Here is a 72,089-nt window from a genome sequence, read left to right on the forward strand (position 1 = left end):
TATCGAAACTATAGAACTAGTTACCCAAGGAGAAGAGATCGACTATTTACAGAATGGGCTCCAAATGAATATGATGGGCAGGTTGATGGGTTACGCTTCCGCCACTACGATAGGTGTCATAACTTTATTGATTAGAAAGATCCCAACAAAAATAAGATCCTCAGATAAGGAAAGATTAGAAATAGCTTTTACTACGGCATACTAACAGGCCCAAATCACTATGATCTAAATTTGGGAGTGTTGCGTCTTGCGCGATTAATCCAGCAAGTAAGTCCGCCTGCTAGTGTAACCAAACTCTGCCACGGCGCATTCTTCAAAACGTGGTGCAGGAAGGAACACCCGCTGTATGCTACGCACGGCTATGTCAAGTCTACTCTCGGCCTGCCTGGCGGAAACGATGTCGCCTTCGTTCGCAAATGTTTTGGGCGTAGTGCTCCTCTAGAGTACAGAAAGCACCCGGAATGCGCAGCATTCCTTTTAAGGGGTGTTTAACGGCCGCTTGCCCTTCTTTTGTTTGGGAGCGAGGACCCTCAGGCGATGGAGTGGCTGAAAGCTTTCTGATGTCGGCGCTGGCTAGCAGATGTGAGACCGACCCTGTAATTGCCCAAGGCAAGTAGGCAAAAAAAAAAAGAAAGAACGATATACAGGTATATATCTTGAGAAACTAGACATGTTTTCGCTGTCGCATTTGGTAAATCTGGTGCATCAATATACTGTTTGCAAGTTTTAAAAGGTTATTTCTTTGTTTCTTTTCTTTTTTTAAGCGTTCATGGCTGCTTGTTCTGACTGCAGACGGCGGGGTATTCAATGCTTAAGTTTTGTATTATTTTGTAGAGCATGCGTATGATCGAGCAGTTTCTTTTATGAGCCCACAGAAGGAAGTTGCTGTACTTAGGAAGAAGCTTTAAGCTTCGGGTCATATTTCTTGATTAATTTCCTGTGAAACGCAAAAAGAAAGAAGAGAAACGTAAATGCGAATGATGAACTGCCTAACTGAATTGAACGATATTTGTCGCGTTTAAAGAAGACGAACGTTAGCAAATTTTACGGGGTAATTTTCAATTTATAATATCCATTATCTTTTTCGTTCTTTAGTGACGCTGGCGAAAATTACATCTCGAGAAGTTGAAGCGCCAAGCCCATATTGTCTATTGCTCCGCCCTACAACAAAGGTCCAGTTCTGTCAGCTTATGCTTGATTCTGTAAGTTGTAAGCATGTAAGCAAAGAATGCCAACGCGAGCAAAACTAGTACGCTATGTGCCCGTCAGCGATATTTTGCCAATTTAACATTCGTTAAATACGAATAAAGAAAACAGCAATTTCAAGGAAAGTCAAAGCTAACATGCTTCATGTGCCTTATATATATAAGCTCGAATGAGCAAATGTTACCGAAATAAGAAATCAATTTGCATTGCGAGGTTACGAAGTTACGAAGTAGTTGACTCGATGATTCCTTTTCTTATTCTTAATTTCTCTACTCAGGCATATTACCTCACAAAAACAGGAAGAAAAATGGAAGCCCTACAGAATTGTTCTCTCACAAGTTGCTAGAATATCACTTTCCTCAGTGCAGGTTTGCCAATAACGGCACTGTGATACAGCCGTCTTGGTTGCCGTCAGCAGTTGCATTCCTGCAATATAACTAGTTTCATTAACTATGCTCTTATGTCCATTGATATGATATTTTCTGTGTTATATTATTGCGTCACTGTTCCATGCTACATATTAGAGATATAGTTCTGAATACTGTTGTCATTCCCTCTTCATATACAATGCTACCCACCTAGTCTTTCATGGGAAATAAAAAAAATAATTATTTATGACTAATGAAATATTTAACAAACTATACCGTCCACATAAGTTAGAGCTCTTCTGTATATTATAGGTATGCCAGTTTTATTGGCGAAGTCTCTGCTGGTTCCTAGAGAACATTTTTGTAAGTTGATTTGCTTAAATTCATTCGCGTAACTGCCCCTGCATAAGTACGTCTGTGACTTTGTTTTCGTCTACGCCCATCGCGTCGTTTACTCGACTAGAAGCAGGAAGCTTCCATTAGGATCCGGGCAAATATACTAACCCATTCGTGGCCAGAATATTTACAAAACCAACGAAAGCTGTCGTCTGAGATATCGTACTGATGCGCTTTATAAACAGTACATTGACGTAGCTTAAGTCATTTCCGGTGTAAGACAGCAGTCGAAGCTACTAACGTTCCAAGATGTTCGGAGAAAGCGCCAGAAATTATTGACCACGACTTAGTGCCGATTCCGCCCTCTCTCTTTTTTTTTTCTCTCAGTGCCACTGGCCGACGAAGCGAGGGTTTATTCAACGTCGCTGTCGACTCCCTGTTCCACGTCTCCCTACCGGGAGCCAGACTCTTCCGGGGCGCGTCCTCGCGACCTGTCCAGGGCGACGTCATCTACGACCGCGTCTCCCGCCGCCGACGTCCTCCTCGGCGCTCCGTCGCCGCTGTCCGCGTCTTCCTGTCCGTCCTCCTCGCCGTCCGTGTCGACGACGTCGCCCTCCGCGTTGTGTTCGCCGGCGTCTTCCGGCGTGCCGTCGCCTTTAGTGACGCTTCCGGCTTCGCCTCTTCCGAGACCTCCCGGTCGTGCGCTGAGGACTCCGAAGTGCGCCCGCTGTCGCAACCACGGCGTCGTCTCCTGCCTCAAGGGCCACAAGAGGAGCTGTCGCTGGAAGGACTGCCGCTGCCCCAACTGCCTCCTCGTGGTCGAACGCCAGAGGGTCATGGCGGCGCAGGTGGCTCTTCGCAGGCAAGTTCTAAATTTCAAATCGTTCGAACTCAGTGTGTATTAAGAGTAAGTTAAGGAGTTAAGTATTAAGAGTAAATAAACAATCCATTCGCAACCTCAATGCTCAGTGGTGAATACGAACGACTGCAATTTACCCGGGAAAGTCTGACTGCCCGAATGACGTAGCGTGCTCTCGGTATAACATCTCGTGTTCAACTGTGTGCATCATCTATGAACACCGGGAAGTAGTTTATTACCCTTTTGATCCCTCTTATGCTCGATCCACGAACATCGACACGATCCACGATCCACGAACAGCGATAACTGAACTTAAAGATCGATTTGAATAGGAGAATATTCGATTTATAATTATGAAAGAGCGGAATATTTGCTCACCCCCAGAATTGGGACTCGGACATTACAGTTCGTCTTTTGCGCAAAATATCTGTCTTCACGCACCGCATAAGGTCCACTCAATATGAGCAACATGAGCGAATAGACTCTACCAACTCAAAGCCTCACCAATGAGCGAATTGGTGAGTCCGCGAGTTGCCTGTAAATACATATGTAACGCTCCCTAGACGTCTTGTAAAACGGCTAAGCAAATTATGTCACGTACGGAATGCTAGCCACACCCCTCCATTTGTTATGCAGTGCTTTCCAAAATCGCCTTTAAAGGCACGTTCACACCGAAAACGGACCGGCCAAGCAGATGTTCAAAGCGACGAAGCGGCAAGCACACATGGCTGTTCAGACCGGCCGGGTTGTCTGGCTGCCCGCGCCGCCGGGCAGGCGGCGCGGGAATCGCTTCTGCGCATGCCATTTGACGCGAGCTTACAACACGACGAACGTCGCGTTATACACGGGTAGCGGACGAGGCACAGGTGGCCTCATCAACAACAGCGTGTTATACAATCGCACGCACCTATGTCATGTCATGTCTTGAGGTGCACGTTAAAAACGACGATGTCACTCGTACTCTAGCGAAGAAACGTTCGAACAAGATTAACTCGGGCAGCGATAGACGACATGTCGACATGTCGATAGACAGCGACAGGGACAGCGATAGACGACATGTCGTCTATCACTGTCCCTGTCCTTCACGCTGTACGTTATTTTTGATCATGAATTACCAACTAGCCCAAGCAACCACCCTAGTTAACTCGGGCGATCATGGAGTTGGTTCAACGTTGCACACTCGTAAACTAGTACGCGGAAAGTACTGGGGAAAGCGTGCCGGCCTCGGAGATAGTGCAGTCCAACGCGGCGCCTTAAAACGCGAGCCGTCACGTGGAAAGAAGAGAAAGTCGCACGTGGCGCGCGCGCCGGGCTTTTCAAAGAGCTGGATGCTTTGGAGCGAGAAAGGTAGTAAGCGCGCCATCGCTTAGTTTTGCCGGTAATACGGAAACGAGAAAGTGATCGTGCCCCATGCAGTGGTCACAGAACCGGGCAGCTGTGCTCGATGGGAGAGGGTTGATTCCACCTTCGGTCACACATTATTATATTTTTTAATAAAGCGAGGCGAGATAGGAACCTGTCTGCCTGGCTACCTGCTGCAAAGTGGCAAAAATGAGTCAAAGAATGCTTCGCATCAAAGTTATGCGCTCCTTGTGCTAAGCGGCTCACCATTGTGTCAAGTTGTGTGCTTCTTGAAGTTATCGGCAATGCCAACGCTCGCTGCGCGTGCACACCCGTGAACAAAAGTATGCGGACCAAGGATTGCGCAATACTGCCAATTTTTTCTCCAGCCTGTGAATGTAACTTTAAATTGAGGACTGCAGTCCAAACTTGGCACTTTGAACTTTCCAGTCTACTCGTCAATTTCAGTTTATGCATGCTAATTGCAAAGAAATTTAGTTTTTTCGGAGATCCTGTGGTCCGTATACTTTTCCTCACGGGTGTGCCTTTTTTCCCGACAGTCTTGCTTCACCAATTCGTCACTTTGTTTGTTCTTGCTATAGATAACTGCTGAACAGCGCGTCACAAAGAAGTTCGCTCGATACTGATCCTTCTCAGGATACATGTGCCCGTTTTACAGCTAACAACTATGCGATTGCATTTATCATTTCGTGCCATAGAACTGAAACTATAACATGGCACTTATCTGTCAGTGCCAGCCCTACGCATCGACAGTTCCCCTTTAGTCGCGCAGGCTCAATAGAACATCTGGAACCTGCATGCCAATCTCTCGCGCCGTTTCGTATCTGTCGATATCTTGCGAGACAAGTGGGAGTGGGAGTTTTTTTTCTTCGGCGCTGCAATCGCTACAACTGCAAGAAGCTAAGTGCCCCTCTATTGCAGCGCCCTTCTTAGCAGCATTTCACCAGCCGGTCGCGAAGTTCAAACTCGGTGTGTTCGCACAGAAGATCCGAGTGAGTCGCAAGTCCGACGACATGATCGTGTGCGAGAGGACGCCGACCGCTCCGGCGCTGTGCGCTTTCGCGTTCTTACTCCTCGCGCTTTTGTGGGCGACGATGCGTTGCGGAGCCGTGGTCCTGGGTCCGGACTACGTGCTCTTCGCCCGTCGCATGGAAGAACCCGTGGTGACCGACGCCATCTGCGTGCTCACCCCGTTCCGAGGAAGCAACGTCACCGGCGTGCTCAACTTTCAGCAGAAGGTGAGTTTCGCGTCACTGCGAGGGTGACTACGCGGGCATGTTGTTTGGTTACAGCATGCTGGTTTGGGACGAAGTGTAGCACAACGCGTACAGAAGGAAGGACACACACACACACACTAAATACTTTTCCTGTGCGTGGTTGCTTGTGTCTGTCACCAGGTAGCGTTACACCACATCCCAATTCATCATAGATATTCAATGTTCTAGTTCTTACTTGATCACCCGTAGGCACGAACTTTAAACACGGCTTTGACAAGACGCCAAAGGTGTCGCAGAAATTTCACCGAAAAAATATTTACTCGCACCAACACCAAAATTTCACAGATAAATGTGTGCTGTGTCGTTCTACTGTTTCATTATGCGTGTCTTACATTTCTCGCATGCATCGATAATATTTCGTCAACGCAATGTTGCGTTCCTAAGCACGAGGTTGCTGGATCAAATCTCAACCACAACGGCCGCATCTTTATGGGATCGATATGCAAAAACGTCCGTGTACCATGCATTGGGTACACATTAAAGAACCCCAGGGGGTCAAAATTAATCCGGAGGCACCCACTACGGCGTGCGCCTCATAATCATATCGTGGTTTTGTCACATAAGGCCCCAGAAACATTTCTTTTTCAATCGGCACACTGTCCACCCAGAAGTAACTTGTGTAAGTACAGATGTGAAATTCGGCAACTGCCTGTAGTTACGGTTCCGAGAGTCTCACCGTCTGCGCGCCTTGAAATACAATACTATAGCGACAAACCAACGTAAATTTCAAGTCACAACCTGCAGTTTTATGCGTAACAAACGAAGCCACGATAAGCAGGAGTACCGCCGACAATTCAGCTCCGCATTGCCGCGTCTCTGAAACTGCTGGGACCAAATAGCTCAATGGGATGAAGATGTGTTCGCGTGTTCAAACCGTTCTTGAGCAGCGCAGATGTACCAGGATTCAGCTGCGGTCGTCCGCACAGTAGTGGCCGCGTTTCTTTTTACAGAGGCTGTACAGGCGGCGGACCGAAATTTCGCAGCATCTGTCAGCTCCTGCCAGACTAATGGAACAGGGCCCTCTCACGAAACAAGCGCCTGGTGCAGCGTACTGGCCGGCAAGCGAAAGGACGCGCATGCACTATTCAGTGTCTCGGCGCGAGGAGCTTGCTTCGTCATCGGGCAGAAGGGGTGCAGTTTGGCACGTGCTGACATATCACACTGATTGGTTTAGCGGATGCGCTCCCTGATCGCGTCTCGTGTGCTACAGCCTGCTGCCAGACCGCAAGCAATGCGCGTGAGACCGCATGCTGCGTCATTTGCGTGTGTCACGCTGCACGGATGATAACAAACGCGCAGCCACTACGAGTGGTGCGCAACCTTTTCGCCAGATGGCTCAGCGTGTACTGGGAGGCATGCACACTTCACTGTCGTAAAGCTTTGGACTGTTAAATAGCGTACGTGTAACACTGTTTCAGCAAATTGTCGCTACTCACAGTATTTAAACGTAACTGGAGTAACATTCGCTCCGGTGCCTTGAACACGGCCTTGGCTTCTCCTTCGAAGATAATTCTTCGCGCCATCGCTTTTCGCGCTTACTAAGAACACAAAACTCTTCTGGCGATGCACCCAACTAACCAGCGCTAAAAGAAAGAAAATAAGCAGAGGTCAGGGGAAAGCGTTCCAAGGCTATAGAATCTAGTTTGGCGCCCTATGACATCTGACACAGCCTCAAGCTTTCACTTCGTGTGCCCTCTCTAAAGCTCAAAAATAGACGGTGCCGGAAGGCAGAGAGAGAAAGGACGATGTCAACTCCCTTTCTGACCACAGATTTAAAGTGGCTCTTTTGTGCTTTGGCCGCAAGCTACAGAGGGGACAAAAAAAGTTTTGTGAACGAGGTCAACGACATCGTAAAGTTCGGAGTTTTTGTCGCAGTAGTTTAGGCGAAGCGATGTTCAGCAAAAAAAGACGTTTATATGCGTGTGTATGTGTGCCTATATATATATATATATATGCTTGGTGCTCACAACGTTCCTACTTTTTAAAAGTTGACCCACGTCGTCAGTCCTTTCTTTTTTTCGTTCTTCACTCTTGCGGTCTTCGAAATCTCGCGTCACGCCTGTTTAATTCGACTGATGCTTTCCAAACCGCCGAAGTCCTCTCGTAACGCGGCGGAACCGAGCCTGCTTTTTCAGTAGTTGTATGCAGCAATATGCGAGCTCCATACCATGATCAGCCGAAGGATGGCGCATTTCAACGGCTGAAATACTGCGCATGAATGCTGGAAGCTTTCCTTACGTGAATATACATGTACACCGTCGTACTAACTTTAGTAGTTATTTGTATTTTCTACAGTAGGCTAACGATTTCAGTTGCTTATTTTACTTTTGTATTGCTACCTGCCGCCATTGGTCCCACTGTAGGCAACCCAAGCTCCTGAGCACTTTACACAAGTGTTCCTTGTTTAGTCTATGTTTATGTATTTTGCAGAAATAAACAGTGGTATTCCACACCATTTCCTGCAGCAGTGAAATTATATCCGTACTGTGCTTCAGACGTACGCTAATTTGCATTCTTCGGCATATATAACGCCGTTGCTCTAGCTTTATGCATATTTTTTTTCTGTAATTACAAAGCGAGAAGTGCACTCCAGCAACTTGCAGCTTGTCCCAGTCGATGTCGGGTGATTTTCGTGCCGCACTGCACAGAATAAGTGAGACGAACCGCAAATGCATGGCCCGGCGTAGCTATGGCAACCACTTTCTTTTCTTTTAGCTATGGCAACCAAACAAGCGGGTGAAATCTGATAAAACCGAGTGCGACGGGCTTACAAGGCAGGAAATTGACCTCAACGCTAACGCGCAAGTTTCGTATTCGGAGCTGACGCAACGTTCAATTGCAGTAACTCGGACAGTGACGGATGGGTTCTGCGTGAGTAATGTTGAGAGAGAGAGAGGTAGATAGATTGGCTCGTTGATTCTAATCGTCTGGCTTTCGTTCAGCAGTTTACGTTAACTTTGTGTAGTTGAACAGTGATAGTCAGGGGGTGACCTTGGGACTACATATATATATATATACACACACACACAGTAGAAGTTCTATGCACGTGCTCTTAGTAGCCGCGATGCTCTGTTTATTTTTAGGATGTTATCAGGCGTATTTCGATTACTTTTTGTTTGTAACGTGCCCCTAAATTGGTGTACAAGAGCGTATTTGCATCTCGCCCCGTCGAAATCTAGTCGCCTCGGGCCGGATCGAACCGTCGAGCTCTGCAGTGCAACAATTTTTATTTGTCTTGTCTGCAGGCGTTATTTCGTCTTCGATAATAGTTTTGCAGACTCTCTTTGCATAGCTTGTGCAAGGGCAAAAAGGAAATGGCAGCCTCCGTGTCGGTTGATCCCACGCGAACTAGTTCGCCCTGAAAAATGGAACTTACGCTCCGACGCATAACCTGAATGATTTGTGCCCTCGAAATGTTTAGTGCAAGGCATGGGGATTTGTGGGCTAAGTTAATCTAGTCACCATCAGACTGCCTTGAAATTTACATCAATGCGGATGTTTTAATCCTCAGGAACGGTTTCCTCGCAATACCCTTTCCTATCTCAGCTCTCATCGATAACTTATTCGATTGTAGGTACAATTAAAACCGTTCTACATAATAATATGGAACTTCATCCAGCGTTTCACTGTTTTGCAAGAAAGGTGCTGCCGCTTAGAATTACGCAGCTTTACGGTTCTCAAATTAACTCCTTTCTCTCCGACATAGCAGATTTTTTTTTTTTTAACACGTGACATGTTTACTTTTCTTGGCATAAGTCTACAGTGTCTTCTGAACGTCTACGAGGTATCTTGACTCGTTTTATGAAAGTCATTTGGCCATCTACTCGCAAAAAAAAGGTGCCTACACGAGACTGACGTCCCTTCTTTGCAGGAATCCGACGAATTCGTGACCATAACAGGCGACGTCACTGGACTATCCCCGGGCCTTCACGGTTTCCACATACACCTGCGAGGCGATCTGACTCATGGTAAGAATTCCGTTAAAAGAATGGAGCACGTTTGCCCCCTGCACTCATGGTTACCGTATTTCGCCTAACGTAAGCATCTTCCTTCCTGTTTTCGGGACGGACAAGACACGGGCACCTACAGATCGCTTAGGCTAAACCTCTGTCCTGCAGAGGACATAAACTTAGGCTGCGAGCGAGGAGAAACGATCGGAGTATAGTGGTAAACTTGTCACTTTGGAGCACTTGTAACGTTGGGCCTTTTTGGCTTGGCAGAACTTAATGCCACGAAAAGATAGGTTAGGTGCGCATACTGTGGAATATGCGGTGTTGAGGAAATAGGGGACCCTTCGACATAGACACGGATCATTAAGGATAACTTCGCTTACTCTGCATATGGATCGCTGCCTTTTTGAATGCCAGTGGCAATACGTAGCGAACAGCTTCCGGTTCTCCCGTAGGGTATCCCATTTAATGCCAAACAAGCTGTTTGGTTAAAATTTAAGAACATAGTGGAAGATAAAATCTTAAAACCTAAGTTGTTTATTCGTGATACTTCGGGCGGCCAAACATCGTAGATCTTAAGATCTTGTGTCATGTTTCTTCTATTATATTTTTTTTTCGTTCAACAACTTGGCCTACATTAACTGGGACCCACAGCATAGTATGACCTCGCGTTCGTGTTGCAAAAGTGGTGGCGCTTCGTGTGTAACGTGCTTACGAGAGCTTGAATACTGAACAGCTTTTCTTAGCTGCGTTACGGTAACGCGGTGTACATTTTTCAAGCTCAGTCACCGTGCTAACACGAATGACAGGGCTGGCGAACAGTGGCGTCACGTGTTCGTTATCACCATCGGCAACACTGCGTACCAGATGAGTTTGTCCAATATTCGTGTGTGTGGCTTCAAACTTCATTATGACGTCATCCATTGCGCTTTCTTTTTCTAAGTCGTCAAGCACTCATAATTTTCAAAACACAGCAAGGCCACTACAGTCTCTGCCCCCATGTGCAATCATAGCGAGTAACTGCATTCATAATTAGTGTCCGAAACCTGGCGGCCAATACGGTTTTCAGCTCATGCAATCGCTTCCGGCGCGCACGGCCAGCAACAACACAGCTTTCGAGATCTGTTTCTGTTGCTCCGAGTAAGCGGTCGCTGCGCGTATTTGAAACCACCTATCACGCAATATTTCATTGAAAATGATCAATCTGCAAAAGTTACAAAGGTGTTGCAAGCCAAAAAAGAAAAGTACGAAGTTCAGGTAAGTCAACGTCACCATCATTATCATTAGCCGATCTTTATGCCCACACAGGTATCACCAACTAATAAATGGCGCACTCTTCTAAAATTGTTCACTTGTGCGATTTATGTAGAACGAGATTAGGAGAGCATGCTTGGAGCGAACCACGACGTCTATACTGGAAGGCTCGTGCAAAAAAAAAAAACACTCCCGCAAGGGGCCGACGGCCATCTTTTGAATGGATGGTGAGTCCCGTGGTCTTTGGGAGGAGACGTTCCCTCATCAAGCACGGCTGGATTACAGCGCGACCGTTGAGCGTGCACGGCGACCATGACGACAGTTGCCGCTTTCCCCGCATGCTCTGGACATTTATTTTTTTACATTTTTTTTGCCGCCGTTCGCAGAGGCATGATGATTGATGAGGAAATCGTCGGAGTACGAAGGGAAGGTCTCGGCCGGCTCTGAAGAGAACGAAAGTTGGGCGCGGGGACAAACAGCGTTCGTGTGTTCAAGGGACAGCGTCCACGACGCTCTGTCATCGCAATCATGGCGGATAATTACAGGGACGTCCGGGGGGAGTGGGAGGGGCGGGGGGGGGGAACGCACTCGAAACACTTCCCGAGGAAACATAGCTGGAAGGGTGTGGCTGGCAAGGCGGAGGTGGCCTTGAGAACTGTTTCTATGACAGCCCGAGGACAATAAGTACGAGGACAATAGATGAGGGAATTTTGCGCTATCAAGGCCAACACACACTGGGGAAGGAAGACGAAGTTGTAAGATCGAATAGCCCAAGAAAAATAATCCTTCTAGAGGACAACAGGTTTCGGCCTATAGGCTACGATCAACCTATAACGAGCATAACAAAAATAGAACCTCGCTTTGAAAATCGCAACTAGGTTTGCTTTGACCCTCCTTTTCCATTGCGTCGTCGTCACCGTAATGTCTTCTTTTTCTCTGGCCATCTCTTCATCCTTAAGGCTTCAGCCTCACAATATACTTTTTTTAAAAAAAAAGTTTATTTATCGAACGCCACAAAAGATTCAACTCATGGCCATGTGGCAATGTGTTGTTTGGATCCAGGCGCGCCGACCACTCCGCCGTCGCAAAGCTTTCTCTTTCTTTGCATGGCAATATTGTTAGTGGACGCAGGACGAACTTTGAGGCCCATGGGCTTTTTGACGGGGTTTTGTGCACTCTGGAGACCATGAGAGCGGAGGCGCGCCTATGCGTGCTTTTTCGGCAGTCACGTCAGGCACTGCTGTAGTGGACGAAAACGAAGTAGTGCAGATCGCAAAATAAGTTACCGAGACGAATACGGTACCACTGTGGCAGCCTGCTGTCGCAGTAAACCAGTTTAGGGCCGTAGGACTGGAAGAATTTTTCCAGTCTATTTGCAAACCTGTCCAAGTTTATATGAGAAAAAGTACTATGGGCGTTTTGTTTGTGTGTGCGTTTGCATAGGAGTGCGCTGGTCACCACTGCCTTTACAAAAATTCAGACTAAACTTCAGCACCTTTTCTAAAGAGCGTTTACTCATACCTAACAACTTATCAGTAGTTCTTCGGAAGGTAAACATGTATTTCTTTTGTTGTTGTTGTTGTTGGTAAGGGCACGTCACACTGCGCACCTACAAGACGGTCTCCGATCAGTGCGCGCATGCGCACTAGCGTCTGCGGCATGCGTGTACCGTACCCGCGTAGAGAGCGAAGTCCCGGTTCGCCACGGTTTCCCGTCTATCTCGCTCCGGCACGCAACGTAAACACGAGTGGGGCCTCTCGTTTGTCCTCTCGTCGCGTGCCTCATGCTCAGGCGAGCCGCTGAATACCGGACCACGATCAATCATTCCGCTCGATGTGGCGTGTTTTGGCGGATAGTGAGGCGCCGAAGCCGCTTGTTCGATCGCGAGATGCGAAAGCCTGCGCACGCCCTGCGAATTTCGGAGCGGCGATCCTCTTTGCCGTGGGAGTCCCTTCGCAGTGTACCCCGCCTACAAAGGGAATCTTGCTCTGCTGCCCCTAGAGGGGGAGGGGGTGGGGGGTGCCTTAGGTGCTCACACACACGTACTGTCCCTTTGTGCTAGAGGGCGACTGGATCCTTCCGACTACGAATGCCCCGAAGTGTTTTTGATGTTCAGCCTGCTCTATACTGGAAGTCAGGCGAGAGCGAGTGCCGAAGTGCTGATTTGAACTCGCACAATGCTTGTCAGGGGTTTGCTTTGCAGTCCTGATCTAAGAATTCATGCAGTTTGTTTATATTCATTTATGTTTATTTATAGAGTACCACCAGCCTGCATGTCAGACCTTAGGGAGAATCGGGTATTGGATACGAATTTCTGCTGCAGCAGTGTAACATACTTTGCAACACCAACAACAAAAAAGCGCATCAAATACAAGAGTGTGAAAGAAACTCTGAAGAAGGCGCGCGTTGACTATAGGAACGAACACAAGTATTACAATGCATAGGGGTTAACAAATGATTTGGTTTGAGCGCTTATATGTACAAATAGACAGAGCTGAAAGTAAGGCACGGACCAGGCGGACGACTGCCACCGGAAGTCGCGGGTTCGGTCCCCGGCCGTTGTGGTAGCATTCCGACAGGAGCTGTGCGCGCACGCGCACACACAAACGCTCCTGCATCATGATTTGTGGGTGCTAGTCGAAGGATAACAAAAAGGTTTGAAATGATTGGTCTCTCGCTTCGGCACGCAACGTAACCACGAGTGGAAGCTCGCATTTGCCCTCGCGTCAGAGCGTGTTTATACGTGGAAAGAGCGCGGCAGATAGGTAATGCGTCGCGAGAAACTCGTTAAGACGTTTCCATTGCGTCGCATGTACACAATGCCCAGCGTAGCTTCCTCGGCGCCGCCACATTATCTTTCTTAACAGCTCTAATTATCTGTGACTCCTCGGCACAAGCATTGCAGAAACTGCAGCGCTTACCGTACTACTCGCGTGCAAGTTCTAAGGGAGGGTAAATATGGTAGAGAGGAAGTACGGAGGGTGGCCTTGCGCCAAAAAGAAAGCCAAACATCCATTCATAAAGTAGGGAGGAGACAGAGAATGGGGGGGGGGGGGGGGGGGGGGGGTTGTTGAACCAACACTGTCGCAAGGCAAGCTAACAGCCTTGTCATTCTTCACCTGCAGTTCCCACAGGGGGTTGGGCTGCAGGACAGGGAAAAGGCGAGGGAACTCTACGGCTAAAGATACGACAGTGGTCGCGGGCAAGCTGAAGCTACGATGCGGCACGGTACGTTTCTGCTATTTTCGAAAAATAAACTATGCAAACTTGTTACTGACGCAGGGCGCGCAGACGCAAAGCCGTATTAAAGCACCGTTTGGTCTAGGCGACACACAAAAATTGTCGCACGTCTAACCAATACTTCTGTTCCCACCGCGGTAGCTCCTGCTACGATGTTGCTCGATTTCACGGGTTCAGTCCCGATCGTGGTAGCCGCACTTCAACGGGAGCAATATGCAAGAACGCTCCTGCACTTAAATTAAGGTGCACTTTAGAGAATGCCAGCACGTCGGTATAAACCCGGGGTCCGCCACTACGGCGAGCCTCATAATGCGATGGTGGTTTTGGCACGTACAGTTGAGTAATAGTTGAACACTTCTGCCAAAATTTGATGGGACATGTGAAGCGATGACAACGCACAACCCTCTCAGAGGTTATGGACCATGGCGCATAACAATACCTCAGACAAACACGTATCACTGTGTGTTCTGCGCACTACGCAGATAAACAATGGTGCACGCCAGCTGATGTTTAACATCAATTGATCACTGGGATATTAAACTAAATGTTGAAGAAATTAGACGTTCGCCGTCAACATCACCACTACTTATCCTCACTCAAAGAAAACTTCGTTTATATCGATTCCCACAGTGCGTAAGGCCCGCATAATCATTGTTCAGCTTAAACTAAATTTTTTAAGCAGTCCACACTTTCGTTGCTGTAGACCTTTACAAAGCGTCAGACAGGGTCCAAAAGTTCCTATTCAATATTATAAGAACGAACTTGGAATAAATAATTTTCATAATTTGAAAGCTAGCTTTCCCGTGATAAACATCAGCATGTGTATCTAGCACTTCAATTTGTCTTCATTTTAACAATGACTTGTACCCCGATTACTTGGACTAGTACCGAAAAGCGCGCTTGAGAGTTTGGGGTAAGGTCTCTGTTGCTTCTGGAAATCTTCGCAGGCCTTTAGGACACTGCACTCAGTTGATGGTGATCTTAATGCGTGGCTACCAGGAGAATACATGCGTCTGCTCGAGATTTTTCTATATTTTTTTCTGTGCATATTTATGTCGCAGGTTGCCTGAGCACAGGCCCCCATTTTGACGTGGGACGGGGCAGCTGGCACGGAGCTCGTGTTGACGTCGTCCGACACGTTGGAGACCTCGGAAACGTCGAGGCCGATTTCCGAGGCGAGGTTTTTTTCACCATCAAGGACCGGCTGCTGTCACTCAACGGACCAAACTCCATCGTAGGCCGGTCCGCAATCGTAAGTGCGAGTTTTGGATGTGTAAGCATCGATTATGTATCAATGCTGCAGTACAACAAGGGAAAGATATAAACGTTACAGCGATGTAATAGAGGATTCGCAAGTACAGCAAGACAGGATGCAATGCTTCGAGAAAAATTGGGAACGATTGATTTCAATAGTTCACTTTAGCCATGCTGGTTTTCTTTTTAAATGCGATTTCTTTGCCAAGCCGGAGTAGAGGTCACGCAACGACGCGCCTCGTTTTTGTCTCCGGAAACTGTTGGCCGATCCCAAAGGAAGGGCAAATCTAAAAGCCGACGGACATTACGCAAACACTGGATACGGTGAGTTAAGGTGGCCAGACTGACAAGTATAGGACAGTGCTAACGAACACCAGATATAGTGCGAATTAAGACGGCCCGCGCCGGCAGGTGCTACACGTGAGCACTGACGTGAGCACTGACGTGAGCACTGACGTGAGCACTGACGTGAGCTCCAACACCAACATGTCTTCGCTGTTATGCTGTAATCAAACCGCCCTCGTCGTTCCACTGCCTTCACGACATTGGTACCATCGTTTCGCTGTCATGTCATCTTTCCATTGTATTTACTATGTTGCGCTGCCACTCCGTCGTATCGTCATCACGCCGTCTTCGTATTGTCGTAATTCCGCTGTTGATATCGAGTCACGGTCGCTCCATCGTCATCATTATGTCGCTGCGATTGCGCTGTCGTCAACCGAATGTCATCATTTTGTCGTCGTGACTCCACGTTCGTCCTTTCTCTGTCGTCATGCCATCGCCGAAACGCATTCCTCGTCATACCATAGCCATTAATTCGACATCACGTCGTCACTCTAGCATCCTTATGTCATGGCCATCACGCCGCCAGCGTCACACCATCGTTGTCATCCCGTGGTCGACGTGTAGTCGTCGCCCCACCATCGTGCCTACTCTTTGCGCGCATTTGCGTCGTGTATACTTTTCAGAAAGGCTTCGCGTAAAGTAGATAACCATCAAGAATGGTTTCTGCCTTTTTTTTATGTTGAGGTGCTGGAAGTTTACGACATTCGAATTGCAGTGCTCACAATTCCTAGCTACATTAGTGTGCGCAAATGTTGCCCAGCATCACAAGGATCTACAGACAGCCTCAATGGGTGATATTGATACAAATACAGAGACCTTACTCAATACTATCAACCAAGATATTAGCTCTTCTTAAACCTTATAAAGTGAGCATCTGCGAAAATGGGCGCTGAAAGGGGACATTTTAGTTCTTGCATTGGGGAGGAGAAAATATTGCCACTTACACTGGCCACTTACACTTACAATTGCCAGTGTAGAAATGTCATTCCCTCGGAGGAGCTAACGTAGATGGTACTGGTTGTGCTTCCTAGGGAACAGAGAGCTAACTATGAAGGAGAATTAGAATCAGTTATGAACACAAGTTAATACCTGTGATTTTAAAAAAGATGAACGGATAAACTCAACATTTTTAGAACCTGATCGAAAACCAGCTTTCCAAGAATGAATGGCCGATGTACGACTAGTTTTCCAAAAACGTTATTAAATGCACGCTCACACAAATTCGAACATTTGTGCAAAAGGAAAAAAAGAAGCTACTGAGGAACCTGCATGCCAAGAAGCATGTAATTGTGCCAGTCGCAAGGAAAATATTCCTGGTTGTAGGAGAAACGATAGAACTGCTACAGGACGAAACTTCCGTGAAGCTAAATGAAAGAAGCAAAAAGCACGTGTTGTAATATCGGCTTCAGACCCAAAATCGGAAACAAAGCATGCATTATGCCCGTTTCGTTTCCGCATTCCTTTGAAAACTTGCGGCGTTGTTTCACTTGTGATCATTTGAGATACCTTGTCTTGCATATTGAGAATGGTAACCAGGCTTTACCAATTGGTTAGTTTTGATATTCGAAAATATCAAATAGTTTATTCTCGAATACGAAGAGTCCGTGTAACATTCGTATGCGAAACATCGAATGTTCCCCCATCCCTAGTTTTCATACCAAACGTTACCGTAAAGGGTGCACCACCTCAGATTTTTGCACTTTGGAGGAAGCCTGCTTTACGTAATTAGTAATGGTTGGCGCGTGCAAAAGGTTACAAAATTTGCGGCACGCTGGACTGCCTAGAAGTAATGGAGCAATTCACACAACACAAGGGTTATAGGTAAAGCGAAAATTATAAATGTTTCAGAGAGTAGTTAGCTAACTTTCAAGCGTCAGCTGCACTGGCACTTTTTCTGTCTAATGTAATAATGACGGGGTATTTCTTGGTTTTCCGTGTTTCCGTGATCTGCCTGTTATAATTACCCCTCGAATATTCTGTTATGTTTCTAAGTTGATGTATTGAATTCCTGCTTTAAAAACCGTTTTTGTAACTTCCCCGCCCCCTCTCCCACCTCTTACTGAGTGCTCCGTCCTCTTCAGCTCTCTCGACGATTGGGTCGAAAGTCACGGACGGGCACCCATAAATATTTATAGTGATGAACATGCTCATAATGCAAAACGTTTTGATACTCGCACACTTTTAACTGGAGGTAGCTGCTGACAAAGAGATGCTCTATGCCACCTTGTGAGCACAATCGCAGACGACGGTTAAACTTTAAAAAAAAACAGTAATACATAATTGCTTCAAATAATATTTGAACTGATACTTTAGCCTAAATATCAAAATATATCATCTTTCATTTCGAGAGTCCAATAAAAACACCTATCTCCTGTAGTTATCTGGTTAACTTTGATATCGGCAGGCATCCTTCCTAAATTCACGTGATGCCGTCTAACCAGTGTGGCCGCAAAAAACAAGGATGTTTAAAGCGTTGACCGTTAAGTTCAAAATTTTGCTGGTTATAGGGAAGCCGGAGCTCGGGGCAAACATAAGAGTGGTTAGACTAGTTTGAAAAGAGTTTCAATGAAATGAAAGCCAAATCCACGATTTGAAAAAAGACCATTCCGATAGATCTTCATCGGCAAGCTGATGTGATGACATGAATTGCAACGTATTTTCTTTTTATTTGGATCATTTTGGCACAGGAAGAGTTCCCAAATTTGCATAGCCTGGTCACCGGTCTGTTCCTTTGCAATGCAATAAAGTTTAATTCGTTACTTTCCCAATAAATCAATGGTATATTGAATTATCAACTGTTAAGTTTCATGACGTCGTGGCAAGATGCTGAGCGCTCGTGTTCCAAATATGGGCTGCACGCTAAACAGTCCCACGTGATGAAAACTAATCTGTAGCCTTTAACTACGGCACATCGGGAACGTTGAAAAGAATCAATCAATGAATCAATCACGTACAACGAGCAACAAATCATTGCAAGATACTTAAAGCACACTGTATTTTGGAAAGCTTTTCACGATTTTCGAGCGCCCCAATCTTGAATTCTCGATTAGTGAAACTTATAACGAGCGAAGTACATTTCTTACCATCCTATTTGCCAGTACAGAACGCGCAGGGAAGGCAAAGCTCGTTCTATTTAAGGGAAGTTATTATTGGAAGTTACATGGCACGGGGGCCAGTCTGAGAAATGCCACGCTGATATATATGCAGTGGAGTTCTTTGACGTCGTGTGACGTCACGCTTAGTAGGAGCCTGCAAGCCGCCTCCGTGACTCACTTTATCAATACGTCATTTAACTATATTTTTTATCTCTGAATTCGTGCGTTTTTACCGATAATCACTGAGACTGCACTGAGATGCTGAAATGCGTTTTGCGCACATTCTGGGGGACGCGAATACTGTTTGAAAAAAAAACATGCGCAAAACTAATCTGCGTCGCCGGCTAGCGTGGTGGCGCAATCCTTTTCGTCGGTGCAAAGCACATTACAGGCGACGGTCCTGAGAAAATTCAGCGGCGCGGCACTTTCATAAGAGTCTAGCCAGGGATTAAGTATTTCAGGGTAAGTCTGACCGTCTGTGTCCCTGTACTTGACCTCGGCACACGCATCGTTTTTGTTTTTAGAGCGCAGTACTTCAGTGCCCGTTCCTGCCGCGAGGGTCAGCATCCTATCTCATAAACGAGTGAACGAGCACAAAAAAAGAATGAGAGCAAACGCATAGCGCAACGATATGCTCGATAAACCACACCCATACTACAGGCTAAACACCTGTAGTATGGGTGTGGTTTTTAAAATTCCCCTTACCTGTGGCCAGTTCTACGTAGGGCAAACGGGACGGTGTATCAATCAGAGGCTAATGGAACATAAAAGGTCGTTAACCGGTGGACCGCCTTCTAATCTTTCGCTACATTGCCGAGATTGTAACTGCGCGCCAGAGTTAGATGAATGCGCGATATTGTACAGGCATAAGAATGAAGATACGCGTCTTATGGTGGGGGCATGGCATATCTATAATGGTGGAAGTGCGTGCGTGAGACAGCCTTCGATTACTTTACATAAGGAAGAGATAAAGTGCCTTAACAGTTATCTCTCACGTAGACCGGCACGCGTACCCGATGGACACGTGGTGTTACCATTCCTGAGCATGCGCAGATGAGTTTTGTGTCTTCTTTCGTGTCTTTTGTGTCTTCTTTTGTGTCTTCTTTCTTTCGCTTCAGTGCTCCCTTCAGTTGATAGTCGGCGTTCGTGTTGTCTACTTCTCTACTCATGTGTCCTGTCTGCACGCCTCACTTTTTTTTGCATAATGGATCCTAACCAACTAGCTCGGCTTTCTGTCGTTTTAAGCGGCATGAAAGACGGGGACAGCGAAGAGAGCGCGAGGAGGAGGGTATGGGGAAAGCGTGAGGAGGAAAACGTAGTGCCGCGCACGACGGGCTTTGCGGCGACGATGGCTACGAGATGGCGCCACAGTAGCGCGCATCGTCTGCATGGAAACAAAGCGCAGCATGAGCAAAGGTCTGTCTGTCTGCGGCGGCTGCTGCTGTGAATCGCGCCCGCGCGTCACGATTAGCGAGGCAGTCGCGCCGCACTTCGACCCGTTTGCAACGTGCCAAATTGCCCGCGGTATTCAGTATATCGCGAAATGAAAACACGTACACAGTTGCGCTCGAATTTCGAATTAGGGAGTATCGCAATCGCCGGTGATTTTTTTTTTCATGTATACTGTTAGAAAAATTTACTCTTTGGGGCGTATCTTGTCCCACAACAATAATCGTCATCCGTGCTGCCCGCATTTCCTTTCTTTAACGCTGCGAGCCCGGTACTTTCCAGTCACAAACGGCATGCGCCTTATCAGTATGACGCAGCGTTCTCGACTGGAAAGTAGCGAGCGCCGAGTTTTCAGGCAAGGAAACGCAAGCAAGGCAGATGACGATTATTGTTGTGGGACAAATATACACCCCAAAGGGTGCAACCGTTTTCAGAGTGTACAATTGACGCACTACGTTTTTCTATCAATCTGGGATGTTTCGTTTGTAAGTTCTGCACTTCCACTGTTTACGGTACAAACACTTGCTTCGTTTGACAATCCTGCGAGACAAGGTATTCTTAGGTTACTTAAAGCGTTGAACCAGGACTCTTAGTCCTCATCTCCAACGGGCACTTGATCCGGTTGTTTCAAGAGTGCGCTTATCCTCCTTTGGAAGTATATTCTGCAACTAGTTATTCTCGGCTTTAGGTCTCCGGTACACCTCGCTATATGTGGACATTAGACGTCAACATTCCGCTATCTCGCTGGTCACTTTCAAGTATTGAATACGAATATTATTATAACACTTGCGTCGCGCAGCTTGGTTAGTCATAACAGAGTTACAATAGAGTATTACGATGGAGGAGGAATTAGAAAAACGCTTGCGAACTCAGTCAGGTTCAGGTGTGTTTTCAAGACCTTCAGGCGCGACCAAGCGTAATCCGCGTCCCCTGCACTACTGCATCCTCGATAGCTGCATTATTATTACTCCGCCTTGGCACACGCTTGCAGTGGTCGCTGAATTCGGCAAGCGCGTAGTGAATGCAACTATTGAGGAGGAGGTCAGCACGCCGTGTGCAAATCCTCGAGGCCGTCGACGGGAAAACCTTTGTTCCTCGGGGATTAACAATAATCCGTGAGCGGCCGCTAGAACCTTTCCAGAACAGGCGCTCGAATTCGGTTTGGCTGACTCGCATTTCGCGTGGCGAATGAAAGATGCCAGTAGAGCCTGCGTGACGCGGTTAGCGTTGTCGCACTCCAAGGTTTTTCGTCCACCACACGCCATGGCCTGACAACATAGCGCGACTCTCCGGCTCACCCACAGTCGCGTTAAGTGCGCTCTCTTTCTCAACCTCCTCGCTCCCGTGGAAAGTATTCTTTTTTAAGTTTGAAAATACTTCATCGGAAACTTTCGTGGGTTAGTTTGGAGTGTGAGTGTGGATTATTTCGTGTCGTCGATCCGTTCTGTTGTAAAGAATGTTACATGACAGTAAGTGGGCACCGGGACAAATAGGAAATAACGCAATACGTTCATGTCTTTAAAATCGGTTAAATTTTTCTACCAACAACCAGCCTCGAAACATTTTGGGTGAGTTCAGCCTCGCTTCATTAGAGCTGCCGGTTCAATAAGAGCTTTATGCAACACAGGCGCGGCTCAGGAATTTCTGGCTTTCGTCGAAAACTTGGTTAGGACCAACCTTAAATGAAATGCTCAAAATTGATCCTTTGTTACATCATCGGGCTCGATGTGTTTCATAACGCGATCTACTAGCCAGAGCATTAAAAAAATAAAAAATTACGCAGGGCCAAAGCACATGTTGGAATCAATATGAAGCCAAGCTCTAGTGAAGTGATGCATGAAATTGTTTACTTTCATGGTCCGCACAACATATTGTTATGCATTGTTTATATTTCTGTGCCACTAAGGACACAAGTTTGTTCTAGTGCAGGTTTTTTTGTATTTATTCCCTATGCCTTTAATCAACCATGCCGAGTCGTCGTGGTGGCTGTTTCGCAGTGGCGTTCTGTAGATAAGCACGAGGGTGCGGGTTTGATTCACAACCGCCACACTTCGATGTAGACGAAAGTAAAAAAAAAAGGAACTATCGTGCACTTGGACTTAGGTGTACGTTAAAGAACCTCAGCTGGTCGAAATTATTAGACCCTGCCCCCCCCCCCCTCCCATACAGCGTTGTTTACTTTCGGTACGTCAAACCCAGAAAAATCTGAGGCTTTGCCGAAACTACGACTGATGACGGCGACAACGAAGCGCAAACAACCATCGCCGCCGTTTCGGGTCTGGATGTTTTCGGCAAAACAACGCTGGGATGGCATTCGCGTCTGAGACGTGAGCCGAGGCGGAAAACAAATGACATTCGAGTGACCGCGCAGGTCACCCTGCTCTAATCCTTTGCCCTAACAAGTTGGGCAACCATCTCTCTCCCGCGAACCGCGCTTGTTTTCATCTCGCTCTAGGGACGGCTGAGCTCTGAAGACCCTTAATCCAACATTCTCTTCGCAGGGTAATTGAAACCGGCGTGCCCCTTGTTGGGTGGCCCGGCAGCGGCGAGTAGCGGTTGACCACCGATGCGAGGAGAAGGGACAATGCGGGGAGGAGGTGGGATATGGACGCCGGGGCACTTTTCTGGCCATCCACTCTGAGCGTGGCCTGGGCCAACGGGCGGAGATCAATTTGGCGCAGCGAAGGGGTCGGGGATAAACAGACCGAGGTATATAGAAATGAGGGGATGCAATCGCTGCTGAAGATTGCAGAACGTCTACTGGTTCGGGCAGTTGGTCCTTTCCTTTCTTTTCACTTTCTTTTCGTTGCAAGGTTTTCGGACTAATGAGAAAGAATGAGATTGCGCAGCGCTGCCCCAACTGCTTTTGTGCAACACGGTCCTAAGAGGGAAGGTAGCGAGTGCATGGCACATGGGCGAGGAGGAAATGTTCTGGGGTTGACGCGCGGCGACTGAGGAAATCTGATTTGTCGATTGAATAGTTGATCAGCTGTTTATTAGCCGGCTCCTTGAGTGATTGTCTTCATTCATTCATTCATTCATTCATTCATTCATTCATTCATTCATTCATTCATTCATTCATTCATTCATTCATTCATTCATTCATTCATTCATTCATAGTAATGCCAGAGGAGTTACAGGGAAGTCGTGTCACTTGAACCCACGCACGTCAGTCCTGTTGGCTGTCTATTAATTCATTCATTCATGCATTGATTACAGATACGAGAGAAGGAATTAGAGAGATTATGTTAGGAAATCAGAGGCGCTTTTCTAAATGTGGAAACCACTTCATGCCATCGACCGTAGTTCAATTTGGCACGACGAAACGATCAAGCTGTACACAAAACGAAAAATTTTAAAAATGAGGCATTCACTGGCCAAACTCTCCAATATGTCTATTATTTCAGGCAGATCGCTCTTATTTTTGTCGTTGTAGGGGTATGTAACTAGTTAGACGACGGTTACAAGGCGAAACTTTTCCTGGTGCTTTTCCGTGCAAAGACTGACGGAAAGAGGTAGTAGTCCAAGAAAAAAAGCTTTTAGAAATTCGGGCGTAGCTACTGACGACCGATACACGATGTCCAAAAGCGCCTGTACTTCGAGGGGAAAATAAAGGTAAACTAAAGGCTTTCCTTCAAGTGATTACAGTGGCTGTTGGTTGTTGGGCAATGTACGCCTCTCTGATACCATTTTAAACAGTGATACAACAGTGAAACAGTGATACTCGGGCAGAAAGATTTGACGCTCTTTGCAAAGAGTCATTGTAATATTGTGCAAGGGCGCTTCAGTAGCGTTGGAAGGTATCCACGAATAGCTCTGACAGTTTTTTCGCTGCCATTGCAGTCTCAACAGAACCTAAACCGGGCAGTTTCCTTTTCTTAACATGAGTGATAGCTCAATTACTTTTGTGGTTCACCATTGACCTGGATGTAAGATCCCTTGAATTCAGCAATTTATTGTTGTGAAAGCCCTCCATAAATTTGTATCTTACGAAACCGAGTGCCCCTCAAAACAAATTCATTTCTTTTTTGAGCAAACTTTGGATTTCTTTTCTTTTTCATTATTGCGTAGGCATATACCTTTTCTCCCTTTATTATTTTTTGTAGTATGATGCTGCCTTCAAATTCGGCATTTTCTGTTCGGTGCCACGTTGAAATTTGTTTATATCATCGACACTACTTTTGTGCCGTAAGGGTATACCTTAAACTTACGCGCGAGATCCTCCGCATTACGACACGTCCGTGGCAAGAGTAATCAAAAACAGATAAGAGCACATTCCGATAGAGGTCCTTGTATGAGCGTCAGCAAAAGAATTTGTCGACGAAGAACAATACTCAGGCGTTCCTCTTTCTTTCTTTCTTTCTTTCTTTCTTTCTTTCTTTCTTTCTTTCTTTCTTTCTTTCTTTCTTTCTTTCTTTCTTTCTTTCTTTCTTTCTTTCTTGTCACGTTATAAGGCAGAATGATCTCGTTCCCTCTGCAATGCAGAACGGCTTCAGCTTATTTAAACGACCAAGTAATAACGCCAACAAAAATCGGCAATGTAACGTTCTAATACATTACGAAACCCGCGTCAGCTGTGATATGCCTCGAAACAACTTTCCGGGAGTTTTCTTTCTTTTGCAATTCAGTCCAGCAGTTGTATTTGCTTCCGCGACGCATGACGCGTTCAGCCTAGTAATCTACGTGTTTTTATTTTTATATTTTGCAGATTCACGCGTTGGAAGACGACCTCGGACGGGGCGACTCGCCGGACAGCCGCCTGACCGGCCGCTCTGGGAGCATCGTCGCCTGCGGCGTCATCGGCGTCACCCATCCGCAAAGCCAATAGAGAGCTTTAGTTTAAAGGACGCAAGCGGCTTGCGTACGCAAGAACTAGGGGCCACGCTACTGTGCATGCGCTGACCCCTATGTCCGGGTCTGCGCATGCGCAATACCGTCACCCGTAGTTTTTGCGCACGCAAGTCGCTTGCGTCCCCTAAACTAAAACTCGCTAATAAGGCCACGCGCGCGATGGTGTTCGTTCCCTGTACAGCAGAGAACGGATCCCCGTTGCTTTTGTGGAGTCTGCTCGAGCGAATCGCATAGGCTCGAGTCTCATCGACCCTGGCGCTTCGTTCGAGCTGCAACTGGATTGTAATTCAATATATAACGACAGCAAATAGATGTTTATATATCGTATAATTATGTAAATAAAGTACCACGTTTTGGGCTCCTTTCATTGAGTCTTGCCTTCTTTCAACGCTGGCGCGAGTGCGCGGGAAGAAGGCGGGCGAGTTGGTACGGCGGCCGAAACGACAAACTCGATTTGTGCGCGTCTGAACAGCTGCGCCTTGGTGGGCGCGAAGAGAAAAAAGATATAACCTCTCGAGCCGTTGGCCATGTATATTCCAGTTATTAATCCGATATTAGGACTTCTTTTTTTAAAACTGATGATAGCGCTAAAAGGGACGAACACACGGTGAAAAGACGACAGGACGAAGAGGGAACGCTTAGGAGTTCCGCGGCTTAATCTGACCGGTCACTTGTAAAAAAATGTGTGTAAAGTTTTCTCGTGCAAACCGCGCGGAGTTTCGGAAATTTCGCGATGCTACAGCATCAAAATCCTTATCGAAAGAACTCTTAAAAAATGGTCCGCTGTGACAGAAGCATCTTGGAGCTTTGACGTGAAACGCCTACAACCTTCCAGATTAGCGTCGAATGATATTCTGGGGTTTCACGTGCTAGAACCGCGTTAGCATTGAGGCACGCCGTAGTGGGGGAACTTTGGAATAGTTATGACCAGCTGGTGTTCTAGAACCTTTTCCCAAATGCGCGATACAAGAGGGTTTTTGGATTCCAGCAGCATCAGAGTATGGCCGCCGTGGCCGAGATCGAACTCGAGAGCTCGGCAACGCCACGCCACAACCGCTGAGCTAACGCAGGACGGTTGTCCAGATTACTGCATTGCCTGGCGAATGAACTGCTGTGGCTGGCAACCAACGACAGTGCGCCACCATCTGCCTAAGCGCGCGGTATTCACACCTTGTAGGCTCGACAAGGTAAATATACCTGGTAGCGAAGCTTCCATAGGAGCCCATACATTCAAAACATGGCGGTCCATCGGCGGTCCATGGGGCTTAGCGCCATCTGTATGTGGTGGGAACACTTCCGGCGGAAGAAAAAATAACGCTACGCCACGTCCGTTAAAAGCAGAAGTGACGTCATTTTGTTTTAGAAGGCGCGAAATTTGTTTTGTTGTTCTTCCTTTGGAGCTATGTATTCAAATGCCCCGCCATTCGACTTGATGGGCGCTTCGAGCTTTCAGCGTGGAAAGCGATGCAGGAAAAGGCCAGCCGTACGGTTGTCGAAATCGCATCCCTGCACAGAACATACTTTCTTTGGAGGCCGACGAAAACTTTAGGTGTAGAGTGCTGATCCTATTGTTGGATGCCAAGCCCGTCGGCCAGCGCAGTCGCCCGAAAACAGCTACACAATTATCTGGTGGTCGTAACTCACTACTTTTGACTGAACAGATTAAGAAGCAATGAAGCTACCCGCGTCACCAAATTCAGACAAACTTCGACAAGCAAGAAAGCACAAACTGTGTGGGGGGCGTATTTCGACAGGTGATACGAGTGCGCCTTTCTGCCCATTTCAAGACGGGCATTGCATTGCGAGTGATAGTGGCGTCAACGCCCCCTGTAGCGATGGGCGCTGAAAAGAAATGAATTTATTAATAATAATAAAATTAAACTTATATTTTCTTAACTCATCACGAATATATAAAATTGACTAGGAATTTTATTTTCGTTGAATGAATCTAACTGTGTCTCGTTTGAATTAAAAAAACACGTTTTTCTTTCCCAATGTTTGTTCCCTCCAAACCTAGTCGCGCTTCAATCGCTGCTCCCATAACCCCCCATGCTGATGTCGGTGACAATCTGTACTGAACCGCTTTTCGCCCGAAGCTTCACGACCTATTTGAATCGACCTTGGGCTCGATTCGAATACCGGAGTTCCGTCAATCCACCCCGGCAAACATACCGAACTTTTCAAGTTCCCTGGTTCTAATCACCATAGCTGCCCTTTTCTTGCCGAATAGCAGAAGCACTGTAGACAGATTTATACCCTGAATATTCCTAAGGGTGCAAAGATGTTAACTCGCACCCTTTACGGATGTAAGGGTTGGAATTGGACGAGAAGTATCCTTAAGAGTGCGTATCAGAGTACAGTATACGTAAAAAAAAAAACGAATTCCTTGTCGTATGGTGGGATCCAACCTCGGGGTTTCGACACAGCAGCCTCACACTCGAATCGTTTGGCCGTAATCACACGCGCAGTGCTGTCGTTCCAACACCAACTAGCACTAACTTTGCATGACGTAAAAATTGTGACCTGCGCGATGCATAAACATTGCGTTATTTTACATGCACCTAGTATGGCAATACAGTTGTACAAATGCAGTTATGCAATGGTGTAAACATAAACGCGCTGTTTACGTACTCATCGCGTTTATGTTTGACATTTGACCGCTTCACGAAAGCGTCCCATCACATAATTCCCACATATGCGTTGGGTCTACATGATTAAAAAACAAATACTTTGTCGTCTAACACACAAGCCACGTCGTTTGGTTATCAGCCAACTATGCATTTACGTTTGTGCGTGCACGTACACATGCGCGAAAGTGTGTTCGTGTGACTTTCATCACACACATTGCGAATAACAATATCCCGTCTTCGCGTTCACTTACTTTCCCGAACCTCAGCCACACACAACGCCGCGCCAAGGCGGTATGGCGGTTGTCGTGTGGCGCGCAGCCTCCGTCGTGTACGTGTTGCGAGACTACGCTTGGACGCACAAAACTTTTGCGCGCATTGCTGTTTCCCGCGGCGAACGACGTTTAAGCTGATCGCGCGCGGACCCGCACATCGGCCTCGCTTTCCGCCAACTTCCTTTTTTTTTTTTTTGCACCGCGGCTTCACATCTGTGGTCAGCCAACAGCACCTAGACAGCACAAGACCTGTTCACTCCGATACGCAACGTCATGCTACCTGGCCCGACTGCTATAGAATCTAACCAGGATGCTCCCGAGTAGGCCGTGGTTATTTTTGACGCCACCGCTTTCGTCACGCCAACCTTGGCAATGGAAATTTCTGGCCATGTAGCGTGACGTCGTGGATCGGTGTGAACACGCCTTGCGCTATTTAGGTGGTGTTGGGTCGGCACAACCTGAGCCATACCGGCAGCGTTCTGAGTGCTAACGTTTTAGAGCTGCACTTGGAGTTTTAGATGCTTCCATCCGCTACCCTCTCCGGCCCTTTCCCTTCAAGAGACATCCATTCCGCGCTTCAGGAAAGCACGCCCATAACAGGAAAAAAATCACCATTCGCGTACTTTCTGCGTGGTTATGGCCTCAGAGGAGTCAGTTATATAAGGCTATAAACCAAACGGAGCGTTCCAGCTATCGCGGACAGCACCAAACGCTAATGCGTGCTTACATCTTTTTTTATTATTATCATCAGCTGCCCTTCTCTCACCGTTTTATTTCTCGCGCTGTATCCCTAACCACAATTACGTAAACCAGCTCTCCCAACTTGTCATTTTGTTTTTTTCCGCGCAGTTTGGCCCTCCAAGCTGCAAAAATAAACTTTGAGCCGCAGCGAGCTCTCCGGCTTCTAACAAGTCCGCCATATTTCCACTCCGAAAAGAATATGCAAGCCTGGTATATATGACCAGCAGCTTTGCACACACGGCTACATGATTCGAATAAAAAACGGGAACTGTAAGCTACCGAGCATGGAAAGTTCTGCTTTGGTAATGAAGACAAATTTACCAGTGACACCGCCCCCCACCCCCCGTGCCTCCCTCCTACCTCCCCGATTTGAGCTTCACGCTTCCTCTCAGATCGTTAGCGCGAAGCGCAAGGCTTAAACGTAGTTTCGTCTGTTTCTATAAATGAAAAAAAGCAAAAAGAAAATGAATAACAAAACTAACGCGTAACCGTAAAGTCGTGTACCGACACGATCCGTATTACTCGCAGTGGGGAAGCAAGTAAACAAATATCAAGTCCTATTTCCATTACGAGTGTGCGCGCACGACTGCTGACGTGGAATGATTGCTCGGTCAATCTCGCTAACGATGTGCCCCCTGCACGTCCTCCAGAGCGCCCCTGTTTGAAATGCAAAGCGAGCGAAACGTTTCGAATGAAACACCTACGCATGCAAAAACTTAAAAAAGACTAAGAATAAAAAATATGCACACGCCTTTATCAGTTGGCCCAACGAGCAATGCTGCGGGCACGTTCCTGAAAGTATATCCTGTCGTCTGCCCAATTTTGCTGCTTTTCATTTCGTTTGCAAACCACAGATGATATCTGCGATGCCCCTGCAAGCTCGTTTCTTCCATATCTTTTTTTTTCTTTCCTTTTCCCGGAGTTTTAGGCAATCGATGAAATAGATCGGTCATTTGCTCGTTTCAATTGCGAAAGAAAGAAAGGGAAAAAAATATACGATTCTGTTTTCGTGCGGAATCGTCTGCTGTTCGTTCCCGGCTTTAATTTGGAGCGTCTGCCGCGAGTAGTTCCCTTATTCGCGATGGAACGCTTACCAGAGAGGTATGCGCGAGCGAGGTATTAGCGTGGCTACGAGAATAGGAGACTGAGAGATGTAGGGCTACTGAGCGAGAAAAAAGAAAGCCTAACTTGCTTTATTTTACCGAAAAAAGTTCGCTGAAAGCTCGCGCACCCCTCCTGTAGCGGACTACGAGCATTCCACTCTAAATGAGATTACGGCTAAACTTGGCAAGCTTTGCGAACATTTATGAGCCACATACTTGAGGACTGACTGACTGGCTAGACTGTCTTGCATTATAATGATGGTAGATTGGCGCAAATCGATAACGGACGCAAAAGAACGAAGCGGGCAAGGACGGGCGATACTACAAGCTCATGCCACCCACCGACATTTGTACAATTGGTTGTCCAAGCGCGTGGTTGCATCACCGCATCTCGAGGGAAGAAACCGCGGCACAAGGCTCTCGCGTATCTATCTATCTATCTATCTATCTATCTATCTATCTATCTATCTATCTATCTATCTATCTATCTATCTATCTATCTATCTATCTATCTATCTATCTATCTATCTATCTATCTATCTATCTATCTATCTATCTATCTATCTATCTATCTATCTATCTATCTATCTATCTATCTATCTATCTATCTATCTATCTATCTATCTATCTATCTATCTATCTATCTATCTATCTATCTATCTATCTATCTATCTATCTATCTATCTATCTATCTATCTATCTATCTATCTATCTATCTATCTATCTATCTATCTATCTATCTATCTATCTATCTATCTATCTATCTATCTATCTATCTATCTATCTATCTATCTATCTATCTATCTATCTATCTATCTATCTATCTATCTATCTATCTATCTATCTATCTATCTATCTATCTATCTATCTATCTATCTATCTATCTATCTATCTATCTATCTATCTATCTATCTATCTATCTATCTATCTACCTGTGTGCGTGTGTGTGTGTTACCACAACAAAAAAGATTGTGCATATGGTACTTTCGTAGGTATGCCAGTTACTTCTATAAGCATAGATTTCGCGCCTAAACCAATCTTTGTGGGAACGGTTTATGTTTACCTTCGCAAATGCGAATAACTTCAGCAATCAGGATAAAAGTGCAGTATACCAAATACCACCCTGTATTATAACTCCCAGAGAGAGCGTTATACTCGAGAAAAGATACCGGTGGGTTTTTAACTTTGCTAATCTCACTGTGCAAATAATGGCGACTTCATTTGGCTGGGCGTGCGTGTAGTAGACTAGCTAGCTGACCGACCCATCATGGAGAGGTAGGAGAAATGAAAAAAAAAGAAAAGGAAAATGTGAGAGCAAAATGACTACAGACATTTTCTGTCTCGTTTTTCCTTTTTTTTTCAATTCTCAGCCCAATCAGAGCACGCGCGAGGCTGCTTAGTCTCGCTAATGAATCTCTCTGATCGACTGCATAGACGGTCACCTTGTATACGAGACAATACGGATAAGGAAAGTAAAGTACGAAGTCAAAGAGAGACTGGACCAGACTATTTACTTATCGTGCTAAAGTCGAAGGACCTGTCTGCCTCACTGTGCATACAATATGATTTTGTACTAGACAAATGCTGACACTTGTATGCTGGTTTTTCTTTCAAGGTTATACTTATTTTTTTTCTATTTTGTCGTAGGCTCGGAAACACAAAATCCCGTAATTTGTCTGACTTGCCGCAAGATAGTCTCATTCGTTTTGCGTGGCATACTTGCCGGGGCAGTAGCTTATGTCTCTTTTATACGCGTATATAGTACAGCATGACTCCCAACGATATCCCTCATTGCGTGGCTCAGTGTCTTATTCTCTTTCTTCAGCAAACTTGACCACAGACCTTAGAATTTTATTGTTCGCCCTGTGGGCAGGCCCTCATTACGGATTTTCGATACGACTGTCCGTCTGAGATTACCGGGTTTTGATTGTAGTGCGTGTTATTGTGCCGCAATGTTCATTAGGCTCGTTCTTTGTCTCCTACTGCTCCAGTCTGGAGCGTATATATCCATCGGGGTCTGCGGAATGAATCTTGGTCTTCGAAGGCAGAGTATAGGCTTGCTTCACCAGTGCATTCGATCGAACGAGCTTACGTTTGCTTTTCGCTTTCGTGATTCTCAACACCACATTCCTTTGAACCTACTCGTCATCTATTATTTGCTCTGTCAACACACATATTAAAAGAGATACTGGTGACACCAAATAGCACCGTTCGTGCTTTTTTTCCTAAACAAGTGAATGTTGTCTTTGGAATTCTGACGCTTAACAAAACAAGGTAAAGAAGAACGCCTTAACGAGAGAACTAGTAGAGAGCTTGGCACATACCTGAAGACTTCACCGACGATACGAAGTTGCCTGTAGAACATGGGGAGGAGGAGGAGCAGTTTTTCTGGCTGCAAAAAAAAAATAAGAGAAATGTGTCGCCGCATAACCTGACTAAGCACACGTCGTCTTTGGATCTGCTAGACCTAAGAACACAAGTTAATGTCTTTTTTTTCTTTTGACTACTACTAATGCTTCTGAAAGCAACTGAGGAGAGAGGAGACCTCATCGCTTTGAAGTAAGACTAAGCGTTTGGATGCGCAATGGACATGAATTCGAAAGAATCCTCTCGATTGCTTCTAACACCCACGAGGAAGTACCATATAATATTGAAAAATTTTTTGGAAGCTGGAATACGTTTGCATCATTTGCTGACATAGACACGCAATATTTTTGTAAAAAAAAACCTTCTCCATATCAGTATTTTTATTTCTACTGTCACTCTATCGTTTGAATTTTAAGTGTTAGCTCTGTTTTGTTTGCACCATTGCTTTAGGGGCTTCTTCATAATGTTACGTTCGTTCAAATGTAGTGTAGCACACAAATTTTACATTCTTATGTAGTAGATACTGTGGCAACAGATAGTCTCCCTATAACAATATGTACATTTTATTTGTGGAGCAGGTTATGTGAGCATGCTAATGTGATGTTTTATGTAACCGTTACACGTAGTACTTTCAGAGTTATGTATTTAAGTTTGTACAGCAGCATATATGTAAAACACTAACTCTTTACGAGACAAACAACAATTAGGCGGCGCCGAATTGGAACCCCAACGTACCCTTTCCATGTCAATAAATATGAGAAAAATAACAAACATATACTGTTTTCTTGGGCGGTATTGTACAGGTTAATTTCTTTAACACGGTCAAATGTGGCTTTGTTAACTGGAGATATAACACATCGCCCGCGTTGTCTCTCTTTTAACTGTGACGTCAGCAATAAGCAAAGAAATTGGACTACGAAGTCCTCTACTGACAGTCGACGAAAAAGTTGGCGGGACACTAAGTATGTGAAAAAATTGCATTTCTGAGAGGCCTGGACGCGTAGCCTCCAACCCAAAGTTTCATTCCGAAATATCTTTTGAGACCTACACATTTATCCATTAAATAAGAAGCGTCATGCCTTAACGAAGCGGAAAGTGACCTTTCTTGTGAAGCCCTTGTTGCGTCAACTTTTGTGGCCGACTGTACGTTCCAAGCCGCTGCTCGTTTAGGGCGAAGCCCCGTGAAGACAGAAGACTTAATGTTGCCTTTGTTTAAAATATGCGCGCAGGTAAAACTGCGCAAACGAAACACGACTTGTTTATCATCGGTGTGCCCATGCCATATATGGCTGATTAAAAGTTTGCAGGAACATGCAAAAAAAAAAAAAACGTTAAGTAATTGTGGCAGTTCGGTGCGTCCGCTTTCTTCTGTGCCTACGGATGTTAGAACCGCGTTACCTAGACCAAAATGAAATGCGGTCGCACGATCTGATTGCCAGTTGACGTTCTGTTAGATAGCGTAGATTCAAAAGCCTGCACAATTTGGCGAACAGCCAACAAGGCTCTCCCAAGGTTTGGCCAAAGCAGAAGTATTGAAACTAGCAAAGCACGTCGCGAAATTCCAACACGCGTTGTGCAAAACTGGAGGAAGAAGCTGCACGAAATCGCATAGCATTCGGATGACCTCATTTCCAACAGCTGTCTCAGTAAAAGAGTCGGGTTACGGCAGGGAATCGTGGAAGACTGTCTATCTGTCTGCCTGTTTGCGTTTTAGAGAATCGAAACGTCGCCTCGTTTTCGATTGCAGGCAGCAAGCCGCCAGCCACGGGAAGGCCATCTCGGCGACTCTCGACAGGGCGAGAACCGCCGAGGCCGCGCTCCGTCGCAAGCAGGCTCACCAGAGGAGGCTGCAGACCATCCACAAGTCAGCCTTGGCGTCGGCCATGGCGCCGGACGCCAGCGTTTGCCAAGGTAAGTGCACGAGAAGCGAGGCCAACTAATAAAAAGCGTTCCATAACACTTCGCGCCCGTATGGCACACTCACTTGCCTCCGATTGTCTTTGATGCCCTGATGACACAATGTCTATTGGTGGCAAATTTCGGAAACGCAAACGTGTTCTCTCGTCCCCCCCCCCTTTTTTTTGGAACGCAAGAGCGAAACAAGTTGTTCTTTCGTCAACAATACAAAGCCCTGACGCTATTGCTGAAGAGATATTATGAGCAGTGAGCCTTGAACTATTTAGTGCAGTGTTGGTCGGAGTAGATATTCGCAAGAGTGCGCAAGCATTCTCCTTCTGAGAAGAAGAAGAAGAAGAAGAAGAAGAAGAAGAAGAAGAAGAAGAAGAAGAAGAAGAAAGCTAAACTCAGTAGTGAGAGTCATCTTCGTTTGTGTAGGTGGCGCAACCCGGGGATCGTGGAGCGAGTTAAGTAGCGCAGAAGACTGGCACCTCGATATAACGAACGCAAATATAACGAATTAGTTGTGAAATTTTGTTTCGTCACGTTTTCGTTTACTGCGCATTTTCTGTCTATAACCAAGCCGAAAGAGGACGGCCACCATGTAGGTCCCTTTTGTTGAGAAGCGGGAAGTCTCTTTCTTTCTCCGCTTTAAAATCCTGCCTTGCGCGACAAGGCACTGTCATCCTTTAAATTCTTTCTCCTCGGCGCGGCATTATGTATAAGCTGCAGATCACGGCCTCAGCCCATCGTTTCAACGAGCGCCAGGCACAGTGGCTGAGAGTATCCTAACATCATTAGAAGCGTTATGTAACACCTGTTAAATACTCGCGAAAAAGTTTACATTCAGAGCAATACATGTCACGCATGCGAAATTCTGGCAGAACTCAACTACGACGACTATCCGAGTAAATGTAAAAGAGCGCAAGAATACGCACGGAGAAGACTGAACACCATCGGCGCTCCAGTCTCCCGCGTGTCTGTTGCTGCGTTCTCTTAGACTTACTTTATACCGAGAACCAACCAGCCAAGCAACAAGCCTTGTTAAGCCATTAAAGTACGTGAACAGCCGGAACGCGTCATGCGGGAGGCGTGTGCTGGAGCCGGACTCCTATCGAGCTTCCCTCTAGAGACACGCTGCGCCTTCTGGCGGCGCCGCTTTGAACTCCGCGCATATCGAGTGGACCGCACACATTGACCCGAGTTGGCTTCAAAGCGGTTCATCGAAGAGCGGCACAAACCCAGTTGCACATAGCGAGTGGTACATACCGAAGCGAACGGCGCACATTTTAGGCTGCATTATTTTCGGGTTCAGCTCACATTCTTTAGACTACACCGTCTTCGGGATCGGCTCACGTACGCGGAGTGCTCAACACCTACTCCCGCACCAGCGCGGTTAGGCCCGGCATTGCACTTTTGTATTTTGTGCCTGCACACGGACACGGTCCTGGGGGAAGCAGCCCTTAACAGCCTCGCTGTAAAACATAAGGCGGCCGAGAAGTAGAATCTTTTGACTCAAAATCTGCGGGTCCGGAGTAGAAATCTTGGCATGACAGTGGGGCTTCGTTTCTTTGTTGCTTTATAGAATCCTGACAATGTGTTCCGGGATTCCAGCGATAGACATTGGCGACAACAAAACGACTAGGGTAGTATAACTGCTATCACTGAAAAAAAAAAGCAAGTGTTCTTTGCAGCTTAACTGTCGCGACAATAATAAAAAAAAAGGATGACACATGGCAACACACCTTTACATGTATTGCACTCAGTGCTATGGCGATCTCCTTGCAAGATAATTCAATAAAGATTCAGCTCGAAGACCAAGCGGAAAGTTTTCTCTAAGTGACACTTCGCGAAAACGTAATTACGCACCGATTGCGTCGAAAATCTCAGTACCATTTTAACTGAGCCTAATCTGGCGACAAAGATGAGAAGCAAAATAAAAAAATGAACACGTATCGGCGCTTAAGCAGTGCTTTGGAATATCAAATTCTAATATTAAGAACGACGGAGACTGGAGCTCTGTGATAAGTAAAACTGTAAAACTGACCAAGGAAGGACCAGCGAGATGCATATACATTTATATGTATATATATATAGGCGGGAAAGAAAGGTCAAGAAATTTAATATCCCGCTAACTTATAGCGCGTTTAATAATATCTTGAGAGGTCATAGTAAAATATGTCTCATTTCAACAAACCAATGACACAATTTTCACGCTAATAAAGGCGCTCACCTAGCACCAGAGGGGGCTGACGTGTCATAGAAAACGAGAACTTTGGTAGCGCTAACGCAATTACGTGTCATTCTAACGTGGAAAGAACAACGCACGTTTCTTTTCCCCAAAGAGTGTCATGAAGTGCCAAGCGGAATAAGACGTGAATCTTTCTCGTTTCCGTGTTTTGCCACCAGGAACTCTGAATGAATTTTGCATAAATATTCCGAACGCATCCTACACAAAACTTTACGCACTCCTACAATATGTTGTCACGGCCGAAAGTGACTTGGCTGCAAAACGAAGATATAGAAGGCACAGCGATAGGCGCGTATATTATCCTCCGAGAACGCATTTCTTCGCGGCCTTCGCGGGAGGAAAAAAAAAAGCGAGAAGCACAAATTTGAGAATACCTCGAGGCAGAAGAGGAGGCGCCAAACGTCGGAAGGGTTCTCGCGAAATGTGGAAGCGAGCGCAAAGCGGGGAAGGCCAGGGAGAAGGAAAAAAAGAAAATAAATGAGATGTCATGGTCCACACTCACACATATAGATATATTTATACCACACCCCGGAATCAATACGTGGGGTCCAAGGACGCGTAGGGAAGGAACCCGGTCTCGCTTCCTTTAATATCGGCGACGACCTCGCTGTGAGTAGTTTTTCACCCAAGGGTGCCACAGTGTCATGCTCAGCTTCGGGTGCACATACTTGCGCCATATTTTCTCGTATTTCTTTGTTTATTATCCTTCCTCCCGAAGTCAGACAAATGATCGCTGTCGCAAAGTGATAGCACTCTCTTCTTCATTTTCTTTTTCTCATTCGCGGATCTCTTTTCAATATCTCCTACTTGGCGCCGCACAGTTGGAAGTTGACTTTTTTTTTTTTGCACGTAAGGTTTAGTACGCTAGGATTCGGACAACACCACTGCAACGCACCATTCACTAAGTCATTTGCTCCCGTGACATGTTGAGCGTGAAGAGAAATCATGCGGTCATCTTTATGCAAGGCCCGTAATACGACTAATACGACCACGAGTAGTTCCTAGCTCGAAGAACCAACCGCTCAGCGGTGCTCAATTGGACATTAATGTTTTCGCATTCGCGACTCATAACTGCTTAGGTGTCCTCGGATATTTTTTTTTATTGCTAGCTGCGTTGAGGTCATTCCGGAAATGTTGAATGTTGGATGGCAAGATTTATTTACAAGTGAATGTTATCAGCGTCGCAAAATCTGTTGTGTTCATAATTTGGTCCGTCAAAGCTTTCAAGGTTAAAAGAATTTGCAAAATTTTGACACGACAGCGTTAAGGGACACGTGTCACAGGATATTCGGCACCGTCATTTCGGCAGAATCATTCCGCACCACGCATACCCAACTATTTGAATATCTCAACGTAAGATATGTCAGAAAAATCGTAAATTCGACTTACAACCCACAGACATGACAGCGTCGGATTGTAATTTAAATATTTATTGATTTATTTATTTAAGATACCTTACAGGCCCATTTAGGGGCGTATACGATAAAGCATAAGTCTTTTACGCGGAAAATCAAACAGAAACCGTCGTTGCAGCGTTTCTACAATTCACAGACCGGCCACGGCGCGGCGAGTCCGGTTCCTTGCAACACCTCCAGATGGCGCTCACCTCCGCCGCATCGCGGCCCACGCAAACTTGCCAGAAAGCTGGCTTTCGTGCGTAGCATTTGCCACCAGCGTTTACCGGCAAACGTTACGGTTACATAAGCTGTAGTTGCCGGGAAGCGTGAGAAGCAGTCAGGGATCTTTGAATTTTATGGCATTCCACTATTAAAGGCGAAGCTTAAGCGTCCTCCAAATTGAGTTTCCTCCAAAAAGCGTCTGTCGACAACTTTGGCGAATATGTTCTTCAGCCTGATCCCTTTGGGATTGAGCAGTGTGTTGTATTTCAGTGTTAGAGGTATAGAACGTCATGGCAATCAGGTGTGTGAATGCTACTTCGCTTTGTTCGCAGGCCCCTTCTGCCCATTCGTGAGCACCGAACAACTACGCCTACAAGAGCGCATGCGCAGGAGGCGGTGTTTCGCCGACCAGGAACTGATACAAGCCCTGGCTGCACTAGCTCAACAACACCAGCAAGCAACGCCATTCATCGGCCCTGGGTCGCTGCCGAATGCATTGCCTCCGGGACTCCCTCCCATTACGCCGCCGCCTCCACCGCACACACCGGAAGAGGCCCTGCTGCGTCACCACTTTCGGTTGCTCAGCTTCGCTCGACATCCGGTGCCCACTCCAGGACACTTCCGGAGTGGGGTCGCGGGGATCGACTCAAGCCTTGCCTACGGCAGTGGGTGAGTACTATTAGTTACTCTACAGGGTGTCGCACATAACTTAAGCCAAGAATTGAAAAATGAAAAACGCGTCGGAAGCGAATTGAAACGAACGCATACTATTCGCAATACCCTATAATAACTCAGACAATTTTTTGTTGTTACCATACTTCACCAATTATGTTTATTTACCCAACTCTTTAATTACTGGCTGAGGACCCCAAGTATGATAAGCAGATTTGTAGAGCACCTTTAGAAACCACCGATCGAGTTGTTTCCTTTCCGATACGCCTCACGCAGTCCTTTCTTCCGGGTTGCAAATAAAGCCCACGACAAAAAAAAAAGCCACGTGACGGAGCGCTTGCGCAGTGGTTTCGTGCTGCTCTCAAGCGGGCGTTCGGGAACCGACAGAAGAGAAACGAAAAGGAAACAGAAATGCCTCGTCGGTGCTTTCTACCGCTAATTTTTCAAATTATGAGTCATTTCCAAGTCTAACAGCTTTGTTGGTTTATTTAGGTGAAGTTGATGTGACAGTATTTGCAGCCTAATTCAATGTGTAGTGTTGTGCGTACCTCATCTGGAAATAGAAAATGAAGGGCGGCGCTTTTGGCACTTCCGTACACCACAAAGAATATAAACAACAGCCCGCCGTACAGAGGAAAAAAAATACAGCTATTGTGAAGTACCTTTCTCTGTGCTGTTTCATTATAGAGGAGTTGCAATAGGTATGCTGAGGTAGAGGGTGCTTCGGCTACACCATTTTTCTCTCTTATGCAGCAATAAATAAATAAAGCATTAGATGACAACGCTAAAGCAAATACACCTGTCCCCACCGCTTCTGTTGCGATGCCTTTGTGCATACTACAATAAAGCGCTTATTATGTTCGCCTCTCTCTTATTATGTGTGTGTGTCTGTGTGCCTTTCTGCTATCCGCTTCCAATTGTCGCTGTTTATATCCTACTTTTGGAAATGTCGCTTTCGTTATTAATATTTCGTTCTTTCTTTCCTCTCCATTCCCCTTTTTCCTTCCTCAAATGATGGGTGGCTCTACGTGCAACAATAACAAACAAACGTACCGCGCCCCCTCCACCACGGTGCATTAAAACCGGGACGAACAGTTCAACGGCCCAGCACGCGTACCCGCTTCACGACTACGACGACTCCCGTTACCCCGTCTCCGTAAGCGGCGGCGGCGGCTGTTCACCGCCCTTCCTGCCACTTCCGGTACCAACGTCCGGGAGACCGGAACTCGCCGCGAGTGTTTCCGCGCGCAGTGCGAGGGTCGGCGCGTCCTGCTCGGATGACGTCACGCCCCGGCCTCTCGTAGTCCCGACAAGTACCTCGCCCCAACCGCCGGACTCGGCGCCGCGATTCCGTCACGCGCCGGCGGCGGAAGCGACGTCACCTCGGACTCCACCTCTTCCGGTGTCATCGTCGAGAGCGGAAGTGAGCTCAACTCCTGCCAACCGGGAGAAGAAAGCGCGTCTATCATTTTCCGTGGATGCCATCATGGGGATCAAGTGAAGGACGGCGAACCCTGATGTATGCGGGGTTGAGGAACGTGGGTGTCATGTGCTTGCTAACATTATCGAAATCAAACGGCGACAAAGGAACGAAGGGCTATAGACTCGGACAGTACGAGGGCTGACCGGGATCTAGTCAAAGATGCCACATGCATAAGGATTCTCCTCCGAGTGTTAGCTAAACGTCTTTCGTCTTGAATATCAAAAAAGTGTATGCAATTCATGAGTGTCATGTTGCGGCTCGAGATGGCTTTTGGGCCAAGAACCCACCAAGCCCATCGATGAGTACGACCGGTAGTAAGATTGAAGGAAAAGGAGTTTATTTGGAAGCCCGCTACATACATGAGTGTATTAAACGTCTCAGTTCCCATCACGACACTCTTAATACAATAGTCTTTCCTAAGCGCCTAGACTAGGGAATCTGACGACTGTGTCCCAGCCAATCACAATCGCATCGTTCCGCCTCACTCCACCTCCGATGGTGCTAAATATGTCCGGCATATTTAGCAAAACGAGAAAGTTTAGCAAGCACGCCGCAATCTCAGAATCCGAGCTCGGCGCCGTTCTTCGGTAGCATTCAAAGTTGGCCCTTTTCATCATTAGTACAAGCTGTCAGCTACTGGTAGAGGGGCCTTTTGTGAACCCGTAAACAGCCGGTGTCAGCGCGTGTTGACTTCTGGGTAGGCGCTGATGAATGGGTGGGGTTGCCCCGTGGCAAACGTCTAATCAATGCCCTCCGCCATATTGAGACGTAACAGTCATTAGTTTCTGACGCGCCCTGCGCACATCTTGCATGCACCGCATGCCTTTCCATGTGTGCACATATATCGTGAACAGCGCCCAAGTTGCCTGAGTCTATTGTCCTTTGTTCCTTCCACGCTGTGTGATTTCGACGATGCTAACCTACCAACTCTACCAAGTTGCCGTTCGGTCCAGTGGCAGCTAAAAACAGGATGCAGAATCTCCTGCTGAGGACATCGCTACATGCATGCTGAATGCGGTCACAGCCATCCAGCAGCAGAGGAGGAGGTTAGAAGGGCCAATTGGTTGCATCAGCCGGGCCCAGTGTACAAGATGGAGGCACCACTGCAGGCGACATCAATTACCAGACGTTGTTCACCCTCTGAAACGACCGAGCTGCCTAGCTTCAGACAATGAGACGACGGCCGACGTAATGAGCATGACGCGGCGAGTGGTTAACATAGGTGTCTGCGTGAACCCGCGTGCAGTGATTGTGATCGTGGTGCTTCGCAGTGAAACCGACTGTTGCGGATAAACACGTACGCGAACAGTGGGTGCCGCTCACATTGACTTTGTCCGGTGAGCTGCTGCAGTTTGCGGAATCCAGGTTACGCCAAGCGCTGGTGACGCCACCTTGTGACGCTCATTTCAACTACAACAGTGTGATCTATGGGGCTGGTTGGTTCATCTTTAGAATAAAAACTGGAACAGCGCAACACAGGACGAGTCAGTAAAGAGCACAGGACGGAGCGCTGTCTGTGCTCTGTCTTGCGCTCTGTCCTGTGCTGTTTACTCACTCGTCCTGTGTTGCGCTGTTCCTGTGTTTATTCCAACTACAGCATATCAAACAGATGACAGCAAGGGCATTGTTCCAGTCTACCGATGGTTTAAAGGCGTCGACAACGACAGCCGCTAGCGCATAATGAACATTTCCTTGCTTTCAGCCAGTACACCCATGACACTTAAGAACGTTTCTAGCGAGTTGTGGTTAAGCTAACGCCCACAAGATGTCGGTGCCAGCACTGCCGCTATACGGTGTTCCAGTTTTATGTATACACAAACAGTATACGTACCGGCTAAAGCGTCCTAATGACATTGGTTGTTGCGTCTTTAGGGAGGACCAACCTCTGGCACCATGTAAACTGACGTTATCGACAAACGGATTCGAGTGCTGGGCGTGAACCACATGCTGCATTTTGTGATCACAAATCTTATATGAGACCGGCATGTTGCGGACACATGTGAAAAAAAAAAAAATACTGGATGCATGAGCCCATGGGCGGACTTTGATATGTACGCATACGAAAGTCGTCACTTTTGATTTTATGTATTAGTGAAGACGACGCCGTTTGTGTAATCTTTTGAAGCACCCTGTACTTTCGTGAAGACTCCATCTTTCGTACGTTAACATCCATCCCTTATATTCTTTCACATTCACTCGTCTTTTGTGTTGGGTTGCTCTCAGAGGTGTTCTTTCTTATAATGTAAATATATGTTTTCTTGTTGAAAAAGTGTGGCACGAAACTTACAAAAGACATGTTGCGTTTGTTACATGACTGAAGCACAGATACTTGACGTGATGAATCTGGAAAAAACGTGTGTCGTTGAAATACAGCTGCGGAATTTTCTGTGCTTGTAAGAGCCGCACCTTTGAATTCACAAATGCATGCCCTGGTTGTTCGGATGCTATAACTGTCCTCGAGTTGGTTAGTTTGGCTCTTAATAGTACTAACAAGCTGCTAAACCAATGAAGGTACGTAGAAAAGCACGGTTAAATGTGGTGGTACATGCGGTAATTACAAAGTCATCTATCCATGGGCAAGTTATCGTTTAGTTCACTTAATTTTCCTTCGTCTTTTATTTGAAAAATTAGGTCTATAAAAAATTTACTTTTTGCATAAGTAATGCTATATTTCTATCGAAGAAAACAGTAAGACTTCCATATGCCTGGTCTTTTTTTTTTTTACGTACATAACAAGACGTCATCTCCTGGAGACGCCAGCTACACCGATGTGCAATCGCTGTAAGCGTCCTTTTTGCTTTCTTCGTCTTCGGCCCTTGCCCCGTCCCCGACCACGAATTAAAAAGAAAAACACCCTGAAATGCACAACGACGTCACAGCGATGCAAGAACTTTTGAATAACGAGTTCGCACGAAGAGCTCGTAAGCCGTGACAAATAAGCCACAAGTTCACAATCCCAACACACGAAAGAGAACATACGTCCAATGCAGACCCTATCAACGAAGAAAACAGAAGGCTAAACAGTTAACATACAGCACCACAATACACCATGCACCACAATATAAAAACTTACGACGAAGACGGGAGAACCTATCTACGGAATCATGGCCTTTATAAAGCCACTAATGTAGCAAAAATCGATACAAATCTCGTAAATACATGGTCTACACGCTCTGCCTGCTACTCCTGTGTACGTTGCTTGCTTTGTAGTTGTTGTTTTTTTGCGCTGTACAGTGCATTTTTCATAAGAAGAAGATCAAGTATCAATCTTCATAGCCTACATGTGAGTGGACATCGAGTTATGTTTGTTTTTTCAATGTCCACTTAAGGATTATACACGACTTGCCACCAGGAAGAAGTGAAATACTATACCTGACGCATCCTACGTTAAACCCGATCACTACATGAAGCAGTGGTGAGCTTTGCGAAGAACCTACTTCTGAGAAACCTATCCTCATTACCTCCGGTAGCACACAATAACAACCTCTCCAGTGGCTGCCGAATCTCTTCTCTTAATTTTTTTTTTTGGTGGGGGGGGGGGGGAGGGGCGTTACCGACTTGTTTCAATATCTTCCAAAGCAGTCCTTCGAAGGCGCGCGACCTGACAAAGAAAAATGTTGACCACTTTTTTTCTTTTCTTTTTCAAGAGCTGGTCATGCGTTAATGTAATTATTATTATGTTCTTTCTTTCTTTCTTTCTTTCTTTCTTTCTTTCTTTCTTTCTTTCTTTCTTTCTTTCTTTCTTTCCATCTTTCTTTCTTTGCAAGTGCCTCGTCTTTTTGATTGAAGGAACAGCGCACTTTTGGCACGTTCATAGCACTTGATTTAGCTTGCTTACTTCGTAGGCCTTGGAATGGTAGAGGAAGGAAGCCTCGAAAGCTCCTCGCATCCTGCTAGAAACAGCTCACCCGCTTAGCTGTCCAGCGCTACAAAATGTAAAAACAAATGCATGTGGCCGTGGAGGGCCACGCATTAGGAGCTTATCTCAGGGAAAGTCTCACGCGGGATGCGGAGTCCATGAGACAATATTGATTCGATAGGAAGTCGTTGCTTCTTACAAATAGTTTCCTTCTTTAAAACGTTAAGAGCATAAGCGCAATACTTGAGCGTTGCCTTCTGGGATGTCTTTATTCGGTTTGAGGCTGTCGGAGTGGTCTGCCTTAAACGACGCCTGGATAGCCTGACTTGTCAAACCATTCCCAGTGAGTGTTGTGGTTGGCCTTTAATAGGAAGGGTCCCGCAAGCCTAGGGAAAGGGAAACAGAGAAAACTAAAAGAGGGCGGTAAGCTGGTGGCACGTACGAACACGAGGAGGTTCGGGGCACAGCAGTTGGAGCTCGTTTATGTCCGACAGGCATCTGGCTCTACTGACCGTAGCCCTGCCTTCATGGGTTCTCAGGCTATTCAATAGCTCATGCTGTGACCATATACCGACGGTGAGATGCGATTCCTTATTTTTCTCTACGATCACTCGCTCGCTCGCTCGCTCGCTCGCTCGCTCGCTCGCTCGCTCGCTCACTCACTCACTCACTCACTCACTCACTCACTCACTCACTCACTCACTCACTCACTCACTCACTCACTCACTCACTCACTCACTCACTCACTCACTCACTCACTCACTCACTCACTCACTCACTCACTCACTCACTCACTCACTCACTCACTCACTCACTCACTCACTCACTCACTCACTCACTCACTCACTCACTCACTCACTCACTCACTCACTCACTCACTCACTCACTCACTCACTCACTCACTCACTCACTCACTCACTCACTCACTCACTCACTCACTCACTCACTCACTCACTCACTCACTCACTCACTCACTCACTCACTCACTCACTCACTCACTCACTCACTCACTCACTCACTCACTCACTCACTCACTCACTCACTCACTCACTCACTCACTCACTCACTCACTCACTCACTCACTCACTCACTCACTCACTCACTCACTCACTCACTCACTCACTCACTCACTCACTCACTCACTCACTCACTCACTCACTCACTCACTCACTCACTCACTCACTCACTCACTCACTCACTCACTCACTCAAAGACGTCAAGAAGGAACATCGCCGTCAGATCTGCGCACTTTCGCCACCACCTGAGAGAGGGCACTACAAGCTTCTCAAAAAGAAAGTAAGGTATGAAGGCGCCCTAGTGTGCGGTAGGACACTACGGGTAAACTCTATGGCGAGATAAAATATATTGCTTTTGACTTATCAATATTATTAACTGCTTCCATCGCATCTATGGGTGCCTATCTTTATTTTCAGTGTCCAATAAGATCACAGTATTAGGCAGACTGCTGTAAAGGAAGTTATTCAGATACTGCTTCGTGTAGGAACTGCAGCAAGCACACGTGCTGTATATGGGGACGTGTTGAAGCCACCAAATCAAAATTTGTGGCGTAATGTCCTTAGTGTAGAGCCTTCAAAAGAGAAGGTTCCCTCAATTAAATTGCGAAGTGACGTTTTCGTACCCTGCGAAACGCGAACGTGGTTTCTGCGAAGCAAATTCCTGAGCAGCCATTGTGATATTTTATGAGACTTACGCAGGCTCGACAGAAAGTGCCAACGGGAATATTCGGTTCGTAACTGCCGACTCGTTTATCGACTCAGTTTAACATATGACTATAACACGAGGGCCATGATTGGACTCCGTAGTGGAGGAACCTGTATTAATTGTGACCATCGTTAGTTTTTCATCGGTAACGTAAACTTAGTGCACTGGCGTTATCGCGTTTTTACCCCTGAAATGAATAAAACGATGGCTAAAATCAACCCGCCCTCTGTATTGACCACTGCACTTCATTTTCTTGCAATGTAAATTCTCAGTCGACAAACAATTCATTACGGAACAAACACAATATGTGTATATGCAATACGTACTGGCACCACAAAGAAAAAAAATATAAGTGTCCAAAAACAGTGCTCAAAGTAGTGCGCATAACAAAGGAGCCCGTACAGGACCTCGATCAAATTCTATCCCTGCCTTTGTTTGCACACGGACGCCTGCCTTCCCGACGACCGGCTCTTCATCTCAAGGTTCAAGGGAATCGCGGTTCCGACAGCTACAAGCACAGCAGGTCGATGGCTGCAGCGCAGACAGACAGGCATCGGGAGCTGTCCCCCAGACTTAGGGCCAAGCACCACCAAATCACCAGTCCAGGGACACCGCTAAAAAAAAAGCGAGATATACGCAAAGAAGCAAAGGCTCCGCGCCAGAACGCATGCCGTCTCCGACCTAAGACTGACTTAAACCCCGTACCGTATATTACGGCCGAGAGACCGGAGTGGGGAGTGCACACACCCCACAGCCAACCGAGCTAGTGGCGCAGTTGCTTGTACAACGACTGTCCGGCGTCGCCTTTGATCTGATAGAAGTAGATGTCGTACTTCCCTTTATTTATGCTATAGGGCTGTCCTAGCATGGGGGCCTGCAGCGTGCAGTGCAGTTGCGAAAGAACAGAAAAAAAAAGAATACGCGCACGAAAAAAAAAATGTAATGCAGAGACGCAAGAACACTGAGGAGACGTTGCCCAATGGGGACAGTTTGTCTTCAGCGAAGATGACGTTCACGGAGCGCCATGCAAACGGAGCAACGCCCACGAGACACTTTTTGTGTACAGATGGAGCGAGAAGCGGAGGGGGGAGGGGGGGGAGGAGGGGCGGGGTACGCCAGCGTAGGTGTTGTTTAGCGGGCGTCATAAAAGAATACGAGTTACCAACAACACGATCATCTAGCCTGAAAAAAAGAGGTCGAGGAGTAGATTGACACTGCAAGCTCCGACTCCTCCCTCCCCCCACCCCCAGGCCCCCTCGTCTCCCTTATATCAACCTCCATATACCGTGATATAGCAGGCTTGTTCCGGGCACTCCTTGTCAATAAAGCGGACCGTGCCCTGTGTGTCCGTGTCACCAGGCTGAGACGAGAATTTTTTATATATATTTTTGCCCTATTACGTCATTGTCTACCAAAGTTTGTGCTAAGGTTCGGCCTTCCTTCTGTCTCTGTACTTCGTTTTTTCTCTCGTGATTACCCTGGTACGCGAGGAACTGCAGTGTCCGGCCGATCGAGACAGAGTCTCCGCATCGATCCTCCGCTACACCGAGCGTCGTAAAAATAAAAAAAAGGGTAAAAACAGCAGCCGTATTCCCAGCGCTACTATGGAGGTGAACACTCTATGAAGGCTCTACGTCATTCATCTCCGAATAACGTAAACTCTGGTTGTAACAACGCCGCTTATAATTATTTCCCTCTGTTAAGCTGAAGGCTTCTTCGAAGTCGTATACTGAGGACGCCTGAAACCAGAGTCTACATTATCACGCAGGGTTTCTTACTTTCTTTATCACGGTAGCAAATCGACCGAATCTAAAACGGGCGTTGATATGCTTAGATTAGACGGGTAGACAGCCGCCGAACGTATGTTACACATCACCAATAGACAGTTTTAGTTTGGCATTCGCAACCTAACGTAGAAGCATTACGTACAAAAGAAATAGCGTCGTCCTCACTGCGCATGCTCGGAATGTTATTGGGTTTCTGCGGTTTACGTGCGCTACGATAACATCCGTTATTTGGCGCGTTTAACTTCCGTAATGTTTACGGATGTTGAGAAATAGCGTTGTCGAACATGGCGGCACCTATGGCTTCGGCTACAGCGTGAATTCTCATGATGGCTACACTCTCACTCGCGTTGATCGCCAGTAACCATTGTAATGAGCTTTCACTTTCTCTAAACTCACCTGAAAGGTTAGTTATGAGCGGATAGCGCGCCCATTTTCTGAGATCGTTCGGCGATTCTGGCGCCCGCACGCCTAACGAGACGCGTTCACATAGCAACAGCAGGATGCTTGCTAGTGGATCGTCTTGGCTTGGATACGTTTGACACGAGGCACCAGACGGCGCGCTGTTTTATAACGTTTTCTCTACGTTTATGTTTCCGTAAGGTAAACTAAAAGACTTGAAAGGACACGCACCATAACGTCCCGCTAAGGTGCTGACGTTTAACGTACGTAAGGCAACAAACGCTATTCTAAAACTGTCTAATCTCTGATGAGCGTAAATGGTCTCGCAAGTGAATTTTTCATCGAACACGCTGCAGCCATCCTTCAACAATTTTCCCACAGAGCAATACAGTCTTCATCGCCCCTTCCCGCTCCCATGTGTAGGGTAGCAAACCGGTTAATCTAAACTGGTTAACCTCCCTGCCTTCCTTCTCCACTTTTTCCTCCCTTCCTTTAGTTGGACGCCACTTACGCTCCACTCCACTCAGATTTGACGCACCGAGACACTGCAAGGAATTGCGTAGAGAGAGAAAGCAAGGACAGGAAAGGCAGGTAGGTCAACCAGAAGAGTATCCGGTTTACTACCCTACACTGGCGGTTGAGGAAAGGGGAATAGAAAAAGATTACGCATTAGGTAAGCATGTCCTGGCCAGACGCGAGTGACGCGCTCTGTCGCGGTCAATCGGTTTGGCAAGCAGGGCGAGGGAAGCGACATTCTCTCCAGCGCCGGCGGCGCGAAAGTTCTGCGCAAGCGCACTAGCGTCACCGCTGAGCCGCTGCGTGAAAATCGCTAGCCTACATGCGGGTCTGAGAGGAGCGAACCGTGAAACGCTCAGCTAAGACAGTCAGCCAAAAACAAGTATCTGCTTGTAATGAGAAAAGCGTTCTCTTCTACATTCTATATTTATAGGAAGCGTAAAAGAATCATCGATATGAAGTGACACGCTTATCAAGATAAAAATCATAACGGTGCTCAATCGCGCTTCTGGATCGGTTGCACTTGGTTTGGATTCATGATCACGTATGTCGCAACATTTACGCAACTTCAGTGATGATCGCGCGAAAAAGAAGCAATTACTTATGGGTGCGGGAGCTAGGGACAACTTGTCAACTTGCAATACCCCTGTAGAAGTTAGCATAAATATATGCATGTGAAAATAAATATGGGGTTTTACGTGCCAAAACCACGATCTGATTATGAGGCATGCCGTAGTGGCGGACTCCGGAAATTTGGACCACCCGCGTTTCTTTAATGCGCACCTAAACCTAAGTAAACGGGTGTTCTCGCATTTCGGCCCCATCGAAATGCGACCCCCGCGGCCGGGATTCGATCCCATGCGTGTGAACCCAAACAGATGCATAGGTAGGTAAGGTTAAGGGTAATCCAACTGGAGAGGTTGGAAGCAGTACGCCTCCGACCAGTCCCTTTCGCCTTACAGGAAAAAAATATAAATTTCCTTAAAGGGACACTAGAGCGAAACAATAAATCAGTTTAGACTAATGAATCATTGTTTGAGAACCCTGCAGGCAGTCATTTTAAAAAAAATATTTTGGTTATTAGATGAGAAAATGAAGGTCCATGTATCAGTATTTGAATTTCGCGCCAAAACCCCAGCGCCTGTACGTCAGCGTGATGTCAGGGATTCCAAAGTATGTTTTCGCATGTGGGCCGCGATTGCTGAGTAAAGGTTCCTGAAACTTGCCATGTTTACTATTTGGTTCCTTTAGAACACAATGTAGTCAATCTGTACCGCTATATATAATTAGTGGCCCATAGAAGATGCCATCAAAATCCAAGACGTCACAGCCCCCAGGTCCGGGAACCTAAGTAGGCGTCGCCACCCGTATTTCGTTCTTGCGGTTTTTCTGGCTTACCAAAGGTCTTATCGTTGTAAGAGTGGTGTCTTTGGTGTTGTAAAACGGCAATTTACTGATGCAGAAGCAATGATTCTTCACTTTAGTGTCCCTTTAAACAAATAAATAAAATGAAATCAAGCATTTTACCTTAAAAAAGGACGCTTTCGTCGGCGAACAAAATAACACATAAATGAGGGCAAGAAAGAATGACAAAACAAAGGCAATAACGAGCGTGAGTCGCTATTCATCAAATCGTCCGCAATGCTCTGAGCACGCAGCGATAAAAAAAGTCCTTCCCTGCAACGAAACATGTCTTTTTGAGGCAACAAATGACCACGGTGCACTTATATCGTCCGAGTGACAACGCATGATTTCCCAGCACCCCAAGATTCTAGCGTCGCTGTCGCCTTTGATGACATTAACATAAGCTTGCATAATTACGTTCCGCCTTCGTCAAAAGTATGCAGGCTACACAGGCGCCTTCACCATACACGTCACTTTACTGCGTATTGCGGCTCCCCTTCTCTTCCCGACTCTTAAGACCCCCGACATCGATGATACAAAGAGTTGGTATCGTTCCACAGGGGAGTTGCCACTTATGGCATGCTACAGGAACTTCCTCAGACAGCCTGTAGTAAGCACGGCAGAAAAACAACGCAACTGCACAAGGACTTGCCCAAATCCTAGCTCTCAAGCAGTCAGCAAGGCGGTGACATTAAACATAGTCCGCACGCACTTTTGTTTTTAGAAAGAGTGCACGTGCAAAAGTAGGCTGCGACCCGGAAACAAAGATACCTCCCACACGTCTAACTTCTACCAATCTTAGCGCGAAGCTCTTTGCTTCCGAACATTCCACGAGAGCGCGTCGCTGTAAAAAAAGAAAAAAAAGCAAACAGAAGCGTACGCGTGACGTGGAAAGTCTCCTCAGCGAAACGTCGCGCAGCCTGTCGTGGGAGCAAACAGACGCTAAGCCCGGCGCGAGTACCCTATTAGCCGTGGCAAACACCGAAGGGGGTGGTGCATTTCTGTCTCCGGACAAGTATGTAGTGTAAAGAAGAGTACTTTCATTGTTTCAGCTCTGTGTGGAATCACCTTACGTGTACACACACACACACACACACACACACACACACACACACACACACACACACACACACACACACACACACACACACACACACTCTCTCTCTCTCTCTCTCTCTCTCTCCATTGTATCTATTCTCCGCCCGCAGGACTGAACGCTGTTTGGTGATCAAACAAACCGGACACGTGCGCTATACTATCACCAGTTAACGTGCTTGGATGTACGCTGAGTAGTAACATTAGGTTAAGCTGAACGGTTAAGCTACGTTTCACGAATACGAAGACCAGCCTTGGTGTTAGGTGAAGCTCAATAGGCCAGAAAGACAGAAATACGCGAGCTCGGAATACGGGTGGTGACTGCAGCTCCGGATTCTTGCATCAGCTTACCGTGACGTTATGCATTTGATCGAATTTGCAAAGAACTAGCGAAGTGTGTGTGGAGCCAGCCACTAATAAAGATTGGGCTTACCTTCATTATCGCTTTCTCTGAGGAAAGAAAAAATACTTTTTTTTTGTGTTTCAGAACAACGAAGGAATAACAAATTTTGAAATCTTTTTAGGCACAAGAGTGGCCCATGTAAGCAATAACAGCTTCTAATTCACGACGCTACATTCCCAGTGCGGTTCTTCACCTACGGTACAAACTAAAGAAGGGGTGAAATGAATGAATGAATGAATGAATGAAATAGAAATAAACTTTGATGTTCACTTCATTCGCTAATAGTAAAGCAAATGATAAGTAAGATCAAGTACAAGTTTCGAAGATTGCCTTTGTAAACTAATTTTAAGGAAGTTTATGAATCTGCCTTCAAAACTGAGTAGCGTCGTAGTACGTACTGGTAGCGCCGTGCTACGCCGCTGCTAACCGTCACCAGTTCGGCGCAACGTGGCATTATTAGGGAAAACACGGGGAAAACGGGAATTGGAAATTCAAAATGATGAGCAAAACGAGAACAAGGTAACGTCACTATTAGGCAACACACGTGGTGGCGATAGCTGATTTTGATCGATAAGGTGAGTTGTCGTTGTCTGGTTGGAAACGAACCTCTTAAATATCTGCATGCTTTCGACATAAAAAAAAATAAAGCGTTATTCAGCGCAGGTGCACACTGTTAACCGAGTTACACCTTTAAAAATGCAAATTGGTCTATAACTCCCATCCTGACATCCCAGTTAAAGTTAAATTTTCATTATTAAGGATGTTAATCAGTTTACATTGTAGCATTGCATGTTGGCATAGACTGTGAACCAAGTTATGTGATTAAGCATGCTTTCTCTAAATCGCACCCTTAAACCCGTATGTGTATAATGATGTGAGTTATTGATCAACTTACACCCGTAAGGGTGTAAATTGGCTTACAGTTTGAGATTGGCTGCGCAACAACAGGGGGACTAAGAAAGAACAAACGACAAAAGTACGATTTGTCGTCTACTCGGCTTTTCTTGTTCTTTCTTAGTCCCCGCGTTTTTACGCAGTGAATATGAATCAGTACGAACTCGCCCAGCTGTCAGTAGTTGGTTTACAGTGGCGGCCAATCTGAGCGACTGATCCAGCGAAGGCAGCGAAGCTGAATAAGCGACTTCTCACACCCTTCGGCAGTACTAGGGGTTTGTCTGTAGGCTGCTCTTAGTGACGGTTGCTACGCAGGCGGCGTTCCATTACCGCGACATTAGCTCGCACCGTTGCAGTCATACATGGCGCCGCTGACAGATGGCGCCACCGCACCGCTCCAGAGAAATTGTCATCTTTGGAGCAGGCAGGCACTTCTCCGTTGCTTTAGATTGGCATTACTTCAGGCAGCATACGCCAACAATATGCTCCCTTCGCTCGTGCATCAACGCTCGGTCGCGTCAAATCGATTTTATAGATATACCATGACTCGTTAACGCATCTTACATGCGTGAGCCCTTCATGGCTAACAATTTTACTGTTTCCAAGGCCCTAAAGACCCTGCAGCTTCTGCGGTAACCTACTTTGGTTCAGAAATTGAATAGTGCCAGAATTTGTTCTGTATATATATTGTACTCAAATATTTCATCATGCTAATGCTAAAACATTATTTTGTAGAACATTATTTTGTGTAATAACTATACTCGTGTATTCTGTGCCTATCCGTTACCCATTAATCAGATAGGTACCTTGTCAAGCAATACAGTTTTTATTGATTCAATCGTTCGATGACGCCCCTGCTGGCGTCTCGAAAGTTAAAACAGCAACACTTCTCACGGTATAGGCTCGAGTGCCAATATCCGTAAAATGTTAATCCTTCATTTAGGAAGTAAATCAGCCGGCCCGAAAGTCGTTGCACATGGCATCAATATTAAAACTGGGCTTCAGATAAGCGCCAACAAACCCGGTTGCGTGCATTAATCATTAGCGATCGTGCCGTCTCTCGGAGAACGAGTTAAGTTTTTGTCAGTTCTCTAATGGCGCCTGCAGCTAATTAGGAAGCCTGGGTCATCGTTAATGACTCGCGATTCATCGGTCAAGGGTAACGACGCCGAAAAAATATCCCAGGAGAACCTGGGATAATGTTAGCTGCGTACACATAAATTCATATGTGTTAGTCTTTATTTTTGGTAATTTGTTCCTGTTGCTATGATATCTCGTTTACTATATGTGAAGAGACCAGACGAACATTCTGTACGTTTGAAAGGGAAAGCGTTCAGAGCATTTGTAATCTCGTTACCAGAAGACCAGGAAGTGTGAAATTTACATCAGGATATTAGTGTACAAGAAAATAACAAGTCTGCAATACAGTATGTCAGAGTGCATGAAAAATTAAGACAAAGAGGATTTAACCAAGCGTATATTTTATTAAAGGAAACGACGTTTCAACGTAAGCAAGCACAAAAGTCCATGACTCGTGTTTAATAAGAATGGTGTTTAGGAAGGCTAAAAGGCACTTAGAGTTTTCCCTTTCGCCTGGTTAAGATCTTGAACGTGGGTGCATCAATAAAATAAGAGATTAGTTTCTATTAATGCTTCCACTCATTAACATATATATTCTTCACACAATACTCCTGTAGGAGCGTGCGATGTTGCTTGAATGAATGAATGAATGAATGAATGAATGAATGAATGAATGAATGAATGAATGAATCATACCATAAAGAAGTGTGGAAGCGATCAACCCATCCAAAAGACAGAACATTTAAAAATCCACTGACCCATTAGAAACCCTCGTTAGCACAAATTGGTTCTTTTGCATGTCGTCGGCGCATAGAGTAATCGCACTTTTCGCGTGCCCTTACTGCTTTATTTTTCACAGCAGCATATATGTAGGTTTTCTAACACATTTAACGAAGCGTGCTAAAGTTATGGGCGCAATGATGATCAAAGCGAAGTCGCAGTTTCGCCCGAAAGGCGAAGTATCGATTGCGATAGCAACCTAATAGACAGCCATACGAAGTAAGGATGGTATATATAGCGGCAGTATTAGCTTGTAAACGTTCGACTTACTAATTAAATTACCAAGCATGGTGTCACGCGCGCACAAGCAAACACGAACACATCGCACTCGATGACCACGCACACTCGCTGTCTTAACGCTGGAGTGAGGAAACGCGGCAGCAGCAGCGAGCGAATTGGCCTTCGTGCTGCCTTTTGCTTCAACACGAGCTAAGCGGCGAAAACACAGCGCACACGAATCTATCAGCACTCGGCGCACTCTGTCTCCATCGCAGATCGCTTTCAAGTTACGGCCCACGCGGAACGCCCACAGGCCCACGGCCACACACCATATCATACCAAAGGACAAATGAACGCATGCAGCTTTGTGTTATGCAGGCACTGCCACAGTTGTTGATCGTTATGCAGTGGATACAGCCCCCGGAGCTTGAACGGGGCCCGATGGTGTGCCCGAGCTCCCTGTACAGCCACAAAACGCGCTGCTGCGATTTCTGTAGGTCACCGGACTGAGCGACACTCCGTGTGACGCAACGCTGAGAATTTTCAAAACGTCGACGAATCCAGCGCACACCACCTGCGGACTTCATCTCCTACTTTAGGTATTTTTCTCCCTTCCCTCGAGTGCATGGTAGCCAAGCATACATAACACTGGCCAACCTCCTTGTTTTTAATTAAACATTTGATTCATCTCTCCTTGGCCTCCTTGAGCATTTTGCGCCTGTTATGTCGCGTACGAGGGCACAGCCACAGAAGGCGAGAGGCGTCCTTCGCAGATGCAGGATCCCATATGAGACCACTTTTGATTAGGGGTGTGCGGCTATTCGAAAATTTCTAATTACAAATAGAGTATTGCCATACTAGCAATCGGGTAGTCAGTATATTCAAAAATACTAATATATTTCGGATAGTTTGAGAATATTTCAATTCACCAAATGTTCGCGATCAAACGTAAACGCGGGGCAAAAGTGCCGAAATTTTCACTTCGTGAGTGATAAAAAGCGAGAAGTTTTGTAGCCAAGCACTCTACGTTACTCAGGCCGGCATATGTTTTCAGCTAAACCACTATCACTCACACTCACGTACGATTCCTGATTATACGACAGCTACTTATTGATGCGAAAGCATCAAGTGGCCCACTGAGCGGAAAACCCGGCGTCGATATAAGTCTTGGCCTTCCCAGGTGTGCATACACGGCAGCAACAATAGCTACCACGTATGACTACTGCATCAATATGTACGTTCAAGTCGACGCTTTCGGACTTAGAAGGGAGCATCACTACTCGATGGTATCACTACTCGATTGTACGTCCCTCAGAACAGTGGTTCAACTACTGGTGTCATCTACGACGTGAACGTCTCCATCTCCAGCGCCAACTTGCCGATTCTAGTGTAGCCTGCCGTTGATGGCGTCGCCATAACACATGTGTATCGCCTCGGCGCATCCCGCTGTGTGAAAATTATATTCAAGGGCGAGACTCTCCCTTCGCACGTCAAGGTGGGCCACTTTAGACACCCTGTGAGACCATTCATCCGAAGGCCACTGCAATGCCGCAATTGTATGAGGCTGGCACACGTGAGTGCCATGTGCGAAAACACGAGAGTTTGCTCACTCTGCAGCGAGCCCCACGCTGCACACTCTTGTGCAGCCACGGTTCCCAAATGCACCGATTGCCTTGGGTCCCATTATGCTTCCTCGGAGGACTTCCCCAAAATGAAGAAGGAGAAGGCGATCTTGAAGCAGATGGCGAAAGACCATTCGTCTCGTCGGGAAGCTGTTGCGGCCGTTAGAAAGCGACGCTCCCGACGCCACCGGACTTCAAAAAACGCTGATGCCTATGTGAAGAGTACGCCCCATCCGACACCTCCTCCTCTGCCCCCTGGGCCTGGGGCAATTCAATCTAAATCTGACAAGGCCATGGCGGAGAACAATACAACTTGGTCCTCACTACTAAAGCAACAGCCAAAGCCAGAACAACAGCGGAAGTCACAACCAAAGCCACAGCTCATGCCGCAGTCGATGCCACAGCCGGAGGAGGTGCCGAAACCGGAGGCGATGCCGCAGCTGATGCCACAGCCGGAGCCGGATCCACATCAAGGGATACAGCTGCGCGCTGTAGAGCTAACAGCGCGGGTTCCTGACAAATTGCCCGAATAAGTCCGGCAAGTGGTTATGGTGCTCCGATCTCTGACGAATACCTTTCGAATGCTCTTAAATAACCTCCACACTCCGTCAGCGCAAAGTGCAATGCAAGGGCTGGATGCTCTCAATTCAGTACTTGCAACTCTTGAGTAAGCATCATGGCTCACCCACATCATTATATTCGCACTGAAGACAGAACGGCTGAGGTTCAGGTTAAAAATATACTTCCACGCACTGCAACGTACTGCTGACGCCCACGGGATCCTTGGTCTTCACTGGTGACTTCAACGTGCATCACCAGCTATGAACCACCACGATTGACGACAGCCTATCGTATCGACGGAGCACTAGCTTTGACTTGGCTGATATCCAAGCACTTTGCTGCGTGCACAGACAGTGTTCCCTCTATCCCGCTTTCCTCTTCCTGTTCCCCCTTTCCCTTCTCCCAGTGTAGGGTAGCAAACCAGACGCTCGTCTGGTTGACCTCCTTGCTTTTCCTCTCTTTGCTATCTCTCCCTCTCTGTCTCTCGATTCTATGACAGTGCGGCGAGGTATAGCATTACGTGATGGATCAAAGTTCACCAGCCTTGTGCAATCTATGAGGCGTTAGCCTAGCGTCTCAACGCGCTTGCTTGCCCTCGAGTTCGTAACTGGAAGGACCGATCAGCGACGTTCAATTGGACGTTACTGCTTTCGTATTCACAACTCATAAGTGCTTAGAAGTCCTCACAGTTTTTACAGCGAAGCTGCATATGGGTAGCCGATTCGTCTGTCCATCAAGCTGTCGGTCACCTGTACACCCAAACCTACCCCGGCGCTACCCCTTGCACATGCGCAAAAGAGAGAGAGAGAGAAAGAAAGATAGGCGGGTGATTAGCCAACACCACCTGATAGCACAAAGCCTGTTTACTTCGATACATGACGTCACGCTACCTGGCCCCAAATTTCCATCGACAAGGCCGATGTGATGAAAGCGGTGACGTCGAAATCACTGTTCACTCGGGAGCATCCCCGTTAGATTCTATGGCAGTCGTGCCAGGTAACATGACGTCATGGAGCAAAGTGAAAAGGTCTTGTGCTATCTAGGTGGTTTTGGATTAGCTGCGCCAGTAGTGACACCATTGCTCTCCGTCGCAGCCGAGTGCGCGCGCAGCAGTTTCTCTACGGCTCCGAAATAGGTAGGCCACGCGTCATACGGACTCCTTAGGAACGGGCAGCTTTCGATAAACAACAAATGGAGGGTATATATCCTCCCTCCTCCTTTCAACATGCCACAAATTCACAAACGTGAGAACAGTAACGTAAAACGAAGTTTCGTTTCGTTTCGGTTAGTACCAACATACGCCAAAGAGCACGGCACAAGTGGCTAAAATTGTGTGCCATATAGAAAGAAGACTGTTTACAGCGCAAACACATGCAACCACAAGGTAAGGGACAGGACACAAGCGCTGACTGTCAACTATTATTAACGGAACACGGGTGCCTTATATAAGGGGAAAGGCAGAAGTGAAAGGGGAAGGGAGTGATACAATCGGGGAAAATGACGATGCGCATCGATAAACGAACGTGCCAGCAGTCAACGTTTTCTTGTTTCTTCGCGCCTGAATGCGTTGACTGCTGGCACGTTCGTTTATCGATGCGCATCGTCATTTTCCCCGATTGCATCACTCCCTTCCCCTTTCACTTCTGCCTTTCCCCTTATATAAGGCACCCGTCTTCCGTTAATAAAAGTTAGTTGACAGTCAGCGCTTGTGTCCTGTCCCTTACCTTGTGGTTGCATGTGTTTGCGCTGTAAACAGTTTTTATGTCAAGTATGCACCAACTCGCCCAGAAAGAAGTTTTGATGAATAATATAGAAAGAAGGACGGTCAGGAGGAGTGCCTTTTTCGGCCAAACCTAATAACGGCGCGACATGTGGCAAACGATTTGATTATAGCTGTGGCCTCTCTACGAGGAGGCTGAATCGAGTTTGCTGAAGGAAACTGCGCTTCTGCTATTTAGGTCCGCGACTTCAAAGGCGAAACGGCAGAAACACGCCTGAAAACTCGTTTCAAGCAGCACCGTTGCTTATTTTTTTTCCTAGAAGAAGACAATGTACTTATTCCCGCAGCCCTTAGGAATCTCTGCTTTTGGAGATTATGGTCGAATTGCAAAATTAAACAAAAAAGAAGAAAGGAGAGTGATTGTGGAAGTTCAAGAAGAAGCCCAGCGCGCAATCTGGATTTCACCAAGCAGAGGAAGCTACGAAAACAGTAGAGTAGCGGTCTTATTATTACTACACCTGGTAATCCAAAAACAAGAAAGGGGCTGGCAGATGGAATGGCACACTGTGGTATAAACTTTTTTAAAACAGGGTTGAAGTGCCTCAGACAGCCTGTCTGAGGCCTGTCTGTCTGAGGCACTTCAACCCTGTTTTAAAAAAGTTTATACCACACCTGGTAATTGACATTTACTTAAATATGCGCAGTATATGTGCAAATATTTATATGCGAATATTTATATGTGCTCTGAAATACATAACCATAGGCAGAGTCCGTAGTGAAATTGATGATACACACAATGATACGGAGGGAGCCTTAACGTTTATTAAAAATTTGTCACTCAATTTTACTGACATTTGTAAGGTACTTATCAATAGATAGTAACGAGTCTGCGCGGACAGTCTTTGAATTCCTGCTGTTTATAAATTACAAGTCTATCAAGGCAATCAAGTGTCTTAAACATCTCCGTTTTCAAAAAGTATATAGCCTGCATACAATAAGTGCAACTGAAAAGGCCACCGCTTTGAAGCTACGAGCATGAGTTGATAAAAAAAAAAAAGCCTCTTGACTCGTTCTCCTCCAATGGTGCGCAGATAATGTTTATATCACAGCCACATATACAGGACATCAGCGCGCAGATTTGTAGATCAAAATATGTCCAAAGACATTCGGGAGATAAGTCTGGCCAGGTACCATGTCGAACGGTGCAAATAAACTCTGTAGATGGTCTAGAGACCTTCAATATGAAATCCATTACCGAAGCCAAAAGCCTAGGACTGCAAACACTGTACAACTACGCCTATAGGTGGCCCGTGCAGCATGTTGCTTTGGTTTACGAACAAACGACAGCACTAAACAAATACAAGGACAAATCACTTGTCATGTTTTCCCAACTACTCGCTTGTCATAATAAAATATCCGAGGATATTACTCAGTTTCATCTTCAATCAATTCACGATTCCATTCTGTCAAGTGACGTCCCTTCGCTCTTAAGTCATCTCATGCTAAGTCTAACGTGACCAAAAAATATTTCAGTTGAATAATATAGCACAACTAGTTCTCTGAGTGACAATATGAGTAAAATTTTTAAAAATGTTAAATTATTGGTTTTTACGAGCAAGAACCACGATCTGATTATGAGGTACGCCGTAGTGGGTGACTCCATTAATTTGGACCACCTGGGATTCTTCGTGCACCTGAATCAAAGTACACGAGTGTTTTCGCTTCGATCGTAATCCGGCCGCCATGGCCGGGACTCCTTCCCACGATCTCGTGCTCAGCAGCCCAACACTATAGCCACTAACCACGGCGGGTGATGTCAGCAAACTTACGGCTCAGAATGATGGCTTAGACTGCTCCGTAGACTGTGCCGTAATAATTTCATTCCCCATAAATTGCCAAATCTTCAAATGATTACAATTAAACATTGGTTGACATAATGTCAAGAAATCCTAGGACACCTAAGCGCATCTTGCGAGTTGTGAATGCGGAAGTATTATTCTCCAATTGAACGCCACTGAGCGAAACGCGGAGTTTTGCGCTGCGAACAATGTTTCTAGAGTTTCGCTGCGGGGTATGTCATCGAGCTTCTCGATTAAATTGGTGCGGATTCTTTCTTTTTTGTACAGTTTCTGCGTCACCATGTTAACTGTAGACAAGAATGACTTGAACGATATTGCTAAGAAATCAAAGACGCCACATGCGAACGACGTCCTGCACGACGAGAGACCGAGGAAGCAGCAGCGGCTACCAATGCCGGCAGGCGCGCGTAGCAGCTAAGCCTAGTGTGGGCGAGAGAGCGAGAGAGAGAGATGCGGACCACGCCCCGGCTTACGAGAGCCAGACGGCGGCACCAAAGTGCGCATCACGCTCCCCTCGCTGACGACAACCCGTCTCGCCCCGCCACGTCATCGTATCTGCTCCGTCGAGGCGTGCTGGTGACGTGGCGTCGAGGCGATGACCTCTCCCCTCATGCGACACCTGGCGCGCTATAGCGGCAGCAGGTGTTCCGTTTCGCCCGCTCTGCTCCGGCGAGGCCCGCCCGTGATGTGGTGCCCCAGCCAATAAGAATTTAGGTGCGTTTCGCCGCTACAGACGCCAGTTTTTTTCGCTCGGTGTGCCGCTGGAAGCGTCCTCATCGAAAGAGTCGCTGAAACATTCCTTCTTCATTCTCGTCAAAGCTAAAGATGGCACAGAATTAGCAGACGACATATGGGAAGTACCCACTCCATTATTTTGAAACTTCTTGATTTCCGCCAGAAAGCTCCGACTCCTAAAAAACGCATCTAAGTTCGAGGGTTTTGGCCTACGCATGTCTGAGGACTTTTCAGACAACGTACGATCTGTCAGAAGTTACGGGAGGCTACCAGAAATTTCCGTAACAGCGGCTCCTCGGTGCGTTTAATATGTGACCACTTGTTTATCGATAATGTGCGCTACAAGTGAATTGCGCATACAAACACGATTGTGGAGTCTCATAGAGATGACACCAAGAGGTCTTCTTTGGCTAGTGTTCCTAATTATTGATGACGTCCTCATGACTTCTACGACAGCCTTCGTATAATAAATGTAGTGCCGGAAGTTTAGCGAAGAAATTTCCTGACTTCTTGTCATTAACTTCGCCCTACATCCCCCACGTCATTGGAGTCATGGAAGCGTGGTTTCATGACGGTAGCTGCAATGTTGACGTCTCGTTATAAGGTTTCGATGTCACAGGTATAGTTCGAAGTGCGTCAAGAATGTAAACAAGACGTCAGCAGAGAAAGTTAACCTGATTGACAGTATTGCACCACGGAATGGTGGGGCTCATACTGACGTGGCTCGTTGCCTCGTTCGCTCCGTCCTGTAGTCTCGCATAATATGCTTATCAAGCGCAGTTCCTATGACTGACCGCTCAACATTGGGACAAACTTGCGGTTATCAACAGAAGTGCCGTGAGAGTAATTAGGTCCCTCCATCTTCTAGCACCAATACGAACGCTGGAATTCTTTACTCGGCCATGTTCGATCTTCAACGCCTGCTGAAATCCTCTTCTATACAGTCAACCACAGGTATTTATTGCCTCTTCTCTCACATTTTTGTTTTCTCCTTTTTTTCCGTTACTTGCCATCTCTGTATTTTCTACTTCCCAATCGTGCGATAGCCCTTCGGCATTAGAGTATGTTGAAATAAAAAAAATTACATAAATAAATCAATAAACTTCTTAGCCTCGTTTTTCATGTGTAAACCGGCCCTGTAAGCCGAACGATGTGTTCTGCCTACTAGCCCAAGTGAAAGCCTAGATGTTTTAAGGCGATAGTTTTAGAACGCACATTCGAAGGAGCACCCATCTGTGTCAAAATTAGAAACAAATCACCGCTTTTTTTACTCATTTATATCAGGAAAAATTTCGGTAAATCGAGTTCAGTCAAGTTTGTTTCGTGAATTCGGGTTGATGATAGCATTGAACTATATGAGTACCTGTCGGAAATGTTATTACTTCGTTAGAGCGGGAACTTCGTAAAACTGGGTTTCATTAGACTGAGTTTCAACTGCAGTTCAAATCAGAAGATACAGAAACAACTTCTGGTTATAGTCCCAACTCCCCCGAAAACTGAACCTTTAGCTTTAGAGTAAATGTATTATAACAACGGACTTATTGATTGATTGATTGATTGATTGATTGATTGATTGATTGATTGATTGATTGATTGATTGATTGATTGATTGATTGACGGTGTTGACGATTGACGGTGAAGCGAGGCTAGTGTTGCAATCTTATACACGACCGCAGGTCAATGCAAACACGCAGATGGCACGCGGTCGGCGCGTGCTTTGAGATCGACGCACGTACATTTCCTCGACCAAGTGGAAAAGCCGGGCTCGGACCCGAGACGTAAACACGGGGTTCACGTTTCCGCATCGAAGTGCAGCCGGCATGCTGGTCTACGCTGCCGAAGTACAAAAAAAGAGTAAGCAGGTCAAACCTAAATAAATGCGGCGCACTGAAAATCTTTATAGCCGGTTGAAAAAACACCCACTACACTAAAGCCCTTTCGAATGCGCCATTTAGGCAAAAAGCAACGGCTCGAGCAAAGTAAAAAAAGAGAACAGAACAGAAGTGTGCCTATTATGATGATGAATTCAAAAGAAATGCATGGCATGGCGGCCAAAGTAAACAGTACGATTCGCAACGATTTGGTCTCATGTTAATACACGCGGTACGCCCTGCAAAGCTTGTGCCGCGGAAACAGTAAAGAAGCCTCGCAATACTTGGAATAAAGCTGATCACACGAAATACTGTACCATTAAGGTACTTGTAAAGCTACGGAGCGAAAACGGTTTTCGTGTACGGTTGCGTTGGTAAACAAGACTGAGAAGATGAGGACATGGCCTATAACTGAGTATTCAAAAATAAAAGCTTTGATGTGAACTTACACACCTGTGACGTAGGTAAAGATGACAAACGCTATTTAGAAGAAAAGAAAGAAAAGATCTAGAAGCAGGCCTGATTGAATAGAACACTAGAGTTGGATAAAAACCTGAAAACAGATGAACTTTGGCCGTGTGGAGTAAAGCTGAAAATATCGTGGCAGTGTTGTGGAGACACCACCGCTTTCCACGTGGTAACTATAAAAACTAAACAGGTGAAATAAAGTGCTCGAAAGCCTGCAATTTCGAAAGGGCTTACAGATACACAAACACGGGGAAAGCACTTGCAATAAGTCTGGCGACATCCAAAAAAAGGAGAGAAATAAAACATAAGCTGCAACATAACTAGGATAAACTGCCACGAACTAAGTGATGCGGTAAATAATTCGCTGCCGTAGCAAAGGCTTAGCGTACCGGTTGAGTATAAACAAGCCCGGAAAGAATGATTCGCAGAGCAGAGGAAAGTTCTTTCGAAATGGGCGACATCGCACAAGTTAAGCAGGTGCAAAGGCGGTTGTTGCCGTAAAAAAGAAACAAAAAATAAAACATAAGTAATAACAAAGCCAGATAAATGCACACCGGGGGACGCAACCGCGCCATTGCTCAGCGCACATATAGTGCTTTACCGTATATGCGCTGTTTTGCCGTATTTGCGCTGTTCTGCCGTATTTGCGCTGTTTTGCCGTATTTGCACTGTTTTGCCGTATTTTCGTTGCTGCTTCTGCTCAGCGCAAAAGCGGCAACGCTACCTAATGGCGAAGTAAGCTCACATTTGTCGTTGCGAATTTTCTTTTTCGCGTTCTATCTACGCAAAAAAATTTTAGACGACAAATCAGGCTGTCGCTACACATCATCCTATATAAACAGCCTGTAGCATTGGGGATGCTCAATAACGCGCAAGCCTCTCACGGCACCTGATCTACAGTGCCGCACGCACAACCGATGTTTTAAACACGACGTATCTCTGGAAATCGTTCTTTCTGGTAACCGTTGTCTTAGCTAACCACATGACCAACAAGGTGCTCTGGACGTGCTTCGGTGCGCTTCGTGAATGCCGCAACTTTTTTTATTTTTTTATTCTCGCAAATTCATGAAGATATACCTGTGGAAGGTATAGGAAGGAAACAACTAGGAAGGAGCATCATGTGGCAAAACCGAAGCCACGAAAAGTCGGCACAACGCGGGATCGTGTGGCATCATGATTTAGTGTTTCGCACCGACGCGCTAGCCGCGCTCAGGGCACTCTCTTCCAGAAGGGCAACAAAGGGTGTGATGGCAACGTGCAGCTGCCGCACTTGCAGCGTTGCAACGAAGTCGATAAATATGCAGCCTCCAAGAAAAAACGACCGACGTTGAAAGGAATATCCGAAGAAAAACTGCACACAGCTTTTGGCAAAGCACCCCCAAAAAAGTGCGCGTCGATTAAAACCTACCGCAAAACAAGCTGCACTGGGCCGAGTCCGCCGAGCGCAGTGTCACGTTTTGGACGTCCTTTTCAGAGAGACAGAAGGCAAAGGCTTCCTGGGGAGTTGGCTGGCGTAGCCTGGCTGCGGTGACGTAATGTTCCTTCCTATAGCTTATTTTCTTCCTCCATAATGGGAAGGATATGATGGAACATCGAAGCTTGCGGGAAATGACATTTATGAAGAGAGAAGTCACTTGCTGGGTCTCCAGTTGTGGTCATCGTTTAACAAACGCATCAAAAGATATTTGTAGCTAACCCACATGCTAACACTGCGTCTTTTATTCATTTTTTTTTACTCAACACGTTGTAGAACTTTGCGGAGTGTGCTACCAATGGAAAAGTTTCATACGTTTTTTCAAGTTCAGCAAAACGGTAATGCGCAGCATTTCTCCTCTACTTGTGATCGTGTCGCCGACTGGCCACTGAGTGGCTATTTATTGTTGACTGTAGTGGCAGGTTACCATGTTCCACGCTTACTGCAAATTATCACGCGTTCTAATGTGCAAGAAGCTTGTCTAATTCATTCTCTATATGGAAGCCGCCATGTTGCGCTTGCTCAGTAGTGCAAGAAATCACCGCGAATATTGCGAATATGCACGCGAGCTCAAACACACAGTTGCGCAGACACGCACGCACCAGACACACCAACAAATGAACACACGCGTAATCACCACACACATACAAGCGCAGGCACAAATACACAAGCGCACACATTTGCAAATACACACGTACACTCAAACAAAAACGCACAAACAAACGTTCACTCAAGTACACAAACAAACGAGCCCACTTACACACGTGCAAACATACACACGCGCATAACACAAACACATACCTATGCCCAGGAACAGAAACGAACGCAGACGCACACACGCAAATGCACACATGCACACATTGACGTAAGCACACAAAGAAACGTGCAAGCTCGCACACAAGCACACCAGCACACGCAAGGACGCATGACGTGCCGGAACGAACGAAATCTCTGCAAAGATATTGCACCCCCACCTCCCAAAAGAACACTAAGTAGAGAAGTACACAGGATGCGAACGTCTGTCCCAGTGGGATAGCACGGGGCGTGGGTAAGCTCTCTGTTTTCCTTCCTGTTCTCGCTAATCCTGCGCAACTTGGCTTCCGTGGTGCATGAACATCCTGAAAAATGACGCAGACGTGAGGACGCAACTGCAAGCGAAATTCCGGTACCTGGGGCCCAGGCCAGCGGAAGATAAGAGGAATTTGAGCTCAGAACGAGGAGCCGTCTTTCCCAGCAATCTGCACCGGCACACACACACAAAAAAAACTAAAACAAACCGTTGGAGATATATTTTTTTTCTTCTTTCACGCATGTGAAATTTCTGGCGAAGGCGAGCTAAACTATGAACTTGTGTTATGTACTGACAAGACAAAATGAAAATGGCATGTAAGTACTGGTGAAAGCGGAGCAGGGAAGCAAACAATGTACATGTGGAGATGGCAGTATGGCATCAGTTATTTTTTGTTATAATCTATGATAACAAAAGAGAAAGTTGCAGAGCTAGACAGTAAAGGGACCTCGCGAATATTAACAACATCAACAATGGCAGAGCACCATGCTCAGCGCCATAAGTCAGCCTGCAACGCTCGGTTCTTCTTCGAAGACGCGGTGTTCACCTAACGTGAGAAAAAAAAAGAGCACGAAGAAATATTAACGGACGCAGTAATTGAGAAACAATTAAAACATTTTAGTAATCTTTTTTGCTCATTGCTGACATGTCAACACACCGTTCGAAAATTTCCTTTAAAACAGCCCTCAGACATTCCGGAAACATGGGCCATGGACATGGTGCTCAGGTGGACATTGTTTTTAGGAAGACGGTAAAAGTATAAGATATTTAGGTGAACGGTTTGTAGGTCTACGCCTTCTTTATTGCACGTGAGTGGGGCAGCCATTGGCGGTTGTCAAGCGCGTAGTCTCTACTGCTCTCTCTCTCTCCCTTTATCTCTTTCTCTCTCCCTCTCTCGGATTACTTGCGAGACACACACTGCTTCGCATCAGCTTTTTCCTTGCCTCGCTGTCGGAGACGTCGATTGCTTAACTGCATCTTGGTAAGTCCAACGCTGTTTCGTACTAACTTGGGATCCCGCGTCAGATAGGGCAACGAAGGCACTACTGGAAGATCCTTTAGGACGACAAAGCTGCACAAATTGTTTTTATCCGCAACTGGCATTCGTTGTGGGGCGCGTAATGCTCCGCTGTGATCGTGCGATTATGCTCTCTCTCTCTGTCTATCATCACCTAGCCGCATCGCCCTCCCTCGTCCTCCAGATCAGGATACAAAGCAAGATTTCCCGTTCTTGCGATGTGAGTGAGCCAGCCACAGCACATCATCTGCCATGGACAAGCAGTGGCCTTGCATCACTGCGAAACATCTGCCTTGTTGGGTTGCATACAGAGCTCCATCGCTAGATTAAACGACTATAGATACCTTCAAGAAGGGCCCGTGTCCACCGGGAAGCCATATACAACAGCTTGCCCCTGTACCTGTTGAGGAGCGGAACAATTAACCTGATTTAGGCACCTAGCCGGAACCATCACAGGGGTTTGTAATCAACTGATTATTAAACCTTTATTTTTCTCTCTCTCTGTTCTGTAAACATCCCTTCTTTTCTCAATTCTTTCGTCTTTCCCTCTCATATTTATTTATAAATGATGAAATGTCTAGCAGAACATTTTGTTGCCATTTGGAAAGTCGTTAGTATTAAACTAAAATGAAGCCTATATATATACAACGAAAACGACGCAACACAACAAAGAAGAGACAGGCGCAAGGAAACGGCTTTACTCGCAACTTTATTCCTTGGAAACATCGCCATATATAGGCACGCCATAAATGCGCAGCTAAGTTCCGCGCATCGTACCACCATACATCTGTCAGTGTGAAACAAAAAGCATTTAAAAAATGCAAAGCCAGTACGGCGCAACATTACTGACGCATCGCTAACAGATACATCTTTTTTTTTATTCTTATGTAGTTTGCCTCCGCCATTTCTCGTGCCGGCACATCGTCGATTCTTTCAAAGATGGTGATCCTTCTAAATCTTGCCTTACATTTACAGGATTTGCAGTGCGCAGGTAAATAATGGGCCTGTGCCCGCAGATTTTTAAAGCGCCCGAGCCATCTATATGTGGTAAGAGGCATGCACGGCCCCACGTCACTTGTGCGGTGGGTGTGGTTCATGAAATTTCGCTCGGCTGCGGCAAAGTTTACATCGGCCAAACGGGCCGATGTGTTCGCGACAGAGCGAGAGGACATGGACTTTCCGTTAAGAATAACCTCTTGCCACATTTACTTGTGCACTGCAAATCCTGCAAATGTAAGGTAAGGTTGAAAAGCATCACCATTATTGGCAGAGCAACGAGGTGTTGGTACGAGAAATGTTGGAAGCATACTACATCAGAAGAAAGAAAGACACCTGATATCTGTCAAGTGTCTCGCAGTGCTGAGTTTGAATTCTTAGATGCTTTTTTAAAACTAGCATATGTTTGACATTGACAGATCTATGGTGGTATGATGCGCGGAACCTTGCTGTGCATGTATCGCGTAGCTAGATATTGCGATGTTTTGAAGTAATAAAGTTAGTTGCTCGTGACGCCCTTTTCTTTCCCCTGTCTCTGCCTTGGAGTGTTGCGACGTTTTCGTTTGTTTGAAGCATGCACCAACTAGCCCAACAACAAGCTTTGTTAAGCCTGTATCTGTGTTTAGAAGCAAATATTAGTGAAATGCTTGCCACAGAGCTTCTGTTAAGAGCACCTGCCTTTTGCGGTCATGAATATGGCGGATTACAAATATCCGACACTCGCTTAAACGACAATGCCGGGTAAACGGAACAAGAGCGCCAACTTTGGCTGACCGTCTATGGGTCACGACATTAACAAGTTCTGGTTAAACGGAATGCTACTTTTTTTTACTACTGTTCAACCGGACTGACATCGAAACTACCACGCACGTCATTGGACGTGATATTGCATCTGGTACATGAAAACTTTGACAACCGAGTCAAACGGAGATGCTAAATGGTCAAGTAAATCCTGTACATCAGGCAGTTTCGGTGAAGCCAAGGCAAATTAAGGTCGTGACTTTGCAATGATGTTTTCACCGTGAGAGCTTCGCATTGCAGCAAGGAATTTTCGAGGAAGAACGAAGCACCACCGCCATGGAAGGATTTAAGGGTCAGGTCCCCACAGCCTATTTGTGCACAAAGCACAAATAGGTAGTGGTGACGTATTGGTAACGTAGTGGTAACGTATTTGCGCACAAAGCACAAACACCTTACCTTTGGCAACGCGATTGTTACTATGCAATGGGGACGTTGGCTGTAGTATCGGCAATTGCGTTGCGCTGATAAGCACGAGGTCTCGGGATCAAATCCCGGCCGCAACGGCTGCATTTCGATGGGAGCGAAATTCCAAAACGGCCATCTCCCGTGCGGTGGGTGCATGTTAAGGATCCCCTGGTGGTCAAAATCAATCCGGAGCTTTCCACTACGGCCCCACTCATAATAAAATTGTGCTTATCGCACTTAAAACCACTAAATTAATTCATTATATTTTTTTCGCGTTTTTCTTGTATGCATTTGGATCACTCAAATCCCGGGTTGACAGTAAGCGCCTATGTTATCTTCGCATAATCCTGCTGCCTGCGCTACAATGCGCTTATCTGCTCTGGAAGAGACCACTGAAGACATCTTCAAGTTGATGGCGATAACTATGATCTCAGTAGTGTATTACCTGTTCCAGTGCGCGTTGCTGTTTCCGACCAGACAGCAGCAAATAATAAAGTTGACAGTATGCGGCGCCATTCAGAGCGCGATGACTCAGCAGAATTCTCATGCGAAAGCGTTATATGCTTCATGAGGCAGAAAATCCAGCGTGATCGAGTGATGGTTGGAAAAAATGTGGCCGACGACACAAAGAGGAAAAAGAACTAGTCGAACTACGGGAATCAAATGCTGCGCCATTAACTACCATCTCTACTTAACTCTTTTCATTAATCGCCATACTTATTATCATTTCAATTAGGTGCCCATACTTGCCACTCATATTGGCATTCACGTGAATGCTTAGTGCTTTTCGTTGTGTTTTGTTCTCATGTACACGCATTCTAAGCTGTAATTACACGGGGCCTCTTTAGTTTTGTACTTTCTTTGAATGTTACCCGTAAATGAAAAGTGATTCATGTTGTCTGTATTTTTGTTGTTTTCCTGTTCCTGTTTCTGGTAACTTGTACGACAATCACAATTTCTGCATTCATGTCAATTTTTCGGTGCAGTGCGACAGTAACTTTGTATAAATAGCCCCATTTATCCACACATTGTTTATATTTATATTGTTTTTTCAATCCATCTGTTGATCTTGTATTTCTGCACGCATTGCTACGTGATGCCAAAGAAACCAATAAGGGACACAGACCTAGTCAAGCCGATTTTATGGCTTTTTGTCTGTGCCCTTGTCATCTGTACGCTGCATAGATACAAAATAAAGTTCAAAGTTAAAAAAAAAATAAAGAAACACGCTCGGATTTACGTCAAATTTCGCACGCGGGTTTCTGTAAACAGTGTAAATCAATGACTTTGAAAATACAATTTTGTACATCTGAGTCTGGGTGGGCGACGAACACGCTTCCGTTATGCCACGGTGGGGCCGCAGTTCCGGCTGACTAGAGGTGCGCTTATAGTGCTTGCGTCATTGGACGCGTCCCGTCACGTCACAGGCATCTGGCGGCGACGTTAGCGGGGATTAAGGTGTATTGAGGTCGGTACGAGTTAGAGCAAGGTGGATTAAAGTGTATTAAGGTTTTTACGAAATTAGAGCGAGGTGGATTAAGATATAGTGGTGAAAGACATGACAATTTATCACGTCACGCATCAAGGACTTAGCAATTCGGAGCGAAGAACTCGCTCCCCAACTCTGGGCCGTCCAGCAGGTCTACGACGCCGCCAGGAAACTCAACCTCCCGGTTCCGTCGTGGGAGACGCCCACTCCATGAGAGCCCAAAGCTCTCGTGGCCTGCAGGACCTGAATAAAGTTGATTTCCTTCCTTCCTAACCAATTATTCAGAGAAGTCATAAGGCTTTCGCATTCAAATCTCGTAAGGATGCTCAGGTGACTGTCAATATTTTTCTGTCTTCCCCTTCCCCATCTTTCATCCCCCGATCCCTCTCCCATGTGTAGGGTAGAAAACCGGTTAAGCTAAACTGGTTAACCTCCCTGCCTTTCCTTCTCCACTTTTTCCTTCCTTCCTTCCTTCCTACGAAACCTTTAGCGCATGTACTTAGCACAAAACAAGATTGCTGGCTCGTTCTTAGTGTGATGGTTCAACCCACTCTTGGTGATCGACGGAGAACGGGACTGCAATATTCGAAGCAGAGCATACAAATTCTTTTTCTTTTTGCTGTATTAAAATCAAAATCAGGACGATCTTCAAATAAAATGATTATTAGCAATTTTTGCGTACTTCGCTTAAAAGAAACCTCGAATAAACGAAATACGTTTTTTATGGCCCTTCAGGCTTCGCTAAAGAAGAGCCTACCTAATTCTCTTTACTTTGTAATCGCCACCGCCACGACATATCAACATTTCCGAGCATTCGGGTCACTTCGTTCTTTCTTCGTTGCTAACACTGATGATGAGCATTGGTACTATGTATATCAGGCACCTATTTTTAGGCTGAACACTTTTGATTTAAAGAAACTGTCATATCTAGGCCTCTGACACGCTTTTGCAAATAGGTTACGTGGCTAAACGGGCATTAGCAAGTTGTATGATAACTTTGCTATATAACTGACATATGAAATTTTCATTTACCAACTTTAGGATACATAACGTAACTGCGAAATTTGCTAGTGCTCGCTTAGTAAAAATACCCTAACTAGCACTGCTTTCGATATATCCATCTCCAAAATCGGCTTTAAATAATCACCGGCGTTCCTATTAAGAATGTCCCGAATTGTTAGGGGCACGCTTTTCGGAAACTCTTAACTTGTAACACGAGGTATTTCTAAGCACACCTTGACGTCGCATATCTTAAAAGTGCTGTTAGTGAGAGGAGCCTCCTTAATATCCAATTATGCTACAGTTTAGAGAAACAGTATATTCGTCTACGCTAGTACACACGTTCCTCCTATTAAGCTGTAATTTTGGCTCGAGAGGCCTGAATGTTAGCGATGAGAAGCCCGACGAAACTTACCTTTTTTATTTGCAGAAACCTCAGAGCTAGTTTACTTCAGTGTGATTTCACGTATTCCAAGGGGTTTTACGCGTACGTGTTTTTACGCACAAAAAAATACTCAAGGCCAGCGAGCTCTAGGCTAGGTTTTGCCCGAATTAAGCAGCCTAGAAGGAGCATTTTAAAAAGTGGCGATTTATTTATATACACTCGAACGCTTTGTATAGCGAAGTGCATGGAGCCTCGGAAATTATTCGTTGTACAAGTAACTTCGTTGTAAAGGACGCGCACCACAAAGCTCACAGTAGGATCGGGACGGAATTGTTTTAGTTGTACAGGTCATCTCGCTATAGAGCGTTTTAGAGGCCCTAGATTGCATTTATTTATTTATTTATTTATTTATTTATTTATTTATTTATTTATTTATTTATTTGTTTGTTTGTTTTCGAATAGTTAAATCAGCGTTTTGTTTGCTCGGCGACGACTTGTAATGATCTCTCACCCCAAATTATATTCTATCGCTAATTCGGCGGGCAGAACAATTGAGGCGATATATAATATCTGCACTAA

The 72,089-nt window shown here is 46.1% G+C and overlaps 2 protein-coding genes across 2 annotated transcripts; both read left to right on the forward strand.

Moving 5' to 3' along the window:
* The first annotated feature begins 560 nt into the window (after positions 1-560).
* On the forward strand, positions 561-42,253 carry LOC135916490 (uncharacterized). The gene is made up of 5 exons (XM_065449879.2): positions 561-609; positions 2,298-2,776; positions 33,711-33,870; positions 38,058-38,394; positions 39,493-42,253. The coding sequence occupies exons 1-5, from the start codon at positions 561-563 to the stop codon at positions 39,896-39,898; spliced, it is 1,431 nt and encodes a 476-aa protein (XP_065305951.2). The 3' UTR covers positions 39,899-42,253.
* Positions 4,992-25,213, forward strand: LOC135916489 (superoxide dismutase [Cu-Zn]-like). The gene is made up of 4 exons (XM_065449878.2): positions 4,992-5,369; positions 9,280-9,376; positions 14,914-15,104; positions 24,704-25,213. Exons 1-4 carry the CDS (start codon positions 5,145-5,147, stop codon positions 24,821-24,823), a joined length of 633 nt encoding a protein of 210 aa, XP_065305950.1. The 5' UTR covers positions 4,992-5,144; the 3' UTR covers positions 24,824-25,213.
* Positions 42,254-72,089: the final 29,836 nt, after the last annotated feature.

The sequence above is a fragment of the Dermacentor albipictus genome, chromosome 9 (assembly GCF_038994185.2).
Source record: "Dermacentor albipictus isolate Rhodes 1998 colony chromosome 9, USDA_Dalb.pri_finalv2, whole genome shotgun sequence".
Lineage (NCBI taxonomy): Eukaryota > Metazoa > Arthropoda > Arachnida > Ixodida > Ixodidae > Dermacentor > Dermacentor albipictus.

Bases quoted from the DNA above. Each gene is read 5' to 3' on its own strand.
- LOC135916490 (XM_065449879.2), top strand. From the start codon at position 561: ATGTCGGCGCTGGCTAGCAGATGTGAGACCGACCCTGTAATTGCCCAA. The intron at 610-2,297 runs GCAAGTAGGCAA...TTTTTCTCTCAG, and splicing joins CGACCCTGTAATTGCCCAAG to TGCCACTGGCCGACGAAGCG. The intron at 33,871-38,057 runs GTAAGTGCACGA...CTTTGTTCGCAG, and splicing joins GGACGCCAGCGTTTGCCAAG to GCCCCTTCTGCCCATTCGTG.
- LOC135916489 (XM_065449878.2), top strand. From the start codon at position 5,145: ATGATCGTGTGCGAGAGGACGCCGACCGCTCCGGCGCTGTGCGCTTTC. The intron at 9,377-14,913 runs GTAAGAATTCCG...TTTATGTCGCAG, and splicing joins GCGAGGCGATCTGACTCATG to GTTGCCTGAGCACAGGCCCC. The intron at 15,105-24,703 runs GTAAGTGCGAGT...TATATTTTGCAG, and splicing joins TCGTAGGCCGGTCCGCAATC to ATTCACGCGTTGGAAGACGA.